Here is a 72,089-nt window from a genome sequence, read left to right on the forward strand (position 1 = left end):
GAAAAGAAACAAAGCATTTGTTTTCTAAAGAAAGAAAAGAAACTACCAATACATGTGGCTAACTTGTACAACTTATTTCTACAACGCTGGCCATGCAGTCCCTGGTCCCGATGAGACATTGTTATTCCTGGTTCTCGTAGTCCCCGATTTTCATGGCATTCTTGTTGCTGTATATGATACTATTTCCCCCAGTATTCGAATGCGAAGTATGCGAATATGAATATTGGAAGTTTTGCTATATCGGTGGAAACAACTCGTGAACGATTAAATAGTCTTTTGATCGATGGTAAGTTTTTGTTTCCCATTAGGAGCTTGCCATCAAGCCAAAGATTATTTAACTATCCCATATTGGTTTTTTATTTCAATGCCATGACATTTAAAGGTCTTAACCTTCCCGATGGCGCTCCTCTCGTAGTATGCTTTCTGTTACTGTCTTGTTAAAAACCTTACCAGAAAATCCGCTTGCGATAAACTAGTCTAAGAGAAAAAAAGGACAGCACATACTTTCAGTATAGATAGTATCCATCAGCAGTAATACCTTTAGAGGTGAGTCACGTCCTAGTTGCTGGGAAATTTGACTCCATCTTGATTTTCCAACTCGTACGGTCCTTTACCGGTAAAAGCTGAAACCCGATAGGGACCTTCCCATATTGTACCCAGTTTCCCAGCATTGATTTCCCGAGTGTTCTGAGTCACCTTTCTCAAAATCAAGTCTCCTACTTTGATATAGCAGAGATTGGCCCTCCGATTATAATACTTTTTCATCTTTTGCTTTTGGGCCACCATCCTCACGTATGCCAAGTCCCTGCATTCATCCAACAAATCCAGTTTCACAAGCAATGCCACATTGTTTGTTTCTTCGTTTGCTCGGGAAAATTGTAAAGTTGGCTCCCCTACTTCTACTAGTATTAGAGCTTTCACGCCATATATTAGAGAAAAATGTGCTTCTTCCATGCTCGACTTTGTCATTGTTTAGTACACCCATTGCACACCCGATAACTCTTCGGGCCATTTGCCTTTAGCAGCTTCTAACCTCTTTTTGAGGTTTTGGATAATCGTCTTATTGGTTTACTATGCCTATCCATTAGCGCTCAGATGATACGACAAGGATGAAATTCTTTTGATTTTCAGATCTTCCAGAAACTTTGTGTCTTTTAAGCCTATGAATTGTGGTCCATTATTACAGCAATCTCCTTCGGTATCCTGAATCGACAGATCATGTGGTCCCATAGAAAGTCGACCACCTCGCGTTCACCGATCTTTTGGTAAGGAATTGCTTCAACCTATTTAGTGAAGTAATAAGTTAAAATTAAAATAAATCTTACCTTTTTCGGATTTGGTGGTAATGGACCAACTATATCCATCCCTAATTTCATGAATGGCCACGAGGACAGTACCGAATGCAAGAGTTCCGCTGGTTGGTGCACCAACTATGAGCTGACATTGTCGCACCTCGTTTTCTCGCGAAAGCGGGCTTTGACGTATGACAACTCTTTTAAATGGGTATTAAAAGAGAAGAGTCGCCACCTAACGATTTTTACGGTGCCTTAGGGCACCTATTTGAAAATAACTCTATTTGACTAGTCAACGCCACCAAAGATTGGGTAAGGGCTCAAATTACCTCAAAGAGAAGGTTTTAGGCACTCTTCGAGGTCCACAACTGTGGTTCCTGGCTAAATTTTACACTATGTGGATTAAATGATTAAACTACGCGAGCATATAAGTAAAGAAAGATATAGAAGTTGAAGGCTCTATTATAACATAACCCATAAGAATTATGCTATATAATGATCGGTACAAATTTTAAAGATTACAAGGGTACAACTACGTTGGTCTATATTAAATGACTAAGTGTGAAAAACTATTGTATAAAAACGAAGGGGGGGGGTGGGGGGGTCCTAAGTTTTTTAGCCTAAAGGATCACCACGTGCAACATAAATAATACTTCGCAACTCCCTTAAGGTAGGGGTTGCTCATATTATTCAGCAGGCACAGTCTATTATCTCCTGCTACCCAATTACAATGTTGAATTTGTTTACTTAAAGGCGCTCTAATTCAATTCTAAGTCGTGTCCTATGCATGCATTACCCATCCATGCTTATGATCTAGGAGTCTTTGGACCTACCATTTGGGTGGTTCTAGAATTTACATAGGGTGCTCAAAATGATAAAACTAGGCGACATTCAAAATAAGTAGGACTGCACGTAATAACAATGAAAGGCTCAAGTTAGCCTCCACACATAAGCACAAAAGCACGCGATCAGTTATTGATTTTCAGATTATGCAGTAAGGGGTCGTAAGGAGTTTTAGAATTGAGATGCATTAAAGTCATACAAAACCTATAGGCATAGCTTCTACATGACTGCTTGGTTTAATAAAATCTTGTGGGCAATACTGCTATTCAAATTATTAAAGCCGCAGATCATAATTGTTATTAAAAGTTTATAGACATGATCTCTAGGTGATTTGCGCTTGGGCAGTAAAACCATTGAAAAATCAGAATTATGCATCTTTGGTCCTATAGGCATGCTTTCTAAGGGAGTAGTGATATCCTATAGACATGTCCTCTAATTTTTTTCTTACCCCTATAGGCATGTTTTCTAGGCGGGTTGTGTGATAAGAAAAACAACAACTGCGATTTATTTAGTCAATTAAATCCCTATAGACATGGTATCTAGATGAGTATTGATGGAAGAAAATCTTAATTACTTAACGTGATCCTATAGGTATGTTACCTAACAATCACACAACAATAGCACAAGTTGAGAAAATAATCAATGATGTTTGAATCTCACAGACATGCTATCTAATATCGTGTAGAAGTGAAGCATGTAAACGAGTGAAACACTTAAATTGTTATAGGCATGCTTTCTATCATTGTACAAGAATAGGACATGTAAAGAAAGTGAAGTGCCTAGGTTCCTATAGACATGCTTTTTATCAATGTATAGAAATAGAGCATTGTCAATTAAAGTAGCAAACAAAACATGTAGACACTTGTGACAACCCGACCAGTCGCCTTATGAGTTACCGCTCCGTTTTTCCCACTTCTACTTCTTTATGCTTTGTTTATCCGTGTTATATAGTATCGGGTTGGTCGGATCGAATCCGGAATGATTTTGGTAAGGTTTGAGACACTTAGTCTCTTTTAAGAAAGTTTAAGTTGGAAAAGTCAACCGAATGTTGACTTATATATTAGAGGGCTCGGATGTGAGTTCCGATGGTTCGGTTAGCTTTGGGAGGTGATTTATGACTTAGGAGGGTGAGTGGAATGAGTTTTGGAGGTTCGGAGTAAATTTAGGCTTGAATTGGCGAAGTTGATATTTTGGCGATTTCCGGTTGGTAGGCGAGATTTTGATATAGGGGTCGAGATGGAATTCTGAGAGTTTCAGTAGTTCCATTGTGTCATTTGGGATGTGTGTGCAAAATTTCAGGTCATTCGGACGTGGTTTGCTTGGGTTTTTGATCAAAAGCGAAATTTAGAAGATTTTAGAAAAATTGGCTTGAATCCGATGTGTGTAGGTTGATTCGATGTTGTTAGAGATGTTTTGAAGATTGGTACAAGTTTGAATAAGGCATTAGGATATGTTAGTACTTTTGGTTGAGGTCCCAAGGGCCTCGAGGTAATTTCAGATGGTTAATGGAGAAGTTTGGAATTTGTTGCAGCTGCTGAAATTGCTCCTTCTGGTATTTTCGCACCTGCGGATTGGAGACCGCAGGTGCGGCGCCACATGAGCGGAAGGTTGGCCGCAAAAGCAGAATTTGGAGAAGTTGTCAAGGACAGTAGAAGCGGTTGGAATACCACATCTGCAATGGCGCAGATGCGAAAAGTTGACCGCAGATGCGGAAATGGGAGCTTAAGTGATTTCCGCAGAAGAGGAGGAAGAACTGCATATGCGGTACCGTAGAAGCAGTTGGAATACCGCATCTGCAATGGAGTAGATGCGGAAAGTTGACCGCAGATGCGAAAAGGGGAGCTTAAGTGATTTCCGTAAAAGTGGAGGAAGAACCACATATGCGGTACCGCAGAAGCGGCTATGGGATCGCAGATGCGGGAATCCCTGGCTAGAAGTTATATATTGCTTTCTTCACGAATTTTTGCAAAATACTCCATTTTTGAAGACGGGAAAAAGGCTAAGGCATAGGATTTCGACAGGAATCAAAGGATATCAGTTGGGTAAGTTCCCTAAGCTTAATTACATGGGCTTAAGATCACTTTTCTATTATTTAATCATGGTTTTAGTGGAGATTAAGGAAGAAAATTGGGGATTAGGCCTTGAGATTAAGGGACCTTTAAATGGGGATTTGAGGGGTCATTTGGACTCCGATTTCAGTGTTCTTGATATATATAGACTCGTGGAAGGATAAGGATTCAGTTGATGTGATTTTTATTGAGTTCTGAGACGTGGGCCCGAGGGTCGGGTTTTGGTAATTTCGGGATTTGTGTCGTATTTGGATTGTTTTTGCTTGGGCTTCATTCCCTTAGCATATTTTGACGTCCTCATTCTGATTTTGGATAGATTCGACACGAGTGGAGGCCTATTCGAGGGGCAAAGGCGTCGCGAGCTAGAGTTTTGACCGGTTCGAGGTGAGTAATGATTGTAAATGATGTTCTGAGGGTTTGAAACCCCGGATTGCACACCGTACTGCTATATTGAGGTGAGGCACACGTTTGATGACGAGCGTGGGGTCGTGCACTTTTGGGGATTGTGACTTGGTCCGTCCCGACTGATGATTTTATCGTGTATTTGACTGAAATCTATTTATTATCATCATTATTTGGGCTGAATGCTATATTTGGGCCTTGTGCTAGCTATTTGAACCCTTTGGGGAATTTTACTGGTATTTCCTCACTGTTTTGACTTTATACTTGAACTCAGTCATGTTATATTTCACTTTTTTTGTGCTCGCCATGTTTACTATGTTTTAACATTTAAATGATCTTTTAAATGATATTTTGGGCTGAGAAACATGTTTTACTATTGCCCGAGTGGCTTGTGAGGATTTTTGACTGAGTAAGGCCGAGGGCCTATGTTGTGAGGAATCATTTGATACTGATTATGAGGCCGAGGGCCTGAGATATGTACGCCACGAGGTGGCTTGATTGATATGAGGCCAAGGGCCTAGTGATGATGCCACGAGGTGGCTTGATATTGTGCTTGGACGTAAGGGGCCCCTCCAGGAGTCTGTACACCCCTAGTGAGCGCGGGTACCCTTTGTGATGTGAGATTGAGCCCGAGGGGCTGGTGTTGTTCTATGTGTTTGCCGATGGGCTGGTACTGTTCTAAGATGTTGCCTAAGGGGAGGATTTGTTGATATTGTGTCTGAGGGGCGAGCCTTTATGTGTTTACTTTTCATAATTGACTGTCACTTACCTGCTTAAGTATTGAAAAATGCTTTTCATGAAAACACATTTGAGTTAAAGGATTTTTACCTATCTTTCATTGATTCTCTGATTTTAAATGGTTTTACTGCTTCATTATAGAATGCTTTGTGCCTTACGTGATTTATTGCTTTCTGTCTTTTTTTTACCTTTGTTAATCACTGAGTTGGAGTACTCACTTTACTCCCTGCACCCCTGTGTGCAGATTCAGGCGTTGCTGATCCTGCCAATGCGAGTTGAGAGCTCCCGGCGGACATTCGGAGTTCATGAGGTAGCTGCTTGACGTCCACAGACCCGTGTTTCTCCCTCTTTGTCATTTCTATCTCTATATCAAACAGTTTTTATAGACTTCTCAGACTTGTATTAAAACTTGTAGATGCTCATGACTAGTGACACCCCGGTATCGGGCTGTGTTAGGTTATTCTTCCGCGTATTTATGATATTATCTGCTACTTTGGTTATTTTATCATGTTTTGACTGTTTCTAAATTCTTAATTGTTAATAATTTGGAAAATGGGAAGTGTTGGATGACCTTGTCTTCACGAGAGGCGCCATCACGACCGGGTCCGGGTTTAGGGTCGTGACAAGTTGGTATTAGAGCCTAGGTTACATAGGTCTCACGAGTTATGATCAGGTTTAGTAGAGTCTCGTGGATCGGTATGGAGATGTCTGTATTTATCCTCGAGAGGCTACAAAACCTTTAGGAAAAACTTCACATTCTTGAAATTCTTGCAGTGCGAATTTGTTGATCCGAGTACTAAACTTCTTTTGTTCTATTCTCTCACAGATGGTGAGGACACGCGCTACTGGTCAGGGTGGACGACCCCCAGTACCACCAGTTGTGACCACCAGAGGCAGAGGACGCGACCGTGGTAGGGCAGAGCAGCTAGGGAAGCACTTGCGGATCCACCAGCTGCCCCAGTTTAAGATCAGGTCCCAGTTATGGACGCTCCAGCAGCACCAGCTCAGGCACCAGCTGTGCTCATTGTGATTCCTGGTCTTCAGGAGGCCTTGGCTCAGATCTTATCAGTTTGCACTGGCCTAACTCAGGCGGTTTCAGCCACTACAACCGTAGCTACTTCTCAGGCCGGGGGAGGCAATCAGACTCTCGCCGCTCGCACACCTAAGCAGGTCTTGCAGGGACTTCAGACGCTGGGGGCACATCCAGCCCAGCCGGTTGCAGCTGCTCAAGACTATGTAGTTCCTACTATGCCGGAGGATGAGCATCATAGGTTGGAGAGGTTTGGCAGACTGCAGTCTCCGACCTTCAGTGGTGTAGAAGGCGAGGATGCCCAGGGTTTCTTAGATAAGTGTCAGAGGATGCTTCGTACAACGGGTATTCTGGAGACCAACGAGGTTGCTTTCACTACTTATCAGTTTTCGGGAGCTGCCTTTACTTGGTGGGAGGCTTTTGATAGGCGTAGTCCTGTTAGTGCAGCATCCCTTACCTGGCAGCAGTTCTCCGTTCTCTTTCTGGATAAGTATGTGCCGTAGTCTCGCAGAGAAGAGCTACGTAGGGAGTTTGAGTGGTTGCATTAGGGAAAGATGACAGTGACACAGTACGAGATGAGGTTCTCTGAGTTAGCTCGTCATGCTATTTGGATGGTTTCGACAAATAGAGAGAGGATCAAGAGGTTTGTTAATGGCCTCACTTATTAGCTTCGTATTCTCATGACTAGGGAGATAGTGATTGGTGCTACTTTCGAGGAGGTTGTGGATATTGCCCGTGAGATTGAGTCTGTTCGTCGCCAGGAGCAAGAAGAGAGGGAGGCCAAGAGGCCTCGAGGATCTGGTAGTTGCAGCGGTACTCCTTCGAGAGGTCAGTTTCAGCACGATAGAGGCCGTCCATTCAGGCATGCTCAGCCAACTCGCCCAGGTTATTATGGGGTGTTATCAGGTCATGGTTCTCATAGTTCTCATCAGGGCCAGTCATCACTTAGTTCCTTTCCAGCTCAGAGTTCGTCCCGTGCTCCATCAGCTCAGGGCTCTTCTATGCCAGGTGCATCTGCTAGTCACTCCGGTGCGAGGGGTTCCCTTCAGTCCCTTTCTCCAGCACCTGGTAGTTGTTATTAGTATGGTGAGATGGGTCATATGTAGAGGTAGTGCCCTAATCGTCTTACGAGTTCATCTCAGTAGAGGGGTCAGTCATCGACTTTAGCACTAGTTACTTCATCACCACCCGCCCAGCCAGCTAGGGGTGGCGGTCAGTCAGCTAAGGGCCACCCTAGAGGGGGAGGTCGATTAGGTGGCGGTCAAGCATGTTTCTATGCACTTCCAAAAAGACCCGATGCTATTGCTTCAAATGTTGTTATTATAGGTATTGTTTCAGTTTGCCACAGAGATGCCTCTATATTATTTGATCTTGGTTCCATCTTTTCTTATGTGTCATAGCTGATTCTGAAGGATCAAATAGGTCATGGCTTGGAGGTTCATACTTTGCTCGTTATTTGGGTATGCCCCATGAGTTTCTTGCTTCACGTGTTCATATATCTACCCAGTGGGTGATACTATTGTTGTAGACCGTGTGTGCCGGTCGTGTGTAGTGACTATTAGGGGTCTAGAGACCCGTATGGATCTTTTATTATTGTGTATGGTGGATTTCGATATCATTTTAGGCATGGATTGGCTATCTCCGTGTTGTGCTATTCTGGGCTGTCATGCTAAGACAGTCACATTGGCTATACCGGGTGTGCCACGGATTGAGTGGCGAGGTGTGACTGATTATGTTTCCAGTAGAGTGATCTCATTCTTGAAAGCCAAGGCATATGGTTGGGAAGGGTTGTCTTTCGTATCTAGCTTTTGTGAGGGATGTCGAAGCTGAGACTCCCAGTATTGAATCTGTCCCAATTGTGAGGGATTTTCCCGATGTGTTTCCTGCAGACCTGCCAGGTATGCCACCGGACAGGGATATTGATTTCGGTATTGATCTAGTGCTGGGCACTCAGCCCATTTATATTCTGCCGTATCGTATGGCACCAGCGAAGTTGAAGGAATTAAAGGAGCAGCTTCAAGAACTCCTTGACAAAAGGTTCATTCAGCCTAGTGTGTCACCTTGGGGTGAGCCGGTTCTATTTGTGAAGAAGAAGGATGACACTATGAGAATGTGCATTGATTATAGGCAATTGAATAAAGTAACAATTAAGAACAAATATCATTTGCCTTGCATTGATGATTTATTCGACCAGCTTCAAGGAGCGAGAGTGTTCTCCAAGATTGATCTCCGTTCAGGTTATCACCAGTTGAAGATCAGGGACTCATATATTCTTAAGACAACTTTCAAGACCCGATATGGTCATTATGAGTTTTTGGTGACATCTTTTGGGCTAACCAATGCCCCAACAACATTCATGTATTTGATGAACAGTGTGTTCTGGCCTTATCTTGACTCATTTGTCATAGTCCTCATTGATGATATTCTGGTATATTCGCGTAGTCAAGAGGAGCACACAGAGCATTTGAGAGTTGTGTTACAGAGATTGAGGGAGGAGAAGCTTTATGCAAAATTCTCCAAGTGTGAGTTTTGGCTCAGTTCAGTGGCTTTCTTGGGGCACGTGGTGTCCAATGAGGGAATTTAGGTTGATCCGAAGAAGATATAGGCAGTTCAGAGTTGGCCCAGACCGTCCTCAGCCACCGAGATTCGCAGTTTTCTTGGTTTGGTAGTCTATTATCGCCGGTTTGTTCAGGGATTCTTATTTATCGCATCGCCCTTGACCAAGTTGACTCAGAAGGGTGTTTCATTTGTATGGTCGGACGAGTGTGAGGAGAGCTTTCAGAAGCTCAAGACAACTTTGACCACAGCTCTAGTGTTAGTTTTGCCATCAGCTTCAGGTTTATAAACCGTGTATTGTGATGCTTCGAGAGTTGGCATTGGTTGTGTTTTGATGCAGGAGAGTAGAGTTATCGCTTATGCTTCTCGTCAGTTGAATCCCCATGACAAAAACTACCTCGTTCATGATTTGGAGTTGGCTGCCATAGTTCACGCGTTGAAAATCTGGAGGCATTACTTGTATGGTTTGTCTTGTGAGGTGTTTACCGATCATCGTAGCCTCTAACACTTGTTCAAATAGAAGGATCTCAATTTGAGACAGCGAAGATGGTTGGAGTTGCTTAAGGATTATGATATCACTATATTGTACCTTCCGAGAAAGGCCAATGTGGTGGCCGATGCCTTGAGCCGAAAGGCGGTGAGTATGGGGAGTTTGGCATATATTCCAGTTGGGGAGAGACCTCTTGCAGTTGATGTTCAGGCTTTGGCCAATCGGTTCGTGAGATTGGATGTTTCGGAGCCTAGTCGGGTATTGGCTTGTGTGGTTTCTCGGTCTTCCTTATATGATCGCATCAGGGAGTGCCGGTATGATGATCCGTATTTTCTTGTCCTTAAGGACAGAGTTCATAATCTTTCACCCGATGCCCAGGATCAATATCTTGTTCTATTTGATTCTATATGCAATCAAGAATTTTCTTTTTCAAGTTTAACTCAAGATTCATAAATAGTATTTCACTGTTAGCCACGCAGTAAAATAATTGACAGCAGAATCAAATAAAAAACCCATAACAATAAATTCAAGATCATCAATTTAAGCTTCAAACAACATAATCATCTAACACCCATGACCCCAGAATATTTGGGTTTTTAGCCACTAATATTCATACAAACATCAACAATATAACTCTTAAACATCAAATAAATAGATACTAGAAGAAAGTTTAGAAAAACACTTTTAATCCTTGCTCCAACATGTTGTTCCTCTTGATTTTTGATACTTCAAGATGAATCTCCTCTTCTTTTTCTCTCTAAAATCAGGTCTGGTCTGTCAATAATGGCTTCTTTACCCTTTTTAATCATGTAAGAATGGGTTTTGACAATTATGGCCATTTAAGACCAAAATAGAATAGTTCTGAGATTTTTACATGCCGTACAACGTCCCGTGCGATGCGTACATGGATTGGTCAGAGGCAGAATACAATTTAATGAAGCAGAACAAATTTTCACTGGAAATGCACTGCCGCGGCGCGGCAGTGTAATTTTCTGCGCTGCTTTGTTTTTTCTTTTGTTTTTCTATCCGGGCTTGCTATGCGACCCACGAACACGATCCCGACTTGATTTATTTAGCTTTTACAAAGACTTCAAAGCCCCAAATTAATCAAATTCATCCCAAATTTAATTCTTAAGTTAGAATCTCTTCCTGCAAGGCATAAAACATGAATTTAGTACAATTCATTATTATTTAAGCTCAAACCTTTGTAAAATGCAATAATTAAAGTGTTTTTACAACGACTAAAACATGAGTTTTTAGCCTATGATCAATCACGTAAGGCACAAAACATTCTATAATGAAGCAGTAAAACCATTTAAAATCAGAGAATCAGTGAAAGATAGGTAAAAAATCATTTAACTCAAATGTGTTTTCATGAAAAGCCTTTTTCAATACTTAAGCAGGTAATTGACAGTCAATTATGAAAAGTAAACACATAAAGGCTCGCCCCTCAGGTACAGTATCAACAAATCCGCCCCTTGGGCAACATCTTAGAATAGTACCAGCCTCTCGGGAAAACACATAGAACAATACCAGCCCCTCGGGCTCAATCTCACATCACAATGGGTACCCGCACTCACTGGTGGTGCACAGATTCCTGGAGGGGCCCCTTACAGCCCAAAACGCAATATCAAGCCACCTCGTGGCATAATCACTAGGCCCTTGGCCTCATATCAATCAAGTCACCTTGTGGCGTACATATCTCAGGCCCTCGGCCTCATAATCACTATCAAATGTTTCCTCACAACATAGGCCCTCGGCCTTACTCAGTCAAAAATCATCACAAGCCACTCAGGCAGTAGTAAAACATGTTTCTCAGCCCAAAATATCATTTAAAAGATCATTTAAGTGTTAAAATAGAGTAAACATGGATGAGTGCGAAAACAATGAAATATAACATGATTGAGTTCAAGTATAAAGTCAAAATAGTGAGGAAATACCAGTAAAAATCCCTGAAGGGTTTAAATAGCTGGCATAAGGCCCAAATATGGCATTCAGCCCAAATAATGATGATAACAAATAGATTTTAGTCAAATACACGGTAAAATCATTAGTCGGGACGGACCAAGTCACAATCCCCAAAAGTACATGACCCCACACTCATCATCAAGCGTGTGCCTCACCTCAATATAGCACTACAATGTGCAATCCGGGGTTTCAAACCCTCAGAACATCATTTACAATCATTACTCACCTCGAACCGGTCAAATCTCTAGATCGCGGCGCCTTTTCCCCTTGAATCGGCCTCCACTCGCATCGAATCTATCCAAAATCAGAACGAGGACGTCAAAATATGCTAAGGGAACGAAGCCCAAGCGAAAATAATCAAAATACGACACAAATTCTGAAATTACCAAAACCCGACCCTCGGGACCACACCTTGAAACTTGATAAAAATCACATCAATAGAATCCTTATCCTTCCACGAGTCTATACATATCAAGAACACTGAAATCGGAGTCCAAATGACCCCTCAAATCCCCATTTAAAGGTCCCTTAATCTCAAGGCCTAATCCCCAATTTTTCTTCCTTAATCTCCACTAAAACCATGATTAAACAATGAAAAAGTGATCTTAAACCCAAGTAATTAAGATTAGGGAACTTACCCAACTGATATCCTTTGATTCCTCTCGAAATCCTATGCCTTAGCCTTTTTCCCATCTTAAAAAATGGAGTATTTTGCAAAAATTCGCTAAGAAAGCAATATATACTTTTCTGGCCAGGGATTCCCGCATCTGCGATCCCATAGCCGCTTCTGCGGTACCGCATATGCGGTTCTTTATCCGCTTCTGCAGAAATCACTTAAGCTCCCCTTTCCGCATCTGCGGTCAACTTTTCGCATCTGCGCCATCGCAGATGCGGTATTCCAACCGCTTCTGTGGTCCCTGACAACTTCTCCAAATTCCGCTTCTGTGGCCAACCTTCCGCTTATGCGGCACCGCACCTGCGGTCCATATTGGGCACACAAATTCGGCCCTGCATCCTCAACACCCCATCATCACCAATGGTCACATCTATGGCATCATCATGATAGAAATATACTTAATTGCCTTGTTTGGTTGAAAAATAGGAATTGTAAATGCATTTGAGTTAATATTAATGCCATAAAAATATAAGAATTAATTTAACCTAAATGCGTAGCATGATCTCTAGCAAGCCCATGACCCTGGAATATCTCTTTTATTAATTGTTAAAAGAAAATTGCATAAGTGGCGTAGTAACTTTGCGTTGTATTATTGTTTGATTACTAGTTAAATTGTAAATTGGTTATTTATGCATTTTGTGATGAATTAGCTTGAATTGATAATTGTTTGAGTTTGCATCAGTCGATAAGTTGATCATAATTCCTCGTGGGAACGATACTTTACTTATTATTATATTACTTGAAGATCGTGTACACTTGCGTGAGTGTTTTGGCCGCAACAAGTTTTTGGCGCCGCTGCCGGTGACTTAGAAATTAACTACTTGACTGAGTTAAGCTTTTATTAGCTATTGGTTTAAGCATTAATTTTCAGTTCACTTTGTTTGTGTCACGCAGGCTCTTCTCTTGAATGCGGAGGAGTAGAAGCACAAGCAATCTCTTCCCTCTTGATCCTGAAATTGAAAGAACACTTCATAGAGCGAGGAAGGAGTTGGAAGTTAGATACAAAACAGAAAGAGAGTTGGACATTTTAGTTCAACCACAGCCAACAGTGATGGCAGGTAATGGAGGGCGTCTGGTGATAGAAGCTGTAAGGCCAAATCTTGCTAATATTACTCAGGCTATTATGAAGCATGATATCACTGGTCACTTTGAGCTTAAATAGTACATGGTACAGCTGATTCAGTCCACTGGGCAATATGTAGGTCTATCTCATGAAGACCCGCAAAGGCATATTCAGAATTTTTTGGAAATCACGGATACTTACAACTATCCAAATATTTCCAAGGACTCTGTCAGGATGACCTTATTTCCTTTTTCATTGTTGGGGGAAGCTAAAGAATGGTTGCAGAAGGAGCCTGTTATTTCAATCCATATTTGGGATGATTTAGCTAATAAATTCTTAATAAAGTTTTTCCCCACTAAAAAGACAAAGTCTATGCGGAGCCAGATTCTTGGGTTTCAACAACCGGATGGTGAGACTCTTAGCCAAGGTTGGGAAAGATATAAGAAACTACTCCGAGACTGTCCACATCATTGTCAGACTGATAAGGTATTGGGCCATACTTTTGTTGATGGATTAGATGAGACTTCAAAGATGAATCTTGATTCAGCTTGTTGAGGTAGTTGCATGGCGAGACCATATAGTGAAATACAACTTATGTTAAACAACTTTACTCCTAATGATCATAATTGGCAATGTGAGGGAGAACCAAGGAGAGAAAAGAAACAGAAAGCAGCAGGGGTACTTGAACTTGATGACTTTTCCGCCATGAGAGAAGATATAGCAAAATTGGGAAATCAAATGAATAGAATGACAATGAACCAGACACAACAAATGCAACATGTTCAACAAATGTTGATTTGTTGTGAAATGTGTGGTGACAATCACATGAGTGACATGTGCCCCACGAATCTTGAATCTATTTATTATGTGGGGCAACAAAGCAGAGGACCGATGAACCAATAGGCACAATATGGGAACACTTACAATCCAAATTGGAGGAATCATCCTAATTTCTCCTGGGGTGGAAGTCAATCAAATCAGAATAAATATAGACCCCAAAGAAATTTTAATCAACCTCAAAGGCCACCCCAACAGGTAGAAGAAAGTACAAATGATTTGCTGAAGAAATTGTTGCATGACAATCAACAACTCAAAACTGACTTCAGAAATCTTGAAAGGCAAATGGGACAGCTAGCTGCAAATCAAAACACAAGGCCTGCAGGTGCTCTTCCAAGTGATACAGAGAAAAAAAATCCGCAAGTTAGTGCAATTACACTTAGAACTGGAAGGGAATTAGAAGAAGTTCCAAAGAAGAGAAAAGACAAGCCTATACTTGAGGGTGAATTGATTCCCAAAGCAACACAGGAAGCAAAGAAGGATGATACAATTTCAGCGCCCGTGAATGTTCCAAGGCCACCACCACCTTTTCCACAAAGATTGCAGAAAAAAATGATGATCGCATGTTCAACAAATTTCTCTCTATGTTGAGTCAGATTCAATTGAATATTTCGTTGGTAGATGCAATTCGTGAAATTCCAAAGTTTGCCAAGTACATAAAAGATATTGTGTCTAACAAGAGGAGATTGACTGAATTTGAAACAGTTGCACTTACTTAGGAGTGCATTTCAAGGGTCCAAAATAAGCTTCCTCAATTGCTTAAAGATCCTGGCAGCTTTACTATCCCTGTGAGAATAGGTAATGTTGATGTAGGCCATGCACTTTGTGATTTGGGAGCGAGCATAAATTTGATGCCATTGTCTTTGTACAAACAATTGGGTTTGGGAGCTCCAAAACCCACCACGGTGATGTTGCAACTAGCAGACATGTCCATAGCTTACCCGGAAGCGGTGATTAAAGATGTGCTACTAAAAATTGGGAAATTTATTTTCCCGACTGATTTCATTATCTTGGATTTTGAAGCCGATGAAAAAGTTCCTATTATATTGGGAAGACTTCTCTTGGCTACAGGTGATGCTATAATTAAAGTAAGAGAAGGAAAAATGATCATGAGAGTTGACAATGAGGAAGCTGTTTTTAATGTATACAGAGCAATTCAACTTCCTCGCCATTATGAAGAGTTGTCTATGATATCTATCATGGAGATGTATGAGCAACTTATTGCCCCAAGCGTATATTTGAAGGATTCTTTAGAGAAAGCAATCGTATTGTTTGAGAGTTTGGAGATTAATGATGAGGTTGAAGAGATGAAGCATATTTTGAATGCATCATGTGAATATATGAAAGGTTTAAATCCCTTTGAACCTTTGAACAGGCCAAATGGTCCTCCTCCAAAGCCATCAATTGAAGAAGCTCCAAAATTAGAACTAAAGCCTTTACCTTCTCACCTTCATTATGCTTATTTGGGTAGTTTTGATACGTTACCTGTTATCATTTCTTCTGACTTGCTAAATTGTAGGAGGAAAAATTGCTGAGAGTACTACGTGAGCATAAAAGAGCAATTGGGTGGACAATGTATGACATAAGAGGCATTAGTCCAGCTTTTTGCATGCATAAAATTCTCATGGAGGAAGGACACAAGCCGAGCATAGAACAACAATGCCACCTAAATCCCAACATGAAAGAGGTGGTAAGAAAAGAAGTGATTAAATGACTTGATGCAGGTATTGTATTTCCAATCTTTGATAGCAAAAATAATGATCTGATTCCCATTCGAACTGTTACTGGGTGGAGGATTTGCATAAATTATAGAAAATTGAATAATGCCACCCAAAAAGACCATTTTCCTCTCCCCTTTATTGACTAAGTGCTTGATAGATTAGTTGGACATGAATACTACTATTTTTTGGATGGCTACTCGGGATATAATCAGATTGTTATAGCCCCAGAGGACCAAGATAAGACCACATTTACATGTCCATATGGGACATATGCATTTAAAAGAATGCCATTTGGTCTCTGTAATGCACCTGCGACTTTTCAAAGGTGTATGATGTCTATTTTTACTGATATGGTTGAAAGCTTTGTGGAAGTATTTATGGATAACTTTTCTATATTTGGATGATCTTTTGATGAATATTTAATGAATCTTGATAAAGTACTTGCTAGGTGTGAAGAAACAAATTTGGTACTGAATTGGGAAAAATGCCATTTTATGGTAAGAGAAGGTATCATCCTAGGGCACAAAGTGTCCAAGAATGGATTGCAGGTAGATAAAGCAAAGGTGGAAGCAATTGAAAAATTACCTCCATCGACATCAGTTAGAGGCATTCGCAGTTTCTTGGGCCATGCAGGTTTTAATCGTCGTTTCATTAAAGATTTTTCAAAAATTTCATCTCCTTTGTGCAGGCTTCTTGAGAAAGATACATCCTTCAAGTTTGTTGATGCTTGTCTGAAAGCATTTGATGAGCTGAAAAGAAGATTAGTTACTGCACCAATTATCATTGCTCCAGATTGGAAACTTCCATTTGAGTTGATGTGTGACGCAAGTGACATAGCCATTGGAGCTGTTTTGGGGCAGTGGAAGGAAAAAATCTTTTACTCTATTCATTATGCGAGCAAAACTCTTAATCCAGCACAAATGAATTACATTATTACTAAAAAAGAGTTGTTTGTAGTAGTATGGGCATTTTATAAGTTCAGGTCCTATCTAGTGGGAACCAAAGTCATAGTTTACACAGATCACTCAGCTCTCAGGTATTTATTTTCACAGAAATATACCAAGCCAAGGTTAATCCGATGGGTTCTTCTTTTGCAAAAATTTGATTTAGAGATTCGAGATAAAAAAGGGACAGAGAATCAGGTTGCAGATCACTTGTCCAGGTTGGAAAATCGAGGCGATGTCACTGAAGGAGAATCAATAAAAAAAAAAATTTCCTGATGAATAGTTGCTAGCCATCACTTCGGATGAAACCCCATGGTATGCTGATTATGTGAATTTCATTGCAAATGGGGTGACTCCACCAGAATTCACAACTGATCATAGAAGAAGATTTTTACATGACGTGAGATTTTATATGTGGGATGAGCCTTTTCTATACAAGCAATGCGCAGATCAATTGGTAAGAAGGTGTGTCCCTAAGGAAGAGATGAATGCAATATTGCATGACTGTCATGCTTCTCTTTATGGAGGTCACCATGGTGGAGACAGAACTGCACAAAAGGTTTTGCAATCATGTGTTTACTGGCCAAAATTGTTTAAAGATGCACATGCTTTTGTTAAAAATTGTGACATGTGTCAAAGAACAGGTACAATCACGAAGAGAAACGAGATGCCTTTGCAAAATATTTTGGCAGTAGAACTCTTTGATGTCTGGGGAATTGATTTCATGGGACCATTTCCATACTCTAATGGGCACAGATACATTTTGGTTGCAGTCAATTATGTATCTAAGTGGGTTGAGGCCATTGCTCTTCCTAATAATGATGCAAAAGTAGTGGTAAGTTTCGTATAGAAGCACATTTTCACACGCTTTGGAACTCCAAGGGTGTTGATAAGTGATGGAGGAACACACTTTTATAACAAATTGTTGAAAAATGTTCTAACAAAATATGGGGTAAGACACAAGGTTGCTACTGCGTATCACCCTTAAACGAGTGGTCAAGTTGAAGTGTCAAACAGAGAGGTAAAACAGATTTTGGAGAAAACAGTGAGTGCAACTAGGAAAGATTGGTCCGGTAAGTTAGAAGATGCATTATAAGCTTACCGAACTGCATACAAGACTCCAATAGGTATTTCTCCGTACAGGTTGGTTTATGGGAAGGCATATCATTTGCCCGTTGAGCTAGAACACAAAGCTTATTGGGCAATCAAAAAGCTAAATATGGATATGGACTTAGCTGGTGAAAAAAGACTACTACAACTCAATGAACTTGATGAGTTTCGGTTGCATGCTTATGAAAATGCCAAGTTATATAAAGAAAAGACCAAGAGGTGGCATAACAAGCACATCCAACATCATGAGTTTGAGCGGGGCCAAGAAGTTCTCTTGTTTAATTCAAGGCTAAAGCTTTTTCCTGGAAAGCTTAAGTCCTGTTGGGCAGACCCTTTCGTTGTGGTAAGTATGACTCCTCATGGAACAGTTGAATTGCGGGACATAAATTCAAGCGGTACACTTTTGGTGAATGGGCAACGAGTAAAACACTATTGGGGTGGTGATATTAAACGTCATAAGACCTCGGTAGATTTGGTTGATGTGTGATGAAGTATTGAGTCGTGCCGCGACGTTAAATTATGCGCTTGTTGGGAGGAAACCCAATGACTAACATCAATAAATTTTAATTGTAGTTTAGAAATATTAGATTTTAGATGTTATAATGTTTTTAATCAAGTGCAAGCATGAATTTGGCATAAAATAAGTGTACAAAGATGCAGGGGTGTAAATTGTGAGCTAAAAATCGAAAAATAGGCTAACTATGTGAAAAATTGGCCTACCGCGTAGCGTGGGGTGTCGTTCCACACACCGCACCAGGCAAAATTGCACAGGCTAGGCAAAATACAAAATTTTCGGATCAGCTAGATTTTTTGCACTACCGCGCCGTTGGGGGCGACGCGACAGTGCATTTTAATTAAATTCTTTTTAAAAAAAAAATCCCCTTAATACCCAAACCCCCCTTCCCCTTATTTCATTATTTCCTCTCCCAAACTCTATGGCTCTCCCAGTCTCAACCCAAAAAGCCCCAAACAATTTCACTCAACAAATCCATCCCCAAATCCTTCTTCTTCTTGCAAGGTAAGTATTTTCTTTTCTCTTTTCCTTCAATCTAGTAGTATTTTATGTTGTATGTTTTTTCTTATTTTCAATTATAATTGTATAAACCCTAGCAACAATTATGTTTTTAATTTTCTTTTAGTTTCTTTTGTTAATATTGTTGAAAATAGTATTAGAAACTTAGAATGTATATTATCTTTGTGATTATGGAGGATTTTAGGGTGTGTTGAGGTGATATGGGTTGAGTTCTTATTGAAGATTGTTGAGGGGTACACTATTTCAAAAATACATGTAAGAAAGTGAAAATTTGTGCAAAGCGAAATAGTAGCATTATTTAGTTTAGGAGATGATATAAGTATTTCTTTGTTGAACCAGTTTTATAATTATTCCCACCTAGTTGTATATATCTTAGTCAAACCTTTTGATTTGTTAATCCTATTTTTCTGGCATCCACATTATAAACCTTACCAATTTAGGTAAATATATTCAGTTGTTTGAACCTCTATCTCTCATGAGCACTTAGTGTTGTCTTAATGTTGTTAAAGTTGAGAAGAGATTGGTTGGTTTGTTTAGAAAAAATAAGAAAATACATACATATATATATATATATAGGGGATGAATTTTCATAAGTAACATTCCCTAACTTATGGTGCTTAAAGAGAATTGGATTTGTTGTTAGTATGTAAAACCTTAAAAAGATTGGAGATGGTTTATCAATAAGAGTGATGCTGAAATTGTGAAATGAAATGGTGTATGTATGGAAGTGCTCAAAGAGGTGTAGTTACTACATTCTATATTTATCACACCCTTCCTCAGCCTGCATTACAATCAATTAAAGTCCTATTTGATCCTTGATTAAATAAGCTCAATTAGTAGAGTATTACACTAGGGGCAAGCATATGGTATGTCATCTGTTGCACATGAATTTCAATTCTGAGAGTGAGCTAATTTTTCCTATTTTGAGTTCCTAAATATTCTTGAATATTATATTGAGAGGAACTAGCCTATATTAGTTGTGGGAGGGAACATGATTTGTAAAAGCAAGAAAACGTTTTGACCTTTGTGTTAGAGTAGGTAAGCAAGTTATGAAAATGCATGACACTTGTGAGTTATGTCTTGAGGTTGAAATTTTATGAATTGGTACTTAAGTGTCGACATGTGTTATTAGAGAAATTGTTTGATAAAAAGGTCATCCTTATGTGAAGTGTATGTTAATTGCTTGAGGACGAGCAATGGTTTAAGTGTGGGGTGTTGATCATAGGCTAAAAACTCGTGTTTTAGTCGTTGTAACAATACTTTAATTATTGCATTTTACAAAGGTTTGAGCTTAAATAATAATGAATTGTACTAAATTCATGCTTTATGCCTTGCAGGAAGAGATTCCAACTTAAGAATTAAATTTGGGATGAATTTGATTAATTTGGGGCTTTGAAGTCTTTGTAAAAGCTAAATAAATCAAGTCGGGATCGTGTTCGTGGGTCACATAGCAAGCCCGGATAGAAAAACAAAAGAAAAAACAAAGCAGCGCAGAAAATTACACTGCCGCGCCGCGGCAGTGCATTTCCAGTGAAAATTTGTTCTGCTTCATTAAATTGTATTCTGCCTCTGACCAATCCATGTACGCATCGCACGGGGCGTTGTACGGCATGTAAAAATCTCAGAACTATTCTATTTTGGTCTTAAAAAGGCATAATTGTCAAAACCCATTCTTACACAATTAAAAAGGGTAAAGCAGCTATTATTGACGGACTAGACCTGATTTTAGAGAGAAAAAGAAGAGGAGATTTATCTTGAAGTATCAAAAATCAAGAGGAACAACACTTTGGAGCAAGGATTAAAAGAGTTTTTCTAAATTTCATCTAGTCTCTATTTATTTGATGTTTAAGAGTTATATTATTGATGTTTGTATGAATATAGGTGGATGAAAACCCAAATATTCTGGGGTCATGGGTGTTAGATGATTATGTTGTTTGAAGCTTAAATTGATGATCTTGAATTTATTGTTATGGGTTATTTATTTGATTCTGCTGTTAATTATTTTACTGCGTAGATAACAATGAAATATTATTTATGAATCTTGAGTTAAACTTGAAAAAGGAAATTCTTGATTGCATATAGAATCAAATAGAACAAGATCTTGATCCTGGGCATCAGGTGAAAGATTAGCGATTAAGATAAAAATATACTTAATTGCCTTGTTTGGTTGAAAAATAGGAATTGTAAATGCATTTGAGTTAATATTACTGCCATAGAAATATAAGTATTAATTTAACCTGAATAGGCGCATAAGAATTCAACAGATTCATATGGGTATTATTAACCCTATAATCAATAACCCAGATAATTCAATAAATCATTCTTGTCACGACCCAAAATCCCAACCCGGTCGTGATGGCGCCTCTCGTGAGGACAAGGCCAGCCAATCAACAAAACAGTACATCTCTTTATAATTACTTAGCAGGAATAAGTCTAAATCATGGGCAATATAATCTTAAATGCGAAATAAACATGATAGAACAAGGAAAACCCTCCCAACTCAGCCCGAAATCGGGGTGTCACAAGTCATGAGCTACTACAAAGTTTACTAATATTTTACAAAGTCTGGAATTATCATAAATAACAAAGATAAGAGAGAAAACGGGGCTGCGGACGTCAACAGCTACCTCGTTACTCCTAGTCACCGCCTGGTCCGGAAAGAATCAACGCTCAGGAGCAAACTCAGCTCTACCTGTATCTGCACACATGGTGCATGGAGTAATGTGAGTACTCCGACCCAGTGAGTAATAAAAATAAATAACGACTGAAAACATGAAATCTCATAACGGCACAATATAGCGCTATCCCAAGCAGTAAAATCAGTTATACAGTAAAATAGTGAGTATCAGATAATTCTTCTTTTAAAACAGTAAAGACAAATAATTTCCACAGAAAGGATAAATCAAAAGCTTGCCCCTCGGGCTCAATATGTAAATCTCAGTATAGTATCAGCCCCTCGGGCTCACTCCCAACTCACCAGCACACAACATCAGCCCCTCGGGCTCACTCCCAACTCACCACACACAAGCAACGGCCTCTCGGGCCCACTCCCAACTCACCTGGGTACCCTGCGCTCACTGGGGGTGTGTACAGACTCCGGAGGGGCTCCTACAGCCCAAGCGCAATATCAATAGGCCTGAAAGCCTTCACACATCACACACGAGGCCTGAAAGCCTCCTCATATAACACTCGAGGCCTGAAAGCCTCCTCACATCACTCAACATATCCTCACGTATGGCCCTCGGCCTCAATCAGTCCAGAAAATAATCATAAGCCTCTTGGGCATCAGTAAAACAATAGTGCTCAGCTCAACAACATTATAAATATCATTAAATCTCGAGTTGAGTATAAATGTAGCTGAGTTCACAAAATAATATAATTCAATTGGACTGAGTTCAAATAATATTTCAATTCGTGAGGAAAATAGTGATGTAAATTCACAAAAGATTTCAGATAATTGGCACGAAGCCCAAATATGGCAATAAGCCCAATCATAGTGAAAAAACAATAAATCTTTATCAATTACGCGGTAAAAATATCAACTGGGATGGACCAAGTCACAATCCCCAATAGTAAATAACCCCGCGCTTGTCATACAACGCGTGTCTCATCTCAACATAGCAGTATGTTGTGCAATCCGGGGTTTCAAACCCTCACTGCATCATTTAAAATCATTACTCGCCTCAAGACGGTCCAATGTCTACTCCGCTATGCCCTTGCCTCTCGAATTTACCTCTTCGCGCGTCGAATCTGGTCAAAACCACAACGAATACATTACAATAGGCTAAGGGAATATAACCCAATCGAAAAGACTCGAAAAATATCGAAATTCACGAAATTCGCAAAACCCGAGCCCGGGCCCACTTCTCAAAAAATTACGAAAGTCAGATTCCTCGTCTCGCCACGAGTCCGTACATATAAAATTTACCAAAATCGGAGTTCAAATGACCCCTCAAATCTTCAAATCTTATTTTCAAATCCCTAGGCCTAAATCTTCAATTTACTCCTCAAAAATATGTAATCTAGTCGGATTATTCGATGATAATTCAATATTATGGAGTAGAAATAATCACAAGTGACTTACCTCAAGATTTCCCAAGATTTCTTGCTAAAAATCACCCAAAATCCGAGCTATGAATTCAAAAAAAATGACCAAACTCGGACTGTTGAACATTAAATCTGTCCAGAAATTTTCGGTACTGTTCACGCGGGGGCACTGTTCATGCGCGTGAGGTCACTGTTCGTTGTTCACCCATGCGATTACTGTTCACGCGCGGGTACTGTTCACTGCTGCATAAAATACAGCAGCTTTTAAGAAATTTGCAGCACAACCATTTTTCACTAAAATGGCTCTAACTCTATCATACGAACTCAGAATTAGACAATTCTTATTCCTACGAGTCACAAATAATAATACGAACACAACCCTTCAATCGAAACTCAATTCGGAGCTCGTTGTCCCAGTTCAATACCCATTTCGCTCGTTAAACAATTAACTCACATTTCACGTCAAAAACCCAATCGCGACTTGATGAAATTAAACCAAAATTTCCAGATCAGTCCTATAATTCATGATTTAAATTCTGGAAGTCTCGAAATCAAATTTGGATCTCTAGAACTAAAAATGAACCTTTAGATCATTACATTTATGCTCAAAACGGCAAAAATCTTCCAAAAATGACCCGTTGGGCATCCGAAACACACCCGAGGCCCCCGGGACCCCGACCAATAATACCAACCAGTCCCAAAATACATTACGGACTTGCTCGAGGCCTCAAATCACATCAAACAATGCTAAAATCATAAATCAACCTCCAATCCAAGTTTTATGAACTTTAGAATTTCCAACTTCTATTTCCGATGCCGAACCTATCAAATCACGTCCGATTGACTTCAAATTTTGCACACAAGTCTAAAATGACATAACGAAGCTACAGAAATTCTCAGAATTCCATTCCGACCGTCGGATCAAAATTTCACCTATCAACCGGAAATCGCCAAAATACTAACTTCGCCAAAATGAGCTAATTTCTTCACCGGACCTCCAAAATTAATTCCGATTGCACTCCTAGGCCTTAAATTATCCCCCGAAACTAACCAAATCATCGATATTCAATTCCGAGCCCTCTAACTCACAAGTCAACGTCCGGTTAACTTTTCCAAACTAATTCTTCCTTAAAGAGACTAATTGTCCCATTTCATACCAAACTCGATCCGAATTGTCTCAAATTCACCAAGTACACATATTGAAACATGAATAAGCATTTAACGAGGAATACGAGACGAAAATACAGGAAACAACGGTTCGGGTCGTTACATTCTCCCCAACTAAAACAAACGTTCGTCCTCGAACGTGCCCAGATTTGTCCCAATAGCCAAACAATCGCTTAGTAACCTCGCCACGCATATACCCGGGGGTGATCCCATGTCACCCTATCTCATATAGGTCCGACAATACATTGTAACTTAAATTTTGCAATCCAATCTAGCCCATAAGCCATAGGACCACGTTTCCACTTTTGAAATCTTTCATATGATCAGAATCCCACATTTATACTGTGAATGAGCCCGAACAAGTTGTAATAATCCACACCTTCAACCTCAGGTGCTATACATGATAGACCACATAACTCAAACGCTTGTAGTGATAACTTCTAATCACAACAGCTGCACACAACACCCGAATGCCGATAGAAAAACTCTTATCAACTAAAATCTCATCTCACACTTTCATATGCTGTCAATGATGACAAAATCACGCGGTAAGCCATAACCATTTCCCATATCAACCAAGCGCAATTTGATGTCTAGTACCACAAGAGAATCATCATGCACATGGAGAAGTACATAATACAATGCCATACCAGTAAACCTCACTATTGCACCATCCGGTTACCCCAAAAAGGGAAAATACCTCAAAGAAGAGAGCCGCTTTGCAAGTTCCACAAGTACCACCCCAACGATATGCTATGAGCTCGTCAATCACAGTGGAACCAAGATACAGGAATAGAATAATAATAACCGGCTCTTCTATAACTCACATTGACATTAACTTCACGAGCAACTTAATTGCCAATAACATAATCCACCTAGCACGGTCACAAACCTCCAATCCAAGCTTATCATATAGAAGTAATCCAGCAAGTACACATGTATATGCTAAGTGAAACAAGATTTTCATGCTCCTGGACTGGCATAAATAACACTCTATATCGTAGTCATGAGCAAATTGCGCTGTCATAGCTCAAATCAGCAAGTTAGCACAGAATTAGTAATTACCAAGTTTGTTCTGGAATTTAGCATCTTGGAAATCTCAAGTATATTCCAGATAGTTCTTAACAGAGTTACGAATACGAGAAACATTATACCTTTAAGCTCAATATCCCACTCTAGGCATATCATAGCCTACGTATCTTCCGAGCACGAATATTGGCTCGGTGCTTGCACACATGTTCAAACCTCACATATATCTGCGCTCACAACGTATAGTTATCACCATCAATTAGCTCGACTAGTGCATCCAATGAGTTAGATAAAATACTCTCCTCAACATGCCACAATCCCAAAATAGTATATTTTTGAGAATTCCCCGTCTCCAAATTCATAGATCACATAGATCACTGTAACTGATCACAACCTCAGCACCCAAATGACTGACACGTCCCTCAAGTATGATCATCCCAAGATAATTATTTTCAAAATTTTTCTAAATACATAACAAGATCGAAATATTGGTAGTCGATCAACCAAGTGAGTGTTGAAACGCCAATAGACATATGTTAATTAGAATGTAATGTGCATCCTTCTCAAGCCTTACCGAGCAGTTATAACATTCAATCTAAATATCTGAAACTGACTATTCTATCCAGAATTCATGTCCTTTTCTTCAAGAATGAACTGCCACCTCGTACATGAAAATATTAAACAGGCATAACATACCACGTCTATTAAGCCATCATTTTGCAAATGCAAGAATATCATTAGAATTTCCGGGCTATAGGAAAATTACATTCTGGCAGTTAGAAATCTTCTATTTCTTCCCATTTAGGAGGGGTTCATAATATACAATATGGTCCGCGCACCGGTAAGATATCCGGCTCGAACCATGGTAAAAACCATCAAGAAAACTTTCAAATCTGTTCGCACATAACCAAGCTATCAATACGAGGCAAAGAGTACTTGTTCTTCACTGTTACTTTATTCAATTGGCTGTAATCAATGCACATTCTCATTGTGCCATCCTCCTTCTTCACAAATAAGACTGGTGCACCCCAAGGTGACACACTAGGCCGAATGAACCCCCCTTTTTTTCTAGGAGTTCCTGAAGCTGCTCTTTCAATTCCTTCAGCTCCGCTGGTGCCATATGGTACAGTGGAATAGAAGTGGGCTAAGTTCCCGGCACCAAGTCGATACCGAAATCAATATCCCTATCCGGTGTCATGCCCGACAGATTTGCAGGAAATACATCAGGAAAGTCCCTCACAACTAGGACAGAGTCAATACTAGGAGTCTCAGCTCCAACATCTCGCACAAAAACTAGATATGACAGACAACCTTTCCCAACCATACGCTGGGCTTTCAAGAAAGAAATTACTCTGCTAGGAACATAATCAGTCATACCACGCCACTCGATCCGCGGTACACCTGGCATAGCCAACGTAACTGTCTTAGCATGACATTCTAGAATAACATGACACAGAGATAACCAATCCATGCCCAATATAACATTAAAATCCACCATGCTCAATAGCAATAGATCAACTCGGGTCTTCAAACCCTCAATAATCACAACACATGACCGGTACACACGGTCCACAACAACAGTATCGCATACTGGGGTAGATACATGAACAGATAAAGAAAGAAACTCCAGGGGCATACCCAATAATGAGAAAAATATGAGGACACATAAGAATAGGTGGAACCGGGATCGAATAATACAAAGGCATCTCTGTGGTAGACTGGAACAATTCCTATAATGATATCATCTGAAGCAATAACATCTGTCCTTCCTGGAATAGCATAAAAATGGGCCCGGCCACCGCCTGATCAACCTTAAATCTCCGTAAGCCATAACTGACTCACCAACACGCCTCAAACTGGAACCAATATAGCACATAACCGTGTAATCGACTTAATTAATAGCAAACTCCCCAACTTGGCTCAAAGCCATAGATCAAAACGCACTCAATAATTCACAACGCATATACTCTATTGCTGCCGTAATACCATAGTGAGATTAAAATCACTCCTTCATAAGCTTGTGGAAACACGAATCATCTAGAATTTTAACTCTTCTACAATTCTTGCATTCACTCACACAACAGTTAAGCCCACTCTTTAGGAGGCCCAATTTAGATTTCAATGCATATTCTTCACTTGTAAATGAGATCTTCTAATAGACAACATAAGGATCGCACCACCTTAGGACACTCCTCAGGAGATAACCCACATGCTTCACCTCCAATTAACATTTTTGTATACCTTCCACGGTCATACACATTACACAATCACTTAATCTTTCTAAGTCTAAACTCATACCGTAACATGAAATTCATTTCACTCCAAATAGGAGACATGAAAAGATTCTCCACGCTCCATAATTCTGGGCTACACATCTAATCACAATGAAAATCAAACACTTAATAGTTCATCTATCATCCTGCAGCCCTTCCTCGTCACTTCCAAGTCATATAGATACATCTCGTAGTACTAACATACTCCTCACGTAGCTATCCAACCATCATTCACACTAATAGGGACAATACCAGACATATAAGTTCAAAACACTTGCTCGCACAATTAGCACCTCGGTGCTCAAGCCATAGGCAAAGATCCGTCCTCAAGTCCTTCAGACTGGCCCAACATCAACTCACAGAGGTCACATCTCTCCCTTCGATCAGGTAATCACAAGCCATCAAGGCACATCTAATACTGAGCGCTCGTTCGCGCATACGAACACGTGGAAGGAATTATAAGAGTCACTTTTTCAAGCTGAATCAAAGACGCACGATAAGAATTCAAGAATATGAAGTCTTTCCTAAAGGTGTTGCAGCCTCTCGAGGATAAATACAGACGTCTCCATACTGATCCACGAGACTCTGCTAAACCTGCTCATGACTCGTGAGACCTATGTAACCTAGGCTCTGATACCAACTTGTCACGACCCAAAATCCCAACCCGGTCGTGATGGCACCTCTCGTGAGGACAAGGCCAGCCAATCAACAAAACAGTACATCTCTTTATAATTACTTAGCAGGAATAAGTCTAAGTCATGGGCAATATAATCTTAAATGCGAAATAAACGTGATAGAACAAGGAAAACCCTCCCAACTCAGCCCGAAATCGGGGTGTCACAAGTCATGAGCTACTACAGAGTTTACTAATATTTTACAAAGTCTGGAATTATCATAAATAACAAAGATAAGGGAGAAAACGGGGCTGCGGACGTCAACAGCTACCTCGTTACTCCTAGTCACCGCCTGGTCTGGAAAGAATCAGCGCTCAGGAGCGAACTCAGCTCTGCCTGTATCTGCACACATGGTGCAGGGAGTAATGTGAGTACTCCGACCCAGTGAGTAATAAAAATAAATAACGACTGAAAACATGAAATCTCATAACGGCACAATATAGCGCTATCCCAAGCAGTAAAATCAGTTATACAGTAAAATAGTGAGTATCAGATAATTCTTCTTTTAAAACAGTAAAGACAAATAATTTCCACAGTAAGGATAAATCAAAAGCTTGCCCCTCGGGCTCAATATGTAAATCTCAGTATAGTATCAGCCCCTCGGGCTCACTCCCAACTCACCAGCACACAACATCAGCCCCTCGGGCTCACTCCCAACTCACCACACACAAGCAACGGCCTCTCGGGCCCACTCCCAACTCACCTGGGTACCCTGCGCTCACTGGGGGTGTGTACAGACTCCGGAGGGGCTCCTACAGCCCAAGCGCAATATCAATAGGCCTGAAAGCCTTCACACATCACACACGAGGCCTGAAAGCCTCCTCATATAACACTCGAGGCCTGAAAGCCTCCTCACATCACTCAACATATCCTCACGTATGGCCCTCGGCCTCAATCAGTCCAGAAAATAATCATAAGCCTCTTGGGCATCAGTAAAACAATAGTGCTCAGCTCAACAACATTATAAATATCATTAAATCTCGAGTTGAGTATAAATGTAGCTGAGTTCACAAAATAATATAATTCAATTGGACTGAGTTCAAATAATATTTCAATTCGTGAGGAAAATAGTGATGTAAATATACAAAAGATTTCAGATAATTGGCACGAAGCCCAAATATGGCAATAAGCCCAATCATAGTGAAAAAACAATAAATCTTTATCAATTACGTGGTAAAAATATCAACTGGGATGGACCAAGTCACAATCCCAATAGTAAATGACCCCGCGCTCGTCATACAACGCGTGTCTCATATCAACATAGCAGTATGTTGTGCAATCCGGGGTTTCAAACCCTCAGTGCATCATTTAAAATCATTACTCACCTCAAGACGGTCCAATGTCTACTCCGCTATGTCCTTGCCTCTCGAATTTACCTCTTCGCACGTCGAATCTGGTCAAAACCACAACGAATACATTACAATAGGCTAAGGGAATATAACTCAATCGAAAAGACTCGAAAAATATCGAAATTCACGAAATTCGCAAAACCCGAGCCCTGCACCCACTTCTCAAAAAATTACGAAAGTCACATCACCGGATTCCTCGTCTTGCCACGAGTCCGTACATATAAAATTTACCAAAATCGGAGTTCAAATGACCCCTCAAATCTTATTTTCAAATCCCTAGGCCTAAATCTTCAATTTACTCCTTAAAAACATGTAATCTAGTCGGATTATTCGATGATAATTCAATATTATGGAGTAGAAATAATCACAAGTGACTAACCTCAAGATTTCCCAAGATTTCTTGCTAAAAATTGCCCAAAATCCGAGCTTGAAAGTAAAAACAAATGACCAAACTCGGACTGTTGGACATTAAACTTGGACTGTTCACTGCTGCAGAAAATACAACAGCTTTTAAGAAATTTGCAGCACAGCCATTTTTCACTAAAATGGCTCTAACTCCATCATACGAACTTAGAATTAGACGATTCTTGTTCCTATGAGTCACAAATAATAATACGAACACAACTCTTCAATCGAAACTCAATTCGGAGCTCGTTTGCCCAGTTCAATACCCATTTTGCTCGTTAAACAATTAACTCACATTTCACGTCAAAAACCCAATCGCGACTTGATGAAATTAAACCAAAATTTTCAGATCAGTCCTATAATTCATGATTTAAATTCTAGAAGTCTCGAAATCAAATTTGTATCTCTAGAACTAAAAATGAACCTTTAGATCATTACATTTATGCTCAAAACGGCAAAAATCTTCCAAAAATGACCCGTTGGGCATCCGAAACACACCCGAGGCCCCCGGGACCCCGACCAATAATACCAACCAGTCCCAAAATACATTACGGACTTTCCCGAGGCCTCAAATCACATCAAACAATGCTAAAATCATGAATCAACCTCCAATCCAAGTTTTATGAACTTTAGAATTTCCAACTTCTATTTCCGATGCCGAAACATACCAAATCACGTCCGATTGACTTCAAATTTTGCACACAAGTCCAAAATAACATAACGAAGCTATAGAAATTCTCGGAATTCCATTCCGACCGTCGGATCAAAATTTCACCTATCAACCATAAATTGCCAAAATACTAACTTCGCCAAAATGAGCTAATTTCTTCACCGGACATCCAAAATTAATTCCGATTGTGCTCCTAGGCCTTAAATTATCCCCCGAAACTAACCGAATCATCGAAATTCAATTCCTAGCCCTCTAACTCACAAGTCAACGTCCGGTTGACTTTTCCAAACTAATTCTTCCTTAAAGAGACTAATTGTCCCATTTCATACCAAACTCGATCCGAATTGTCTCAAATTCACCAAGTACACATATTGAAACATGAATAATCATTTAACGTGGAATACGGGACGAAAATACAGGAAACGACGGTTCAGGTCATTACAATTCTTAAGCTAAAAGCGTAGCATGATCTCTAGCAAACCCATGACCCTGGAATATCTCTTTTATTAATTGTTAAAAGAAAATTGCATAAGTGGCGAAGTAACTTTGCGTTGTATTATTGTTTGATTACTAGTTAAATTGTAAATTAGTTATTTATGCATTTTGTGATGAATTAGCTTGAATTGATAATTGTTTGAGTTTGCATCAGTTGATAAGTTGATCATAATTCCTCGTAGGAACGATACTTTACTTATTACTATATTACTTGAAGATCGCGTACATTTGCGTGAGTGCTTTGGTCGCAACAGAAAAAGAAGAGGCGAGCCTTTATGTGTTTACTTTTCATAATTGACTGTCAATTACCTGCTTAAGTATTGAAAAAGGCTTTTCATGAAAACACATTGAGTGAAAGGATTTTTACCTATCTTTCACTGATTCTCTGATTTTAAATGGTTTTACTGCTTCATTATAGAATGCTTTGTGCCTTACGTGATTTCTTGCTTTCAATTTTTATTTACCTTTGTTACTCACTGAGTTGGAGTACTCACTTTCCTCCCTGCACCCCTGTGTGCAGATTTAGGCATTGCTGATCCTGCCAGTGCGAGTTGAGAGCTCCCGGCAGACATTCGGAGTTCACGAGGTAGCTGCTTGACGTCCGCAGACCCGTGTTTCTCCCTCTTTGTCATTTCTATCTCTATATCAGACAGTTTGTAATAGTTTATAGACTTCTCAGACTTGTATTAGAACTTGTAGATGCTCATGACTAGTGACACCCCGGTATCGGGCTATGTTGGGTTGTTCTTCCGCGTATTTATGATATTATCTGCTACTTTGGTTATTTTATCATGTTTTGACTGTTTCTAAATTCTTAATTGTTAATAATTTGGAAAATGGGAAGTGTCGGCTGGACTTGTCTTCACGAGAGGTGCCATCACAATCGGGTTTGGGTTTAGGGTCGTGATAACACTATATGCATGTTTTCTACTCATTCATGCAAAAATTAAAGTACCCTAGACCCTAATTTCATTAATCTCTTCATTATTTGTTATTACAGATTATTACAGGCCCAAATAGGATAATAAACCAGTTACAGACTTAATAGGGTAGCTATAGGCCCAAATGCAGCAAATACAAGATGCCCCAAGCTGATTCTGGTTCTTCAACTAAGCTGAAAACTTAGGTGATAAACATGCCCATACTCCATGTGGCTATTAATACGATTCAATTTTGAGGACCAAACTGGCCCAACAACTAGGCCCAAAACCTCAAGACAACTTCCTTGCTTACTCATGGAATACTAAATAACCATAACAACACAAGTGACAAGCTTGGTACTAGGCTAGCCAAACGAACTTTAAGGCTTAGGATTTTTATCTCTTAATACTATAGCTAATAGAGAGAGAGAACGGATTTCCAAACAAGGACACACAAATAAGGTTACACAAAGTTCCTTACAGGCACATATTGTATAAAAAAACAAGTTCCCCATGACAGGTTTGCACATCATAAGCTAGCAAACTACGTCAGATAGAGTTTCAAAGTAAAGCATAGTCCAGAATTAGCCTGAAGGACTACTGAAATCACCATGAGAATCTAGCAAAGCCATAGACAGGAACAAGTGAATGGAAGTTTTCACATGAAGGTTTTTTAACGCGAGAGCCTAAGGAGAATATGGTCACAAATATTATAACAACTGATTAGGGGCATAGTTTACAACAGTTGTAAGCATATCACTTTGTTGAACAAAAGGCTTAAAATATTGAGTATCAATGGTACGATAAAGCTTCATGATATGCAAGCACTAGGTCTTAACCACATATTGAATCTCATCTTAGAAGTGTTAGGAAATATTAACGAGCACATACGTGAACAAATCAGGGAGCACACATTAAGTAGGGGAAAACATGTTTAGCTAAAGGGGTTGAGTGCTTTTAAGGGCGGGTGGTAGTTGAAGATGGGGTTAGGGTTTGGGTTATGGGGATATAAAGAGAAGGGAAGGGTTTATTATGGGTCGTTGATCATTTAAGATCAACGACCATGATCGAAGGGGAAACGGGACGGGTTAGGAGAACGGGTCTCGACCGGGTTATATGATTAAAGGGTATTTGGTTTGGGCTGGGGTGTTTATTGGAGATGGCCTAGTTGTTTTGGGCCTTGAATTTGTCCGAAAGATTGGCCTGTTTTGGGCCAGCTCTTGAAACCCTTTTAAAATCAATTAAAAATAAATTATTAAAATGTCTAATAAATAATAAAAATAATAATACTGTAAAAATGTTAGAAAATAATAACTCAATATTATAAAAAAATAAAATGCTACTTTGGCTTAAATAATGCAATAAATGCAATTTTTTGTAGAATAAATGCTATTATTGCAAAGTTATGTAAATAGATTAAAAAAATACAAATATAATTATGTGAAATGCAGTAAAAATATTTTAAAATATGTATGTGGGTGTAAATAATAAATTTGGATGATTAAGTCATCACAAAATAATTTGAAAGGGTAATTGATAAATAATCAAGTAATTTAAATGCAAAGAAATAATTTTAAAGCTCTAAAAATTATGAAATATTATATAAAATACTTGTATGATTAAATGATGCAAAATGACCTTTTAAAAGTATATATACTTGTTTTAAAAATATGAAGGCAAAATTGGGTATCAATAGTTGCCATTCTTTATCCGAGAATGATGAAAGAGTTGGTGGGCAAAGAAAATGATGACCAATTTTTTGTCCGAATTGAGTGAGGATTGATGTGGTTTGAAAAAAATGGGCCGAACCCTGGTTCTTGAGTTGCCTACATATCCCTTGTATTACGAGAATCAGGTCGTGTGTAGTTCTGGATCCAGCAACGAACGAAACCGATGGCGTTGTTATAAGATTAGTTGTATGTTTCAAAGGTTCTTTTTTGGGTAGGGTAGTGTTGCAGGTAACGAATAATTTTAGGTGGAGCTATGAATGCGATTTGGAACATTATGGATATATAAGGCGAGTATTTGAATGGTTATGGGACAAAAAGGCAATCAATTAATAAACGTTAGTTACACTTGAGATAGTCGGGGATTTGAACGTTGTGAACGGAAATCGGAGCAAACATTGCTCCTGTTTGTAGAACAGTTACCTCCTGAGTTACCTGTAAAAACTTAAAACACGTTGCACGCGAATATATATAGGTTATTGCGAAAATTTAAACATGATGCAAATTCCCTTCGGACCATGAAGGTTGTCTTCGGACGATGAGAATAATATCCTTAGACCATGACGTCCTGGGCTATGAAGCGTATGATATTGGATTCGCATGCCATCAGAAGGTGTCTTCAGGCTATGAGGATAGTGCCTTCCTATGACGCCTTCAGACAATGTGGCGATGTTTCCGCCCATGAAATGCAAAGATATGGCGATATCGATTGTTTGATAGAGGAAATATGTGATGCTTAGTCATATGTAAGGACGAGACAAGACAAGGTTTAGCCTTGTATGAGATGAGGGCCATGCTTAGCCCTATGCGAATGAAGGGGACAATGCTTACTCTTATGCAGTGTAGCAGCGACAATGTTTGGTCTTATGATAGGGAAGGCAATGCTTAGCCTCATGCAATAATGGAGGCAGTGCATGGATACAATGCTTAGTCTCATACAAAGAAAGGTAGTGCTTAGTCTTATGCAATAATGGAGGTAGTGCTTAGCCTCATGCAAGGTGAGGGCAATGTTTAACCCTATGAAAGGAGTGGAGACAATGTTTAGTCTCATGCAAAGGAAGGCAATGCTTAGCCTTATGCAATAATGGAGGCAGTTCTTAGCCTCATGTAAGGTGTGGAGACAACACTTAGTCTCATGCAAGGAAAGACATTGCTTAACCTTATGCAATGATGAGGGCAATGCTTAACCCTATGCAAGAAAAGCAATGACTAAATGCGAGAGGATAAAGCATTTCTTAGCTTGATGTGCTTGCGTTTGGCGACTTTTGTCGTTATGAAGATAGTGATCTTGTTGTGTGTATGTATTTGTGGATGTTCCTGTTATGTTTGTGAGCATGTATTTTTGCCTTACTAAAAGATACTCCTACAAAATTAAAGAAATAAATTTTTTCCAAATCGTTTTTCAATTTTATAGGATTTTTGTAGTATTTTATTAATTGTTCGCATTTTTGTGCGCATTTAATTTTGTTAAAATCATGAAAAAATACCCCAAAAATATCAAAAATTTCACGCATTGCATATTAGGTTTTGTGTTCGTATTTTAGGATTAATTAGTTAATTAATTGCGTTATTAAAATAAAAATCATAAAAAATGTTATTCATTTTCTACATTTTTAGTTTTAATCTTGGATTAGTAATTCTCTTTTTTTTTTAATTTAGGATTAATTAATTGGTAAATATTACAAATAGATGATTAGTTTAATTTTATAATTTAAATTAATTTAGGATTAAAATTAAAATTTAATTAATTTAATTAGGATTTTTAAATTAAAGAAAAAGAAAGAAAAGAAAGGCTGGAAATTAATCGGGCCACCCAAAATTGAAATCCAGTGCCCCAAATCCAATTTTACCCCGTTCAAGCCCCAAGCCCAAAGCCAAACCCACCCGGTCCAATCCCCTACTTACCAAAACAACCACGTTTCGCCCCTTCCTAATCCAGTCGTTGATCATAACATATCCAACGGCTGGAAACTAACCACTCCTATCCATATAACTGTCCGAACCCATCCCCCAAACTCTAAAACAACTTTTCACTTCCGTCTCTCAACCTCAATGATACGAAACCCTAACCGCCCTTATATACTTCACCGCCTCTGCCGTAGTCTGCCGATCGAAAATCGCCTCACGGCGGCGGACCACCTCCAAACCCTACAAAATTAACAGCCTATGACCGTCTCCTCTTCCTCTTTCCATATATCACCACGATTTCTTTCAAATAAACCTAAAATTTCTCGTGGTCAGTTTTGAGTCATTTGAACCCAATACTTCCATTACTCGACTGTTCTTATTAAGAACAGTTGATTAATGGTCGTCTAAGTTCATGTTTTCCCCATAAAATTGGCTGGTGTCTTGACTGGTCCATTCCAAAACGAGCTTTAGGTAATCTCTTTTCCTTTTCTATTTATTTTACCTTCCGTTTTCTTTCATGTTTATTCTTATTTAGCCTGCATGGTTTAGGTAAATGTTAGGTCTTTTCTTGTCTGTTTGATTTTTGTCTGTCTGTATCCGTTCGTTTGTGTTAATTGAAGCATGTTGAATGTTATAACTATTTGAATCTTAATTTCGATTGCATAAGATTTAGGTTAATTAGGGTTAATGTTTATATTTTTGATAAATTGCATGACTGTTCTTTTCTTCTCCGTGTTTCTGATTGTTTCTCTCTGATATTTATTTGCTTATGTTCAGTGTTTATTTTAAGTTGATTAGAATGTTTTTACTCAAGTCCCAAAAGTTAATTAACAATCTATTGGACCTGTTTCTGATTAGCTATTGGAAACATTAGTTTAGTTAATTAATTCGTTTGATTTGCAAATTGATTAGTTTAATTTCTAGGTTTTCTTGGCCTCAAAACTCTGTTTTGTTTGATTATTGTTTTAAATAAAGGTTTTAAAATTTAGTATTCTTGTTTAAGTTTAACTTGTTAATTTATTAGTTAGGTTTAAATTGTTTGAATTAAGCCCTAAATACCCTTAAGCCTAAAACTCATTTCAGATTTAAAAGGACAATTGAAACAAGTTTAGGAACCCTAATGTAGGATTACCTAGTTGGTTCTAGAAGGTCCTAAAAGGGTGTTTGAATCAAATTAGGATCAGAACTGGTTAGAATAGAAATATTAGAATATTCTAGTATGGGACAACTGCCCCTTTCTTAGCATGTAAATGCTGGAATTGGGCTGAAAAAGGACAGACAACTGTCCAAATATGCTGTACTATCTGACCCTTAGGGAATTTAGGGTAGAATATACCATTTTGATGCTTTTTTTGGCATTCCCTATAAAAGAAAAGTTACTCCCTCATTCTGGACAAAATTCATTAGCCTATGATCAGCTAAAAGTTTCTAAATGCACAAAAGAGAAAATCCCTGCAACTTTCTTGCTAAAATATCAGTTTCTGGTTAGATTTCTGGACTAGTTTTTCTTTAGTGTTCTGATTTTGGAAAATCTAAGTGTTGGTCCTTTGGTATTTATGGATTCATTTTCTGCTATTGTTCTGGGTTTCTACTGGTTCATAACTTCCATTTAGAGCTTCATTTTGCTCTATTTTGATCATTACTACAGTAGGTATGTAACTCTTGGTCCAAAATTAGCCTTGAATGAGATATGGTTTGGATTCAAATATGTATGCTGTTTCTTCCTGTAGTCCTTATACTTGTCTCAAACTCATTTTGGTTTCTATGCAATAAATGTTGCTTCCCTGAAATTCGAGACTTTCTTTTCTTGTTAAAATGACTTCTTGCCATGCTTATGTATGAATCATGCCTATATAAATTGAGCTGATATGATCATTCGACTGGCACTAGCCATTGCCTGTTATTTTGTTGTTATACAATGTTAAATGATTTTTCCATTGTAATGAAGCTTTTACTTCGATTTTATGGTTGTATGCGAGTGGTAACAAGAGAGAAAAATTTCAGAGTTAGAACAAAAGTTGACTTGTAAAAACAACTTTTGTAGCTGATTTTTGCAAGCTGAAGCTTACCGGAGGGTTTGGCAACAAATGAAAAGCTATAAATCATGTTGAATATTATCTAGACATATAGTTGTATCTAAGATTGTGTTGTAATCTATGGACTGTTCACTAGTAAACTGACTTCTGGAGTATATTGTAATAATTTTAAGTTGATTGTCGTGATTAATAGCTGCATTGTTAGTATCATGTCAATAGCCAGTGTTATAAATACAGTTTGTTGGTCCAGAATTGTTCAAATGAGGATTATACAAAATGGGCCAGACTTGTAAAATTGGCACAATTGGGGAGATGACCTAAAGAAGTCTAGACCCAAGCAGCTTGGGCCTGGGTACTAAGCCCAATAGCTTGACCCCCAGCTATGGGCTTACCTTTTGAACTATGCCATAAACTCATTTCTTTTATGTATTGTAAATCATGTGGTGTAATTAATTCCAAAAATTCGAATTATATTCTGATTTTGCATTGAAATGAACTAGATTCCAACTTTGGATAAATGTGTATTTCAGATGGATTTTATTGGTATTAAGCACAAACTCGTAATAGGTCCAGTCATCTAAGAGTACCGACTAGGCCTGCCTTTGACAAATAGCCCTATTGGGCTGCTTCATTTTATCTTAGGTTTATAACCTTTAAAGCCATGCTTTCATTAAGTAGTTGATACCTTTTATCATTAGACGTTGCTTTAGATTTATATAACAATCAAAATAGATTAGGAAATAATTTGAACATTGTAGTTTACTTTAGGCGCGAAACTAAATAATCGTGACTATGGATACGGTTCTCGTGACATAGTTGTGATACCTAATCCCCAAAATCAGGTGGGCATTTCACGTGACCCGATCGTAATAACTTTGAACAATAATAAAAATAAACATATTGCGAATCGCGGGTGCATTTCATGTAGCGTGGTTTGCGGTGTGTTCCAAAACGGAAATGTGCGACAATCGTAACTTGTTATAATTCCATAAATCCTAAAAAGCGGTTAAAAAATAATAATTAAAAGCGGTTATAAAGTTAAAAATGTACAATAGGTTTAAAACATGTAATTAATCAGATAATTAGTCCAACTAGAACCACGGAACCCGGAATGCCTAACACCTTCTCCCGGGTCAACAGAATTCCTTACTTAGTTTTTCTGGCCTCGCAAACTTTTAAATGAAGTCAAATTTCCTCGATTTGAGATTTTTAAAATAAACCGGTAACTTGGGAAACCATAATAAATATCCCAAGTGGTGACTCTAAAATTAAATAAAATAATCTCATTTCGATTTATGTCACTTTAATTAAAAAAACTCCCTTATATCCCCTACCGGGTAAAAATGAGGTGTGACAGCTCTGACGACTCTGCTGGGGAAAAAGAAACCAAAACTTTTGGTTTAGGGTTAAAGAATTCGAGCTTAGAATAACTGTTATACTTGGCTTTATTTTTATCTGATTTTTACATGTTTGAGTCTAATGTGCTAAATGTCGTTTTTTACCGCTTTGATATTATTTGGACTGTATATAAATTGTTACGAAACCCTTCTTCTCTCTGAGTCTTCTTAATCATCTGGGAAGTGTGCACTTCGTGTGACTCCTTTTCTGTTAGAGTCATATCCCAATTTTAGGACGAGGTTCGGACAAGTTGCAAAGCCGGTGAAGCTTTTGTATTCCCGGTACGCTCTCCCCTCGGCTCAAGCTGTCCGCTCGGGTAAGCTAGGTCTAGAATAAATACACCTAGGTTTTTAAACCTAGAATAACATAGCCTCATGCTGAATCCCTAGTAAGAACGCTTGTTTGCATCAGGTGCATTTGACTTTGGGGACTCAACAGAGGGGTTGGGTAAGTCTAGGATAGGTGCACTCGAAATCAAAAGATCATCTTGATGCATTTTACTTGCTACTTGTACACTTATATGCTTCGGATTGCATGTTGACCGACTTTTAGAATAAGGGAGAAAAGTTGAAAAAATCAAATTGAGGTATGAGAGAGATAATTACCCGGCTTTAAAAAATCTGGTGTCCAAAATATACCGAAGCTCTTCCAATATTTTGAAAAAAAAGAGAGAAAAAGAAAAATAAAAGAAGGGAAAATTGTTTCAAAATGTGGGATACATAGGCAACCCTCATCGGGTCCAACACCATTTTTTTGTAAAAATAATCCAAAAATATGAAATGTTGTCATTTTTGTCATAAAAAAAGTTAGGTGATGCCGTTTTTGTCTAAATAGCTAGAAATGTCCCGACAGGGCGCCGGAAGGCTATTTTTGCAAGAATAGCCACCTATGGTCTTTTTTCAAATTTTTGGCCAATTCGCAAACACAACCCTAAAATCTTCTTTCCTGAAGCGCTGAAGGGCCGTATTTGCAAAGGTGTTTTGTTGTTTGAGTTGCAATTTTACAAAAATAATAATCTTCCTTTTGGGTCAAAATAAATCATGGGTTTTTAACCGATCACTTTAAATAAATGTGCAGGATGAGCACTATTGAAAATGTACCTTTCAAAGTTGTAGAGGAAATCCCGATAGGATTCCATATGTGGTGGAATGAACTAGGGGAGGTCAACAGAGGTGCTGTGATAAAAGCTTTAGGCGGGCTCACCGGTCTCTTGAAGATTAAAGCAAGTGTGGACATAATTGAAGCTTTGATACCGTTTTGTGACTTGACGCACAATGTGTTCCATTTCTCTGATTTTGAGTTAACCCCTACACTTGAGGAGATGGAAGGCTATGCTGCCCTTAATGGGAATCTCAGGAGCCGATACCCAGTGGCACCAGGAGCTGTAACCCTTCACAAGTTTCTGGACCTTCTGAGTATTAGTCGGGAAGTCAAAGATGGAAATTTGGCTGAGGGATTTTACACATTCTACATCCTATACCACCGTTATGGGGATCCCCATGATTTTGAGGCTCCGAATACCAGTTTAAGTCATCAAGGGAATAAAGGCAAATGGGAAGCACGCCGGGGATTGGCCTTCGTAGTGGCATTCCTAGGCACTCTAATCTGCCTAAGGAGTAATGGACATATAGAGTTGGGGCTCGCAGGAGTGGCTGAATTCATGATCAAAAAGGCTAATGGCACTATTATACCAATGATCCTGGCAGAAATTTACCGAGCTTTAACTGTTTGTCGAGCCGGGGGAAAGTTTTTTGAAGGTTGCAACTTGCTTTTACAAATCTGGATGGAAGAACATCTTTGCCATCGTGCGGGGTACATAAACTATGGTTTGACTGGTGTCAACTACATTGAGGAACATGAAAATCGGGTAAATGGTCATGACTCTCCAGAATTCACAGAGGAATGGGTTGCACATTTGGGTTCCTTGACTGCAAGCAAAATTGAGTGAACATTCGGTTGGCTCCCGGTCACTGAAGTCATTTATATGTCGGTCAGAGTGCGTTTTCTTTTATTAATGGGTATTCGGAGTATTCAGCCGTATGCTCCACACAGGGTTCTACGCCAGCTGGGCAGGTACCAAACTGTCCCTCATGATAAAGATTTGAGTCGACAAGTCATTGAACTATGTCCAAAAACTGCATTCCCGTAAGAAAAAGTTCGCCAGATTTGGCATCAATGTAGGTTTCTGGAGCCACAGACTCGAGTACAGGATTTGTCCATGGGTGAGGTAAAGCCAAGCTACACAACCTCGTATGGAAAAAGGGTTCGAGTACATCAAGAACCTGAACAGGCCACCAAAAGGCCCCATGTACAACGGTTCACTGATATGGCACAAGAATAATGGAATTGGTTAGCCAAAGAGAAAAGCTACAGGGTTACGATAAGCAAATTAGAAGGGCAAATCAGAGATCTTAAACTTGATAGTAGTGTGCAGGCCGCTGCTGATGAAGGAGAGAAGAAAAAGTTGGCCCGCAAAAACGAAGCCCTCTGAGCCCAGATTTAAAGGATGAAGATAGCTGCTGAAAACCCGGGAAAGAGCCAAATGGATGAAAAACTTATAAACCGTCTCAGGAGGAAAGTATGTGAGTATGGAACTGATTTGGAAAAGTCAGAAGGTAGATTGGCAAGTGCCCGGGCAAAGGTGGTGAAGAACGCAGAAGGACGGGCAGGGTTTGTTCAGCAATTAAAAGAAAAGTATGATAGAGAGGTTGCAAATCTAAAAAAAAAGCTAACTACCCTCGAGAAAGAAATGGCTCAACAGACAAAGAACTTCAAGGCATAGAGGGAACATTGTTATGCATTGATGTCCCGACTGGAAGATGACATACGACAGTTGCAAGAGCAAAGCCATACGGACACCTAAGTCCTGGAAGGTAGATCTCAACAAATTGGATGCCTACTCCAAGAGAAAGGCATCATTAGAGAAAGGATTAAAGGAATTGCTGACTATATCGTCATGAAATGCCATGAGTGCGAGGATATGACCACATCCACTTTCTTCGCCGTTGTGATGACTTTTTTTCTCCAGATAATGGACGACCTGGATCGCCTCCAAGAGATATTGCACGTAGGCCCGCGTCGATACCGACTGATGTCCCGCAGCCCCTACATTGGTATTGGAGGCACTTATGTACTCCTGATTTTTCTTTTCGAGTGTGTATTGCAGTTTCCTTTTAGAGTCTGTTAGTCTACTTTGAGTTTGTTTTTTTGTTTTTAGTTCTAAAGTCTGTATGATGTATTCTTTGTAATAGAGCAAAATCAGAAGTATTTATTTAATGAAAATTTGAAAACCCAAAAATTATTTCTTTCTTTTATTTCGCATTTATCCCCTAAACTACATAATGATCTGATTCATATGGCGTCGTGATACGTAGGCAATCCCCATCAGATTGGGTTATAGCTATAGATAATTTGAATAAGAGGGAAAATGATAAAAAAAAAGTGGGGCACAAGAAAAAGAGAGAAAACAATTCAAAAGAGAGAGAAGAGGGAAACAAATGAAAAGCGCAAAAGAAAAGAAAAGATTCAAGATCTGGGAGATAACAAAAGCCGAGATGAGATACGCAATCATTGTAAAACATGTAAAAAACGTTTAACCGTCTAGGTGCATTGCATTCCCGAACGTACGATTCCCTATGTGTTAAATGTGTAAAAACTAACCGGTTTGTTGTGTATGCTGTTGATACCAGGTTCTGTTTTTAGGTGATTAGTTTTGTGGTAACCTGGCTTTACACCCTTACTTTACAAGATCTAAAGGGAGTGTTGAGATGACATCGGAGAGTCACCTACAAATCATTAACCCCTCAGAGGATAGCCCAATGTCGGTTATCCCGACGTCAGAGTCAGCAACTGCTGAAGAGAACATGATACTGCGCCTCCGCATGTTGGAAATGTGGGATGGTTGGTCTAACGATATAGAGCTTCCCAGTGCAATACCTGGTTTTCCCGAGCTGATTCCCAGAACAAGTGGAACCTCCAACATCCCTATAAACTACCCGGCCACCCCGTTCGGCTACACCACTATGTCAACCCATTTCACCGGAACGCCTTCTGAGGTTCTCCCCCAGGCATTGTTTTCGGGAGTGTCTTCTAACATATTCACCGCACCACCAGCCTTTACTACGGTACAACCAACGGTGCCCAGGCCAGGTGTCGAGCCTTCAGCCTTTACTTTCCAAATACCATCATTTCAATTGGACACGGCTCATGTCACTCCAAACTCCTACCCTCAACACCCTCGGTATGAATATACCATGGAACAAGGGAGAACTATGAAGAACCCCGAGCAAGAAGAGATCACTCAGAAAATGAAAAACATCGAACAAAGACTCAAGAATATGTAAGTCCTGAGTGGCCAGAAAAGTGTGTCCTACGTTGACTTGTGCATGTTCCCTCATGTTCATCTGCCCATCAATTTCAAGACTCCTAAAGTTTTATAAAATATGATGGACATGGAAACCCCATAGCTCACCTGAAAAGGTATTGCAATCAGTTAAGAGGAGCGAGCGGAAAAGAAAAACTCTTGATGGCTTACTTCGGGGAGAGTTTAGCCGGAATTGCATCCGAATGGTATATGGACCAAGACATCTCCCACTAGCACATATGGGATGACTTGGCCCGAGACTTTGTCAGACAGTTCCAGTACAACGTGGATATAGCTCCAGATAGAAACTCTTTATCCAATTTTAAAAAAGAAGTCTTCAGAGAGCTTCCGAGAGTATGCTATCAAGTGGCGTGAACAAGCTGCCAGGGTGAAAACCCCAATGGGTGAGACCGAGATGGTCAGTGTCTTCTTGCAAGCCTAAGAGGCTGATTACTTCCAGAACATGATGTCTGCTATGGGCAAGCCATTTGTAAAAGCCATAAAGATTGGGGAAAGTGGTTTGAAAACGGGTTGCATCCTGAGCCAGTCGGCTATAAGAGCCATTTCTCAAGCAATCCAGAGCGGGTCGGGGGTGTAGAAAACCAGAAAAAGAAAGAATAAGTGGCAATGATGGCCTCAAGTTTGATAAACCCCCGTCAACTCCAAGGTTAGTTTGGTTTCTCTTCAAGCACCCCGCAACATTACTACCCTCACCAAGATGCGTCATATGCCATGACTCCTCAGCCTTATACAGTATTGAATGCCCAGCCATACGCTCAGCTGCAACAATACTATAACCAGAACCGAGCTCCACCTCCCAGAAATAATCCTCCTCACCAAGCTTCATATAATCCCCATCCACCATAGAATAATTTTCCATATAGCGCTCGTACCCGTGAACCACCCAGAACTTCACACCTATCGGTGAATGATATTCCAGCCTCTTCCCAAACTTGGTCCAAATGGGTTGTTACAACTCGTACCTCCAAACAGGCAAAACCCAGAGTCACCCTCCTACCGACCAGGTCTGATGTGCTTATCATTCAGGGCAGAAGGGCAAGACACTGAAGATTGCTGGACCCTTAAGAGAGTGGTCGAGAACCTGATAGAACAAAAGCGGGTAGTGTTGAGGGATGATGAGATCCCCAATGTAACCAATAACCCATTGCCAGCTCACAATAACGGGCCAGTTATTGGGATGGTTTATGAGGACAGAGAGTTAGACCCAGCTTTGAAAGTTATCATTGCTATTTCCGATGTTGAAAAGAAGCCCAAAGGGGAAGTAAAACAAGCTAAGGATGAGAAGAAGGGAAACTCCACTCCTCAAAGCATAGAAAAGGCTGTGGAAGCCAAGACAGGTGCAGTACCTAATAAAGATGCCATTCTTTATGTGCCCAGGGCCCCCAGAAAGGAACTGTTCATGTTGAGTCCCCCCAAAAGGTTTGAGCAAAACAAGGTTACACTGAAGATACCAAAGATGTACGTACCAAAGGGGACTTATGTGACTCGGGGGTCGATAATTTCACCCAAGCTGACTGAGCCCGTGGTTATCAGCCGCGCACCATAGAATCCCATGAAGGACCCCACTGATGTCCCCTAGAACTATAATAAAGTAGTGGTGACGTACAAGGGAAAGGAAATCATGGGGGAGGTGAATGAAGAGAACCCGTCTAGGAAGTACCTCAACTTGGAATAATTGAACAAGACCAAACAAAAGCGATTTTCACATAAAAAGCCAGTCAGTGCTGAAGAGGCAGAAGAATTCTTCCGAAAGATGAAAACCTCGGACTACGCTGTGATTGATCAACTTAGGAAGTCCCCCTCTCAGGTCTCACTTTTGTCCATGTTGATAAGCTCGAATGAGCATTAGAAAGTGCTGTTAAAGATGCTTAATGAGGCATATGTTCCGGTCGAGACCACGGTTGAACAATTGGAAAGAATGGAGGAATGATTTTTCGAAGTCAACCGAATTTCATTCAGCCGAAATGACTTGCCTCCAAAAGGGGCTGCCCATATCAAAGCTCTTCATCTAACCATCAAAAGTGAAGGATATTACGTGAAAAGAGTTATGTTGGATGACAGATCTGGGTTTGACATCTTCCTTCTCTCGACCTTACAAAGAATAGAAATTGGGACTGAAATGATTAGACCCAACAATATTTGTATACGTGCTTTTGACGTCATCAAGTGGGATACGATAGGAAAAGTTGAATTGATCCTAACCATTGGCCTATGGATTTTGAAGTAACATTTCAGGTTTTGGACATGGACACCTCCTACAATTTTCTCCCAGGAAGACCTTGGATCCATGTTGCAGGAGTCGTACCCTCTACTCTCCACCAAATGGTTAAGTTTGAACATGAAGACCAAGAAATCGTGGTCCACGGAGAAGATGAGCAATCAATCTACAAGGACCCGTCAGTCCCATGTCTGGAGGCTAAGGAAGGTAGCGAGCACACAGTTTTCCAAGTTTTTGAGATTGTGGTCGCGGACCAGTGTGAAGAAGGAACCCCGTGTCCTCAACCCTTCTTGTCAAACATGTCAATCATTGTCGCCAGTGAAATGATCAAACATGGCTACAAGCCCGGGAAAGGGCTCGGGGCATCTTTGCAAGGCATTACAAAGCCCATCACTTTGACTGCCAGTGACAAATTCTTTGGCGTCGGTTTCCAAGCTACAGAATTCGACATAAAATGGGCTAATGAACGTAAGAAAAATGGGTGAGTTCTGCCTCTACCGATCCCGCATCTCGCCAAAATGTTTGTTAAGCCAAGGTACATAGAATAAGAAGAAGAAGCCTCCACGGCTGAAGAAATTGAGGACATATATGGGGTAATGAGGCAAATGTTATATGAGGCTCACATGGTCTAGCTGAGTGAGGGCTCAAGCACTACTGAGGTTCAATATATGGGGCCAAATGCCAAATTTCAAAATTGGAAGGCTACTCCGTTCCCAGGCAGGCAGGAATCCCGGTAGTTCAATCTTGCCATCTTTTATGCATTCCGAGTTATTTCACGGTGTAACTCGAATGTTTTTAGTTTATTGTCTTTTAAATTTTGATGTGAACCCTTCTATCTTCAAATTCAATGAAATGAAATCAATGTTTCATTGTCTATGAATCTCTCTCTTTATTCTTTCTAATTTTTGTTATTTTTTCTTATCTCTCTTTTAAGTTCTAATAATGTGGACTTAAATAACATGACATGCTTGCGGACATCATGCCCAGATCCTAACACGTTGTCTAACTATGAAATAATGAATCAAGAACTAGAAGATGAGGCTTTTAGGAAAATAAACCGAGAACTGGAACAATTTGAGAATAAGCCAAAGCCAAACTTAAATGAAATTGATCCAATTAATTTGGGTAGTTCGGAAGAGGTCCAGGAAACCATGATAAGCATTCACGCTGATGAAAGAATTAGCGATGTATTGATCCAACTTTTGTTCGAATTCAAAGATGTTTTTGCCTGGTCCTATAATGATGTGCCAAGACTGAGTGTTGATTTAGTGGTGCACAAATTGCCAACTTACCCCGGTTACCCCCCTGTCCAACAAAAATAGAGAAAGTTTAAAATAGATATCAGTGATAAGATCAAAGAAGAAGTCACCAAACAGTTGAAAACGGGTGTGATTTGAGTGGTACGATACACCACATGGTTGGCTAATGTGGTCCTAGTGCCAAAGAAAGATGGGAAAACCTGAGTGTGTGTTGATTATTAGGATTTGAACAAAGCAAGGCCCAAGGATAACGTTCCATTACCAAACATCCACATCCTTATTGACAACTGTGCCAACACATGAGATACAGTCTTTTGTGGATTGTTATGCTGGGTATCATCAGGTTCTGATGGATGAAGAAGACGCAGAAAAGATTGCTTTCACCACACCTTGGGGTACTTACGGTTATAGGGTCATGCCGTTTGGTTTAAAGAATGCTGGGGCAACTTACATGAGAGCTATGACTGCCATCTTTCATGACATGATGCACCGGGAAATTGAGGTGTATGTGGATGATGTGATCATTAAATCCCCAATGCAGGATGACGATGTGCGAGATTTGAGAAAGTTCTTTGAGCGCCTGCATAAGTATGACTTGAAGTTGAATCCAGCTAAATGTGCATTTGGAGTACCATCTGGGAAACTTTTGGGGTTTATAGTTAGTTGAAGAGGCATCGAGTTAGATACAACAAAGATAAAGTCTATTCGAGATTTGCCACCTCTGAGAACCAAGAAAGAGGTTATGAGTCTATTGGGAAGGTTGAATTACATTAGCAAATTCATTGCTCAGTTGCCTTCCACGTGTGAGACCATATTTAAGCTATTGAAGAATGATGTGGCGATTAGATGGACAGATGAGTGTCAGGAAGCTTTCGACAAAATCAAAGAATATCCGTCGAATCCGCCAGTGTTGGTCCCACCCGAGCCTGGAAGGCCTTTGTTCTTGTACTTGACAGTGTTGGAGAATTCTTTTGGATGTGTTCTCAGGCAACTTGATGTGACTGGGAAGAAAGAACAAGCCATATACTATTTGAGCAAGAAGTTCACTAGTTATGAAGCCAAGTACACTTTGTTGGAAAGAACTTGTTGCGCCCTAACTTGGGTCGCTCAGAAGCTTAGGCATTACTTATTGTCTTATACCACCTATCTCATAACCAGATTGGATCCTTTGAAGTACATATACCAAAAACCGATGCCCACAGGAAGGTTAGCAAAATGGAAAATCCTGTTTACCGAGTTTGGCATAGTCTATGTCACCCGCACGACAATGAAAGCTCAAGCCTTGGCGGATCACCTCACTGGGAATCCTGTTGATGATGAATATCAACCCTTGAGTACTTAATTTTTGGATATGGAGGTAAATTCAGTTGACGTAATTCGAGAAGACAACAATGCTTGGAAAATGTTCTTCGACGGAGTTGTGAATGCAAAAGGTGTCGAGATTGGGGCAATTTTGATTTAAACCACTGGTCAGCACTATTCGACCATAGGCCGACTTTGATTTTTCTGTATGCACAACACTACCGAGTATGAAGCCTGCATCATGGGCATGAACATGGCAGTCGATCAGGATGTGGAAGAATTGTTAATCAAGGGAGATTCTGACTTGATTATTCGACAACCTCAAGGTGAATGGGAAACTCGGGATATCAAGCTTATTCCATACAGGAAACATGTGGAATATCTTAGAAAACGATTCAAGTCTGTCGAGTTCAGGTATATTCCTCGATTCCACAATGAGTTAGCTAATGCATTGGCTACTTTGGCCTCAATGTTGCCGTATCCGGGCAATGTCCACATTGACCCATTGGAAATCCAAGTTCGAGAGAGGCATGGTTATTGCAATGCAATTGAAATAGAAACGGATATTCAGTCATGGTATCATGATATCAAAAGATTCTTGAAAACAAAGGAATATCCCGAGCAAGCCAGTAGAGACTAAAAGAGAACCATTAGAAGGCTCGCCAGTAGTTTCTTTTTGAGCGGAGAAGTCTTATACAAAAGAACTCCAGATTTGAACCTTTTAAGATGCGTGGATGCCCGAGAAGCTGGAAAAATCATGAGTGAAGTGCATGCAGGAGTATGTGGACCCCATATGAATGGGTACGTCCTTGCAAAGAAAATCTATTGGGCAGGTTATTATTGGATGACCATGGAAAAGGATTGCTTCAGTTTCATCCGAAAGTGTCATTAGTGTTAGGTACACGGTGACCTGATTCATGCACCGCCTTTAGAACTACATCTTATGTCAGCACTGTGGTCGTTTGTTGCTTGGGGTATGGATGTCATTAGGCCAATCGAGCCAAAAGCTTCAAATGGGTACAGATTCATCTTAGTTGCCATTGACTATTTCACAAAGTGGGTTGAAGCAATCACTCTTAAAGCTGTCACCAAGAAGGTGGTGGTGGACTTTGTGAATTCCAACATCATATGTTGTTTTGGTATTCCTAAGACTATCATTATGGACAATGCTGCAAATTTAAACAGTCATTTGATCAGAGAGGTATGCGAACAATTTAAGATCACTCATCAGAATTCTACCCCTTATCGCCCAAAGCTAATGGTTCTATTGAAGCAGCGAACAAAAACATCTAGAAGATCTTCAGGAAAATGATTCAAAGTTCTAGACAATGGCATGGAAAGTTGCCTTTTGCATTGTTAGGATATCACACAACCGTGCGCACATCAGTTGGGGAGACACCCTATCTATTGGTTTATGGCACTGAAGCCGTAATACTCACAGAAATTGAAATTCCATCTCTTCGAATCATCGTTGAAGCTAAGATTGAGGACAATGAATGGGTCAAGACCCGTCTAGAATAGTTAACCATGATTGATGAAAAGTGGATGGCCACAGTTTGCCACAGGCAGTTGTATCAACAAAGAATGGCCCGTGCCTACAACAAAAAGTGCGGCCTAGGAACTTTAAAGTGGGGCAACTCATCTTGAGATGTATTCTCCCGCATTATAAGGAAGCAAAAGGAAAATTTGCTCCAAATTGGAAGAGTCCGTACTTTATAAGAAAATTGTTGCCAAAAAGGGCATTGTATTTGGGAGACATCGAAGGAAATGACCCCGAAATAGCTGTCAATGCAGATGCGGTCAAAAGGTATTACGTTTAACCCTTCTCCGGTAATGATATTCTCTTATTGGGATGATGAAGGCTTTCATTCTCGCTACCCAAACACTATTAACCATTTGCAAACCTTTTGAGCCGGTTATCTTTCTTTGATTACGCTCTTTGGAACCTGAAAATATTTTTTTTAAAAAAAAGAAAATAAAAAACAAAGTTTCCTGAACTACGTTCGAGTTGATTCCAAAAGGATATGTAGGCAGCCTCTCTCTGGGGTTCAGTCACACCAAAACAAAAATCCACATTTTCCCAAAGTTGAAACTGTGGAAGAAGTCATAATGGTTTGCCGATGGTTTGTCTGAAAGGTTCCAAAGTTGTAATTCAATCCAAACTCTTTTTACCCCAAATCCTATTCAAGCACTTCCGATCAATCGGTAAAGATGTTCAAAATTGGACGATGTGTTTACTTGGATCTGATACAATTAAATGAGAGAGTCTTATTAGTGAAAACCCACACGGGTACCATAGGGCGATAGTAAGCAGAGAAATTGAAAATGAGAGTCTTTGATAGTGAAAACTCGCAAAGAGCATTATAAGACGATGGTGATAAGAGAAATGAGAGAGGTCAGTTGGTGAAAACCCGCAAAGGGCGCCATCGATTGAAAAAGGGATCCCTTACAACCATCGGTACTGATAGAGTCTTGGCAAGGTTTCTCGGTTTCTCGATATGGGTTATGATGGGTTTATGAGAGTTGGATGGTTTGCACAGATCGGGTATCCAGTCCAAGAAGCATTTCATGCCTATTGAAGTCTGCGTACGCTCCAGATAAGTCCTTCTCTCCTTTCCCCGAAAGGGACACTTCTCGTTTAAATTCATTATCCTGTCCGTTGTTTACTTTTCTTTGAATCCCTTTCGGTCTAACTCTCCTCCGAAACTAATACAAAGAAAAGATGACAAGATTGGTTTTACAGGGTTTTGTTTGACAAAAAAACTAATATTCAAGAAAGCACCCAATCTCAGCAGGTGCATCAAGCCGACCTCGAATGGCTATGATGGCTGATGCTCCAGAGTCAAAAACTCTTGAAAAGAAAAGAAATTAAAGTCAAGTGCCCATAAAGGAAAAATAAGATAGAAAAAGGCCAAGCCCCACATGGGTTGATCATCATGTTGGAATTGGGGAGAAGTCAAGATCCCCAAGTTTAGAAATGAAACCAATTTCTAGAAAGCCAACGAGCAATGGGGATTTTTATTGACAGAGTTGGGCCAAGATCAAATGATTGAAACCATCAAGACCAGAAAATCAACCACCATTTCAAACTGACAAATTGTTCTTTGTTTAAAAAACAGGAAACAAGTGCAATCCCAAACAACCTTGCAAGAAGCAGGTGCAACCAAAAAGAAACTGTGCAAGGGCTAGAAACAACTTTGCATCAATAATCAATCCAAATGGGAAGTCTCCTCCAGATTCTTTCCTGCATTTTTGCTCATTTTCTTAAATAAAAAAAAAGAAGAAAAATTCAAAATCATGGTAGCATAGGGTCTCCAATCCTAGTTACATCTTTTCCAACATAGGGTCCCACTCCCTAGTTGATTCCGGCATAACCCGATGACTTTTCCGGCATAACCCGATGACTCTTCCGGCATAACCCGATGACTCTTTCGGCATAACCCGATGACTCTTCCGACATAACCCGATGACTCTTCCGACATAACCCAATGATTTTTTCGGCATAGCCTGATGACTTTTCCAACATAGGGTCCCACTCCCTAGCTGATGCCAGTATAACATGGTAATCTTTTCCAACATAGGGTCCCATTCCTTAGTTGATGCCAGTATAACCTGGTAATCTTTCCAACTTAGGGCCTCCAATCCCCAGTTGATTTCATTTAGATATAGGGTCTCCACTCCATAATCTCTTTTTCTCAAGGATACACAATCCTAATTTTTATTTCTTTCAATAAAGAAGTAGTTTAGATTTTTACAATAACTCACGAAATTTTTCTAGTGAAAATTGGGGCAAAAATATTTTGTTCGCTTGTTTGTTTTGGTGCCTGAATAGGTTTTTACCGTAAGGCATGAGGTTTGAGATGACCAAAAGAAGAAGTCTCAATCCGAATAAAAGAAAAGAAGAACAGGAAAAGAAGTGAACTCTAAGTGTAGAAGCGGAGAAAAGATGTGGACTGCTCAAGATATAATTGAAGTCACAAGCGTTGCATGTCCCTCCTTGATCCAAAAAGCTGGAAAAAAATAAACCAGCGTTCGCAGCTAACGAGCATCAAAATTTAGATCAGAGTTTGCAGGAAGAACCAGCCAAGACTCAAGATCAAGCTTCAGAAGGTTTATAGATACGAATCTTGTAACTCGTAGTTGATAGGCTTAGTTAGCTAGTTTTTCATTTTTTATTTTGGTGTAATAAGGAGCTCAACAAGCAGAAACAGCAACAACAATAGTGAAATCACAGCTTTTCGGTAGTCCCAGCTACAAAAATTCCAGAACTACATTGACCTGATTCCTTTATAGCGAAGGATATGTAGGAAACCTCCAAAGCAAGGTTCAGTCAGATTTTTCCCCAAAAATGCTTCCCAGGGAGAATCTAGACAGGCAAAAATCGCTCGTAATTGCTCATTTTATCTTTACTCGAAAACTCTTCTTGTTTCCAAGCAAAGAGGGGCAATTGTGAGCATGTGATTTTTGCCCTACTAAAAGATACACTTACAAAATTAAAGAAATAGATTTTTTCCGAATTATTTTTCAATTTTATAGGATTTTTGTAGTATTTTATTAATTGTTTGCATTTTTGTGCACGTTTAGTTTTGTTAAAATCATAAAAAAATGCCCCAAAAATGTCAAAAATTTCATACATTGCATATTAGGTTTTGTGTTCGTATTTTAGGATTAATTAGTTAATTAACTGCGTTATTAAAATAAAAATTACAAAAAAATGCCATTCATTTTCTAAATTTTTAGTTTTAATCTTGGATTAATAATTTCCTCTTTATTAATTTAGGATTAATTAATTGGTAAATAGTACAAATAGATGATTAGTTTAATTTTATAATTTAGATTAATTTAGGATTAAATTCGAATTTAATTAATTTAGGATTAAATTCGAATTTAATTAATTTAGTTAGGATTTTTAAATTAAAGAAAAAGAAAGAAAAGAAAGAGAACAAAAGAAAGGGCTGGAAATTAATTGGGCCACCCAAAATTGAAATCCAGTGGCCCAAATCCAATTTTTACCCCGTTCAAGCCCCAAGCCCAAAGCCCAACCCACCCGGTCCAATCCCCTACTTACCAAAACGACCTCGTTTCGCCCTTTCTAATCCCAGTCGTTGATCATCACAGATCCAACGGTTGGGAACTAACCACTCCTATCCATATAACTGTCCGAACCCACCCCCAAACCCTAAAACCCCTTCTCACTTCCGTATCTCAACCTTAGAGATACGAAACCCTAGCCGCCCTTATATACTCCACCGCCTTCGTTGTGGTCCGCCGACTGGAAATCGCCTCACGGGGCGGACCACCTCCAAACCCTACCAAATTAACACCCCATAACCTTGTCCTCTTCCTTTTTCCATATATCACTATGGTTTTTATCAAATAAACCTGGAATTTCTGGAATCTTAGATCCAAAATCCCAAAAACCCTAATTTTTTCCTTTCTGATTCTTGGTCAGTTTTGGGTCGTTTGAACCCAAGGCTTCCATTAATCGACTGTTCTTGTTAAGAACAGTATATTAATGGTCGTCTAAGTTCATGTTTTCCCCATAAAATTGGTCGGTGTCTTGACTGGTCCATTCCAAAATGTGCTTTAGGTAATCTCTTTTCCTTTTCTATTTATTTTACCTTCTGTTTTCTTTCATGATTATTTCCTTATTTAGCCTGCATGATCTAGGTAAATGTTGGGTCTTTTCTTGTCTGTTTGATTTTTGTCTATCAGTATCTGTTCATTTGTGTGAATTGAAGCATGCTGAATGTTTTAACTATTTGAAGCTTAATTTCGATTGCATAAGATTTAGGTTAATTAAGGTTAACGTTTAGATTTTTGATAAATTGCATGACTGTTCTTTTCTTCTCCATGTTTCTGGTTGTTTCTCTCTTATGTTTATTTGTTTATGTTCAGTGTTTATTTAAGTTGATTAGAATGGTTTTACTTAAGTCCCAAAAGTTAATTAGCAATCTATTGGACCTGTTTCTTATTAGCTATTGGAAACATTAGTTTAACTGATTAATTCGTTTGATTTGCAAATTGATTAGTTTAATTTCTAGGTTTTCTTGGCCTCACCACTCTGTTTTGTTTGATTACTGTTTTAAATAAAGGTTTTAAAATTCAGTGTTCTTGTTTAAGTTTAACTTGTTAATTTATTAGTTAGGTTTAAATTGTTTGAATTAAGCCCTAAATACCCTTAAGCCTAAAACTCATTTCAGATTTAAAAGGACAATTGAAACAAGTCTAGGAACCCTAATGTAAGATCACCTAGTTGATTTTAGAAAGTCCTAAAAGGGTCTTTGAAATCAAATTAGGATCAGAACTGGTTACTGTTTTAAATAAAGGTTTTAAAATTCAGTGTTCTTGTTTAAGTTTAACTTGTTAATTTATTAGTTAGGTTCAAATTAGTTAGGTTTATTAGTAATCAAATAAAGGTTTTGTTTGATTACTGTTTTAAATAAAGGTTTTAAAATTCAGTGTTCTTGTTTAAGTTTAACTTGTTAATTTATTAGTTAGGTTTAAATTGTTTGAATTAAGCCCTAAATACCCTTAAGCCTAAAACTCATTTCAGATTTAAAAGGACAATTGAAACAAGTCTAGGAACCCTAATGTAAGATCACCTAGTTGATTTTAGAAAGTCCTAAAAGGGTCTTTGAAATCAAATTAGGATCAGAACTGGTTAGAATTAAAATAATCAGTACTTGAAAGGGTAAAATTGGATTTTTACAAAGAGTAAAATATCAGAATGTTCTAGTATGGGACAACTGCCCCATTCTTAGCATGTAAATGCTGGAATAGGGCTGAAAAAGGATAGACAACTGTCCAAATACGATGTACTATCTGACCCTTAGGGAATTTAGGGTAGAATATGTCATTTTGATGCTGTTTTTGGCATACCCTATAAAAGAAAAGTTACTCCCTCATTTTGGACAGAATTCATTAGCCTATGATCACCTAAACGTTTCTGAATACACAAAAGAGAAAATCCTTGCAGTTTTCTTACTAAAAACATCAGTTTTTGGTTAGATTTCTAGGCTGGTTTTTCTTTAGTGTTCTGATTTCGAAAAATCTAAGTTTTGGTATTTCTGGGTTCACTTTCTGCTGTTGTTCTGGGTTTCTGCTGGTTCATAGCTTCCATTTAGAGTTTTATTTTGCTCCGTTTTGATCATTAATACAGTAGGTATGTAACTCTTGGTCCAAAATTAGCCTTGAATGAGATATGATTTGGATTCAAATATGTATGTTGTTTCTGCATGTAGTCCTTATACTTGTCTCAAACTCATTTTGGTTTCTATCCAATAAATGTTGCCAAATAGCCCTATTGGGCTGCTTCATTTTATCTTAGGTTTATAACCTTTAAAGACATGCTTTCATTAAGTAGTTGATACTTTTTATCATTAGACGTTGCTTTAGACTTATATAACAATCAAAATAGCTTAGGAAATAATTTGAACATCGTAATTTGCTTTAGGCATGAAATTAAATCATCGTGACTATAGGTACGGTTCCCATGACATAGTTATGATACTTAATCCCCAAAATCGTGTGTGCATTTCATGTGACCCAATCGTAACAACTTTGAACAATATAAAAATAAACATATCGCGATCGTGGGTACATTTCATGTAGCGTGGTTTGCGGTGTGTTCCAAAACAGCAAGTGTACGACAATTGTAACTTGTTCAATAAATAATTCCATAAATCCTAAAAAGCGGTTAAAAATAATAATTAAAAGCGGTTATAAAGTTAAAATGCACAACAGGCTTAAAATATGTAATTAATTAGATGATTAGGCCTAATTATTGATAGTTAAGCAACCGTGCTAGAACCACAGAACCCGAAAATGCCTAACTCCTTCTCCCGGATTAACAGAATTCCTTACCTTGTTTTTCTGGTTTCGCAGACTTTTAAATGAAGTCAAATTTCCTCGATTTGGGATTTTAAAAATAAATCGGTGATTTGTAACACCATAATAAATATCCCAAGTGGAGACTCCGAAATTAAATAAAATAATCCCATTTCGATTTATGTCAGTTTAATTGAAAAAACTCCCTTATATCCCCTACCGGGTAAAAAGGAGGTGTGACAATATTCATTATGCCTGCATCAAAAGAAAGATCGTGAGTTTTGCAGGGGGAAAGGTTGGTTTGTTCTCTCGATTCCTTGCTTCGGCTTTACTCTTGTCTTGAGACCCTGCTTGAGTCACCCTGGGTAATGTCTGGCTTCCATATAAACAAAATTTTTGAAAAAATTGCATGCATTTGATAAGTTATTTGAACATGTAATTGTTCGAAATATGTGATAATGCACGAGATTAAATAAATTGATGATTGTGACGCATTTTGAGACATTGCAACCTCCTTGATTCGAAATTTTGAGTCTTCTCAAAATTCTGCACCAGTATAAATGCATATTTCTGGAAATACATTCTTTGGCAATTCCGAACATGACAAGATCAGGCAAACATGCGACCTTGCCCCAGTATCTGGTCAGAAGGGAAGCGAAGATTTTATTATAATGTGACTGAACCCACAGGACTGCCTACGTATCCCCTCTTAAATGAGAATCAAGTCAAGCGTAGTTCAATTACATCAAATAGAAAGTGTAAACATAATCTTAAATATAGTATATATTGACTGCATCCGAACTGATAAGTTTTGGCCAAATCACTCCATCCATTTCTGCAAGTATAAATGTTGCTCCCGTTAACACCCGATGAACCATGTAAGGGCCCTGCTAGTTGGGTGAGAATTTTTCCTTTCCTTCATCCTGATGTGGGAAGATTCGCTTTAGTACCAACTACCTCAGTGTGAATTGCCTCAACCTCGCCTTTTTGTTGAAAGCTCTTGCCATCCTATTCTGGTACAATTGACCGTAACATACCACATTCATTATTTTTCCATCAATAAGAGCTAGTTGTTCATATCGTCTTTGTACCCATTACGCATCGCTGAGCTCGACTTCTTGTATGATTCTTAAGGAAGGGATTTCCACTTCAGCGAGAATAACGACTTCGGTACCATAAACTAGTAGATAGGGAGTTGCCCCAGTTGATGTACGAACTGTGGTATGATACCTGAGTAAAGCAAATGGTATCTTCTCGTTCCATTGTTTGCAATTGTCTACCATTTCCTTAATATCTTCTTGATGTTCTTGTTGGCGGCCTCTATGGCTCTGGTCATTTGTGGCATGTATGCTGTAGAGTTCGGATTCTTGATCTTGAATGTTTCACACATGTCTTTCATCAAATTGCTATTGAGATTGGCAGCATTGTTAGTAATTATTGACTCTGGTACTTCAAATCGACAAATGATGCGGTCCCGAACAAAATCTGCTACAACCTTCTTAGTTACAACTTTATAAGATACGGCTTCAACTCATTTTATGAAGTAGTCTATATCCACCAGAATGAACTTATGTCTGTTTGAAGCAGCGGGTTCGATTGGTCTGAACATACTTGATGCAGTCTGTTTCCATAGTCATCCAGAAACCTTGCTCTTAATATTTTCTTGGCCAATACGAAACCATTCATGTGGGGTCTGTAGGTTTCGACATGTATTCCTTTAAGCAATCTGGATGCCTCCTTGTCATCGACATATCATAGTAATCCCAAGTCATGAGTCTTTCTATACAGAATTCCTCCACTTTGAAAGAAGTGATTGGCTAATTTGAGAAGCGTGCGCTTATGAGTATGGATAGCAGTCTCTGGGTATTCTCTCTTTTCCAAGTACTTCCTGATATCGTGGAACCACGGATTTTCGTTAATCTCATCTTCAACATGAGCACAATAAGCTGGCTGCTTACGAATTCCCATTGAAATATGATCAATGAAATGCTTGTTTGGGTGTTGTATCATGGAAGACAAAGTGGCTAATGCATCTACAAACTCATTCTGAATCCTTGGAACATGTTTGAACTTTATCTTTGTGAACCTCTTGGTCAGCTCTTGTACACAGTGCAAATATTGCAATATTTTGGTGTTCTTCGTAGCCCATTCCCCTAGAACCTGGTGCACTAAAAGATCTGAATCTCCGATTACCATCAACTTCTGAATGTTCATGTCAATGGCCAATCTGAGTCCCAGGATGTAGGCCTCATATTCCTCCATATTGTTGGTGCATGTAAACGTGAGTTTTGCGGATACTGGATAGTGTTGACCGGTTTTTGATTTTAAGATAGCTCCAATACCTATTCCTTTGAAGTTTGTTGCTCCGTCGAAGAACATCCTCCAACCATCATATGCCTCGGTAATATCTTCTCGTACAAATGACACCTCCTCGTCGGGAAAATATGTTTTCAATGGTTCGTATTCTCCGTCTATGGGATTTTATGCCAACTGATCCGCCAATGTTTGCCCTTTGAATGCTTTCTGAGTTACATAGACGATGTCTCTTTCACTTAGCAATATTTACCACTTCTCTAACTTACCCATAGACATGGGTTTCTAAAAGATGTATTTTAGCGGATCCATCCTTGATATGAGATATATAGTGTATGCACAAAAATAATGTCTCAACTTCTGAGCTATACATGTTAAAGCACAGCAGGTGCATTCCAACAAAGAGTATCGGGCTTCATAAGGTGTGAACTTTTTGCTCAGATATTATATCTCCTGCTCCTTTCTTCTAGTTTTATCATGTTGTCCCAGAATGCAACCGGAAGCCCCATCTAACATGGACAAATAAAGCAACAGAGGTCATCCTGATTCTGGTGGGACCAACACAGGCGGTATAGATAAATACTCCTTGATTTTGTCGAAAGATGTATGGTATTCTTCAATCCAGCTTGTTGTAGCATCTTTTCACATAATTCTGAAAATTGTCTCACATATCACGGTTGATTGTGATATAAAGCGGCTGATGTAATTGAGGCGCCCTAAAATACTCATCAAATATTTCTTATTCCTTAGAGGGCAAGTCCTGGATAGCTTTTACTTTTTATGGGTCTAAGTCAATCCCTCAGCGACTGACAATGAATCCTAACAATTTTCTAGTAGGGACTTCAAAGGCACATTTTGCATGATTCAACTTCAAATTGTATTTTCGAAGCCGATCAAAGAATTAGTACAGGTCTGTTATGTGATCCGAACTTCTTTTAGATTTGATGATAAAGTCATCCATGTATACCTCTATTTCCATGTGTATCATGCTGTGGAAGATAGTCGTCATGACCCTCATGTATGTGCCCCAACATTCTTCAAACCAAACAACATCATTTTGTAACAGCATATTCCTCATGGTGTGATAAAGGCTGCCTTTTCGGCATCCTCTTCATCCATTCAGATATGATGGTATCATGCGAAGCAATCCACAAAGGATTGGAGCTCATGCTTGGCACAATTGTCAATCAGTATGCATATGTTGGGAAGCGAAAATCATCCTTAGGACTTGCTTTGTTCAGGTCTCAGTAATCGACACATACTCTAACTTTCCCATCTTTTTTCGGAACTTGCACAATGTTGGCCAACCAAGTCAGGGATTCTACCACTCGGAGAACCTTGGCTTTGATTTGCTTGGTGACCTCTTATTTTATCTTCAAACTCATATCCGACTTGAACTTTCGGAGCTTCTGCTTTATTGGTGGACACATAGGATTGGTAGGTAGTTTTGAGCTACTATAGATGTGCTTAAACCTGTCATATAGTCTTCCTCCTCCTCCTCTTCAACAATTACATTGCAGTCCATGTTTTCTTCATCTAGGAATTGCTTCCTCATGCCAACTAAAAATTCATCTTCCACATATCCCCACATCATGTCAGCTTGATGAAATGTCTAATGCTGAGGTGGTGCGGGTTGTTCCAGCAGATAATAAGGAGCACACCATGGTGGTGTCCAATCCTAGTATTCTTGCCATGTGTATTCATATCTGAGTTCAAAAGTCGTGCCATGATACTGTGGTTGTACGGGTTTGGTGATCCTTGGAGCTTTTTGCCAAGACCCTTACCAGGTTCATACCCCATCCACAGCAGTATGCTTTCTATCTTGTTGCTCCACCACCGATCCTTTTCAATTGCATTGACTAGTTCAATGCGATGGTATATTTCTCCATCCAGCCTCTTTTGTTTTCGATGACTGGAATGGTCTTCCATCACCTCTTGATGATTCCACTCAAACTTCACAGCTAGATGTAGGGTTGAAGCCATTTCCTCGACGGCATATATCTAAGGTCGTCCCAATAATAGATTATAAGTAGCAGATATGTCTAGTACTTGGAACTCGCCATCAAACCAAGTCGTGCATGACTTTACCCAGTCTCTTTAGAGTGGTCAATGGACATATGTTGAGACTTGAACCTCCATCTATCAAGACCTTGGCGATGAACTTATCTTCAAATTGCACCGTGTGCAACGCCCTATTGTGACTCAGTCCTTCTAGTGGTAATTCATCTTCGTGAAAAGTGATTTTGTGGCTTTTCAATACCTGTCCAACCATGTTAGCCATCTCTCCACTAGTGATGCCGGTGGGTACATAAGCTTCACTAAACACCTTCATCAAAGCATTCATGTGCGCGTCTGAGTTTTGCAGTAGTAATAAGATAGATATCTGAGCAAAATTTTTGTTCAAGTGGTCAACAACATAATACTCCCTTGCTTGTATCTTCCTCCAAATATCGTCAGTGCCAGTCTCACAACAGGTGACTTAGGTGCAACTTCCTTGCTTGTTCCTCCTAGATTCTTAGATGTATAAACTCTGTCAGTTCTAGTCATACCCTGCATGGCACCTGTTTCCTCTATTTTTTTTCTTTTCCCTTTTTTCTTGCCTCCACAACATAATCCCATGGGATGAGATCAGACTTGTAATATGGTGTGGGAGCTACCATCACAGTGAAGAGTGTAGTTACCTCGACTTCAAATAGTTCCTGGGCTTGTACCATAACTGGTGTGAGGGTGACCAAAGATGTTTTAGGAGTGTCTCCTTATCGAATGAGTCTAATGGACCCCTCTTGATCCCATTCTTCATCAGTTTCTATCTCATTCACTCTCTTACATATCTAATCTGGGAGAGGGTTGTTACAAACATTTGGTGCAGCTTTCTTTGCCTGTATGACCTTAGTGTCGATTAGTGTCTGAATCTTATCGTTCAACGTGCGACACTCCTCAATGGTATGACCCTTCATGCCTGAACAATATGCACATATTTTGTTAGGGTTGATCCATTGGGAGGAATTTTCCATAACAACAGCAGGAATATGATTAACATAGTCAGCGACCTTCAGTCTCTCATATAGTTGGTCTATGAGTTCTACAATTGGGGTATATTGTCTAGGAGGTCTGTAGTCAAAATTTGGACCTGTCTTCGGGTAGTTTTGGCGGACGAGTGGTGGTTAATAGTAATATGCAGGTTGAGTATTATATGTATGTTAGGTGGCAACAAGGGTGTTGGTATCTTGGGGGTGAGGGTTGATATGTGGGTGGAGGTGATTGGTATGTGAAGGGAGACTTAGGGCCCTGGGCTACCATCACGGCGCCAACTTCTTTCTTTTTCGAAATGCCTCCTAATTAAAAAAGCTTTATTTGTGGCCTCCAACTCTTCGAAATTTGTCACCATCCCATTCTTAATTCCTCTTCTTTTCTTTTTCCTAGCTTGATAATGTCGGAGAACTTGTAATTTTCAATGACCATCAACCTTTCGTAATAATGTGGATCTTGAGCTCTAATAAAGAACTTGTTTATTTGTTCTTCTTCAAGTTTTGGCCTTACCTTTGCGGCCTTTGATCTCCAAAGAGTAGCGTACTCGCGGAAGGTTTCTGTCGGCTTCTTCTTGAGGTTTTGAATGTAGAAAACATCTGGTGCCTTTTCTGTATTGAACCTGAATCTATCCATGAAATCTGATGACATACTCGCCTAACTAACGCACTTCTTTGGTTTTGACTAATATACCAAGACATGGCATATCCTGTGAGGCTTCGCATGAACAGTTACATGCAGATTTATTCATTCTTGCCCACTCCTACAAGCTAGTTACAATATATTCTCAGATGCACTTATAGATCACTAGTACCATCAAGCATTTCGAACTTGGGAGGTTTGTAACCCTCCATCAATTCCACATCCGGCTAGATACATAGGTCCTCATAGTTTAGACCTTCAACTCCTTTACAACCTTCAACACTTCGGACTCTACCAGTGAGCTTCTTGAGTTCCTTCGCCACATTCTTAATGAGCAGGTCCTTCTTAGTCAATTCAGGTATGTATAGGGTTTGCTGCGGGGTATGGGGCAAGGTTTCCACATATATTGGATTGCTTTGATATGTTCTTGGAAATTGGGTATATGGGTGGTCGTTGGTCGAGTTTTAGGGATCGAGAGTAAGTTGTGGTACATTTTGGGGAGTGTGATAAGTAGTGGTTTGTGGGTATTGAGTTGGATGATGGTGTTGTTGTTGAGGAATCAACACTAGTGGCAGGTTAAGGTTTTGGGGAGGTGTAGGATAGTGGTGTGGTGTGGGAAGATTTGGTGGTGGTTCTGGTTTTGTGTATTTTAGGATGGTATTTGGTTCTGGGTGGTCGGGTTTTGCTGGTTGAGGTCGTGAACATTGAGAGTAAGGGTGAGATTTGCCAAATTCCAGGCCTACTCAAGCTCTTCCTATAGTTCCAGGATTTTGTACTCCAAACATAAGACCAACTCATTATGTCCCGGAATACTTCGGCCATATGAAGTTTCAACGTTTTTCGCCATAGTAACATTATCTTTCCCGACACCACTTAAGTCTTATATCTTCCTTTTTGATTTGCCTTTTCCTTTGGGGTCGCTCGGTGGAGAAGGAGGTGGAGGACCTGTGGATATGATGTGGTATGCTGATGATACCAGTATGCACGAACCGACCTTTGGGAATGGGAATATCAAAAAGCATAAGGTAATCAAGTTAGTGTGGTGAAATGAAAGAGTATTCACAATATTTAAACATGTTTTACAAAGTTATGCAATGATTCATGTCCTAATTTAGGGACCTCGTTATGCCTGAGATAGGCTTAAGCGACACATAGACTTGGAGAAAATTGATGCCAACATTTGCTTCATTTCATTGATGCGAAAAAATGAGTCAACACAAACTTTTACTAAATCGACAATAATAATGAAGTTACTAATGGCATTTAGCCTTATTACATCGAAATCTACATCTAAGTTAAATAGCAGTAAAGAACATCATACGTTAGTCAACTTGGTCCCTGAAGGACTTCTCCATGCTTGTCTCTTTTGACACCATCAATCAGGTTCCCCAGATCGCGCATATCCAACAGTAAGTAAGCCTTTGCTAGATGTCCTCCTTCACCGTTATCCATGCCTTGGCAATCCAAGTCTCTTTCTCATATTCCCCTCTAGCACTATCAATCCTTGTTCCATGTATTCCAATTTTTCTATTCACTTAATGGCAATATCCTCCCATTCCTTTATTGCTTCCATGTTTGTGCTGTTCCAGATATTTAGCTTCAAACTCAAACACCCTTTTTCTTAGCCTTCTTACTTAACATGTGCCTCAACTACTTCATCTATGATCCTGTCCTTCAGACTGACTCCTGGCTTTACTTCTCCTGCTACGTCATCTTCCAACCATGATAGATAATAGTATATATAACCGATATGATACCTATTTGGCTCAATGGTTTCTCTTTCCACATTGATCTTTTGGTTCCACATATCTTGCGCCTCGAACTTAAATGGAATGCCATCTATTTTGAAATCTACCTTGTACTGGACTATGTTGGAAACCCGAGGTATGACCTGTTTTCTTCCCGCTTGCCACATTAACCTTATGGGAGCATCAGAATAGATGCCTCGCAACCCGATCAGTACCAAATGAATAGTCCCCATTGACCTGATGATGAATTCACTACTAGGAAACCATTCAAACATCCAATGTACCTGCTCGTCTGTTAGATTGCTGAAGAAACACACCCAACTTACAACATTTCTAGGTTTTACAAACTGTTTACTGTGAAAATGGTAATAACAATTAAATTTGTAAAATGGAACTCTAAAAATACGTGATCTATTATTATGCTAATTGTTAAAGTAGTTGATGCTAGGCGTATGAAGATAAGAGATGAAATGCAAGCTAAAATAGAGTTATAATCAAACTGGGGGGCTTGTTATCCGGGCCTCGGGCTGACCAATGAGGGGCCTCGAGGTCGATGCCTGGCTCGAGCTCAAGCTATTGGGGTAACCGGGAAGGGAATAACAGTTAGAATATAATTAAAGGAGGCTCTTTATGGCCAATATCAAGCAATAAATGAGGAACAAGTATGAAATCAATAAATGAAAGAGGTAGTCTCGAGCGTGTAAGTTAGAGAGAAAAGAGAGAGATATTATTGATCTTTCGTAGAATAGTTGGAGCAACTTGCTTACAGAGTGCCAATGATTCCCCTTTTATAAGAGGGGGAATCCAAACTTAGTATAAGGTACGTTAAATGATAAAGGAGGCGGGATGGGACTGCTAACTAGCTTCATGACGTAGATGTAGACCAGCATTAGACTGCCCTGGTAGACTTGACCGGCCCCGGATGCATTCTTCGGAAGCCTCCTACGCTCGTCGGGGTCTCGGCCAACATTATCCCCGGGCCGGGTTTCGACAGATCTTGAGGGAAGTATTCGGCTCGAGGTCTTGAGCCTCCGAGGCAATCTCCTTAAGTACTTTATCAATGAGAAATCGGTCCCCCTAATTTTGCCGTACATAGATAGTCTTCGCGTTTCTTAGAGAGGAGCAACAAGAATCGATTTTGACATCCCACTCTATGGGCTCCCATAATGATGTCATGCTGATGATGCAATCCTTTATGAGTGCCGAAACGTTTCACCTTTTTGCTTTTTCAGGGCTATTTCGATGTGTCGTGATTTCTTATTCTTCGGGGACATAATTTTTCTGTTGATTTGGCTCCCATGAACGCATTGAATGTGCCTGTCGTTACGTTTTTCAAGGGCGATAACGGCGCCGTCAGTTATTTTGCCCTTCTTTGCTATAATGGGGCTCTTTGAGACCAGTTTTTTATCCAAGCATCCTCCGATATCTATCCTTTCCTCCTTTTCTGCTATCTTTATTCTTTTCTATCTCACTGTGTTTGAGGCCCATGGCCTCAAGAGTTTATGGCAACGTCACACATGCTACTACCTGTCTCCCAGATCTTCTCTAGTCGGGCGAAGCCGTGCTACCTTAATGTTATTGTTGTTGTTGTTGTTGTTGTTTTTTGTTGTCTTCGCTAGCTCGGGGCGATGAAACAGAGGACCGATTTCCTCCGACCCGAAGAAGTATTTGGATTATACATCGCTGCTCACCCTCCTTCCTCGGCTTGGCGTATTACACCCCCTTTGGATTCCTTGGGGTATGGTGGCGCTTTCTACTAATTATCGCTTCCCAGGCCGAGGCAACGTCTCAAAAAGTGGCTATATATCATTAATACTGGCGGAGTTCATACTAGCCAGATTTTTCAACTAGCCACTTCTTGTCTCCTTTCGGCTTCTCCTTTGTCACTTTGCTCTTCTCCATCTCTTTCCTCTTCTATGTCTTCCCTTTTGAAGATGACACTCCAATAGAGTTGAGATGAGACTCCCGAGGGGATTGGGGTTGGAAGATATTGTCTTTGAGGTCGCGCGCCCGAGGAGATGATGCCGAAGATGCCGCTATTGAGGATGAACTTTTTGAAATAGGCTAGATTCTTAGGCTTTTGTTGTATGTACACCCTTCTGCTTCTTTATTCCTGTGCAAAGATCCCCTTGAGGGCTTTGTAATCATATGTAAGGACCCTTCAGGGCCGTTGTAAGAAAACATTTATGAATACAAAGATATTTTCTTGACTCCTGCCTTTGATACTTGCCGTATTTCTTTATGTTTGCGGAGACTCCGAATGCATGATCTTGTTTGTTGTTGCTAATACTAAATCCAGATGCGAGTATTCCTTCAGGCCTTTAGTTGATGAAAACGGCTTTGCGCGGGGTCTTTTGCGATTCCTTGGATTGAACCCGGAATAAAGACGATAACCTCGGGCCGCCGAGACCCAAACTTCACGCAAAAATGAGAATAATGTTTTGAGCCTCAAAATCGTGACTTACCAGCTGAGTTCCGTAGTAACCTTTGAGAAGGAATTTGCTCGGGGACCCGTGAAGCGGGGCTACTATTTATCTCTTGAAAGCAATCTCTGAGCGAAGACTTGCTCGCACTCGGACCACCTGGAAGCATATTTTAGTGTGAATAGCCTTATGGTGCTATAGATAGGTTCTGAAGGAGGGCTTGTCTGACCTTGGACGGCACCCGGAGCCAGGTCCGTGCGGGTGACATTCAAAAACGTTTATTTCTGGTTCCCTTTGATAGAGGTCCTCCAAAATCGGATGCCACCCTTGTGTTGGAGAAGACGTCGTCGTCTCCCTAGAGCGCAGCCTTACCTCGACGGAGGTCCTCGAGGTTGGGTACTGCCTCGGGACTAGAGAGAGTGTCATCAGTTAGCGTTCCCGACTGGTTTTGAGGTAGGCGAGTCGTCACCGCCTTTCCTACATATAATATGAGACTGTTTCCGCCTTCTCAGGGGTTAGCCCGTTTTAAGTAGTTACCATTTTCTTTTTGCACCATGTTTTCAGTATTTCCGGCATTAGCACTCTTGTACATCCTTTTGCCTTTTAGTTCTTTAATTTTGCGACCGCTATGCCAGCTATGTCGGGGTTTATCCGACAAGGGGGGAGAGCTCCGCCCCCAATCTTCGGGATCACCAGGGTCTGCTGACTTCATGGTGTCGATTGATTACGCCCTTCATTCCTATGGTTGGGAAACAAAGACCGGGTATGGACAAGTCGCTTCGCCCGGGTGCTGACTGCTAGCATTATACCTTAGAGGGTCGTATTATTTATTGGAGAATGGAGCTATACTCTTAGATGATGTGCCCCGTGCTTTACCAGTTATGCCAATGGCTTGAGGGAATTTAGTGGTTGTGTCTTCCTTCCTTCTTCTGTAATGGTTCTATGGGCGTCGGGCGATGTCCTTGACCTGCCAGGCTCGACCCGAGGATTTGGCGGCCCACTCGTCCTTCGAGAGGCGCGAGTGGAGAGCTTTGTTTCGGGATAGATGGGAAGCAAATTATCATGGTGAGCATTGCGCTCTTCCTTCCTTGCTATCATCTTATACTTCTTACTAAGTTTTCTTCTGTAGGCCTCCGACAAGCTTGAGTCTGGACTGGTTTGTTGTTGAGCTAGGCTTTGGAGGGCTCTGGATGAGGGTATGTCCCTTAGGCTCCTTTGCGAGGAGAAGGAAGTTGAGTTGATGCGCTGGCAAAATGAGGCCTACCGAAGCTTGAATTACGAGAGCTACATGATGGGGCGGGTATGCATTTTGCTTCTTAACCTTTTGGGTTAATTTTTCACCTATCCCATTTGTAGAAAAAGACGGAGGGAATGGAGTACCTTAGAGGTGAAGACGACCGAGTGAGGGATGACCGTGGGGAGACAAGAGCTCAGGCGCAGGCTGAAGCTTCAGAGTAGAAAGGTTCCTTGGCTAAAGTTCCTGCCTTTGAAGCCCAACTCCACTTGGCTCGTGATAATGCTTCAGCTCAAGCGGATATGATCACGAAGCTCGAGTTCGAACTTTCGAAGGTCAGGGCTGAGATCGTTGATGCTCGAGCTGAAGCAACATTGAGCTAGACTAAGGTTGATTAGGAGATGGCGATTCATTTGAAGGACGCCACCGATGCCGAAGCCGAGTTCAAGAGGGCCCTTGATCGCGAAGAGAGGATTGAGGAATATGTTCGTTGCGGGTCCCGAAGAAGGGTACTTGAAGAGATCAGTGCTAGGGTTTTGTTCTTCCGAAAGAGTCGGCTCAAGCAAGGGTGGACGAGCGTGAATCTCGATCACTTCTGCCTAATGTTGAGGAGAGTGAAGACGAGGCTGACAGGTCATAGACCTCGGGGACGGGGCGTAGATTTTGCCACTTCACATGCGATACCTTCTAGTTTGTAGATGGGGAACGTACCTTTTCACAATTTGTAAATAACAAAGAACTCGAGGTTTTGTTTCTTTTGTACCCCTTTCTGCTTTGCTCTTGACCAGGCAGACCGGTTTCAAAGTTGGTGAGAATACTTAGATTTGCAATATGGCCCTGGGGCTCATAAGGCAAGCCCGGAGGCTCTTACACGCTCGGTTGATGCGTTTTTAGCGCAAAATGGAGTTAGAGCTCTTATGCTTTGCTCAACTATTTTGGGTTTAGTCTTCAAGTTAGGTTTTGACTCGAGCCTACTCGACCCTCAAGCTTTTGTGTCTGCATGGGCGGGCGACAATGGCTCTTACGCCTTGCCCTTGGGCATTTGCACTTTAACTATTTTGGGTTCAGTCTTCGAGTCGGGTTGCGACTTGAGCTCAATTTACCCACAAAGTGTTTTTTGTGTTGGCGGTGGCTCTTACACCTTGGGTTGAAGCTACCTTTTGGGAATGTGGCCCTGAGGCTCGTAAAGCTGGCGACGATGGCTCTTACGCTATGCCCTTAGACATGTATAGTTAACTATTTTAGATCCAGTCTCCGAATTGGGTTACGACTCGAGCTCACTTTGCCCCTCAAGTTTTCAAATTCTAAGATGGCGATAATGGCTCTTACGCTTTTGGTCGTTCAACCTTTTAGTGTGTGGCCCTGAGGCTCGTTTGGTTTGCGATAATGGCTCTCACGCTTTCGACCTTAGGCATATGTAGGCTTTGTTTTCCTCTCGTTAAGGACTTTTTGAATTAATTTTGCCTGACCCGTTGTCGGTTCGGGAAGAACCTCGATTTCAAGTCGTTAGCGGCGATGTTCGAGCACCTCGGAAGGTTTAGCTCGTAAGTTGAGTAGCTTGAAACCTTGTGATTTGGATCTGACATGGTCGAAGCTCGTTTGCCTGTCGAGGGTAGCCTGTTTTAACCGGTTCTTTTCAAAGTAGATTTGAAGTAATGTCCTGTGATTTTATAGCGACGGTCGGGCATCCCCGAGTCGTGTTAATTTGGCTGGTGCAGCCGTATTGACCGTAGTCATTTGTGTTTGGCCGGAGCTATTTTTGATCCCGAGTGTGGTAGTTCAGCATCTATATCGAGGGTATGCTCTTTCGGGAGTCTTACAAATGCGATATATAGCCTAAACTTCGGGATCGAGTTTTATGCCTGCAGTAAGGTCTTACGAAATTTTCATGCATGTTGAGGTCTTACAGATTTTTCATGCCTGTTGAGGTCTTAGAGTTTTTTCATGCCTATTGAGGTCTTACAGTTTTTTCATGCCTGTTGAGGTCTTACAGTTTTTATATGCCGTTGAGGTCTTACAATTTTGTCATGCCGTTGAGGTCTTATAGTCTTTTGTTGTTATGTAAAATATATCTCGCTAGACTGAGTTTGCCCACTCGGGGTCTTACGGCCTCGAGTTTTTTAGTGAATGGTAATTGGTGACAGCCTCCGAGTCACGAGATTACTTAGGCTCGAAGGCCATTACTCATGAGTTCAGAGTTGCCTCATTGAGGGCTTATGAACATGGAGTTCCGACCCTTGGGGCTGTGTGTTTTTCATTCGAGCTATTGACGTCGGTCCCCGAGTACTCAAGATGCCTTTGATGTTGGAGATGTTTAGCGATTTCTGCATTGCCTTACCTGAAGGCTTTATGATTTCGGAGTTTTGACCCGGAGGTCGTCTAAGTGTTGAATTGCCGATGCCGGTCCCCGAGTGTTCGGGACATTTCCGGCGGAGGAATTGTTGCCTTATCTTGCGAAGGTGTCTTGACAAAAGAGATTCTTTGATTATTTGGCACAATAGTACACGTATTCGCCGATGGAAGCCCAGGTATATGGACACGGTTCGTTTGACCGTTTGGCCCGGTACATCACTTTTCTATAAGGACCCATTTGGCGTTTCATGAATTTTTCGAGCGGGTAGCTTCCCAGGGGGAATGCCCCCCTCCCCCCCCAGCGCTCAAAGTTGATTGCAAAAGAGGTTTTGAGCATCTATTGAGTTTCCCTTAGGTAGCACACGCAGATGTTGCCTCGTTAAAAATCTTGCTGGTAAAACCCTTCTTTTGTGACAAAAACTCGGTCGAAGGAAAAGAGTGCAACGGGTGCTTTTAGAACCTTAAGGTCTTCTAGCAGGGTTAGCATTCTGACCACTCCGATCGAGTGCATACATAAGGGTTAGTTATATATTCAAAATAAAAAAGGAGATGGTCGTACCTTGAAGTGAGATATGCCGGTGACGCCTCGAGGATTGATACGCTACAATCGCGAGGGCTAATTTATTTCAATTGCTCGAGGTGAGGACGCAATATGGTCCTTTACTTCGTTTCATCAAGTTTGATCAAGGGTGAGGCTCGGTCGTCCTTTGGTTTATTCAAGGATGGAGGTACGAGCATTAGTGCCACGTCATGTATTGCGAACATTTCCCTTGCCGCATGCTGTTCCCCGTAGACGGTTTTAATTCCATCCTTCATTAGGAATGTCATCATCTGATGAAGGGTGGATGGTACCGCTCTCATGCAGTGTATCCACGGCTGTCCGAATAAGGAATTATACCTCATGTCTCCTTCGATGACATGAATTTGGCGTCTTGGGTCGTGCCGGCCATGGTGACCGGAAGGATGATTTCTCCTTTCGTTGTTTCACTTGCCATGTTGAATCCGTTGAGGACTCGAGTGTCGGGCATGATTTGGTTGAGCAACCCGAGCTGCTCTATCACCCTCGATTTGACAATATTGGCCGAGCTACCTGGATCCACGAGTACACGTTTTATTTGAAAAAAAAATTACAAGGAAAGAGATTACTAGTGTGTCATTGTGAGGTTGAGACAAGGTCTCGATGTCTTCTTCGCTGAATGTGAGAGCGTCCTTAGGAATATATCCCCGGGTCCGCTTTTCTCTGGTGATGGATATTTTTGTTCTTCTCATTACGGGTTCTTGTGGGGCATCGGTGCCCCCCATGATCATGTGGATGACATGTTGTGGCTCGTTTGCCTCACTCTTCTTGGTTGCCTCCCTTTCTCAGAACTGATTTTTGGCTCGATCGCTAAGGAATTCCCGGAGATGCACTTTGTTAAGAAGTCGAGCTACCTCTTCTCGTTGCTGATGACAGTCCTCGGTCCTGGGGCCATGCGTGTTGTGAAATTTTCATACTAAGTTGTAATTTCTTTGCAAAGGATTCGACTGTATAGGCTTGGGCCATTTGGTGTCTCTAATTTTACTGATGGCGAACACGATGTCCGACACATCAGCGTTGAAGTTGTATTCTGACAAGTAGGGCGTACCCGTTGGCACTATGTTTAGATCAAACCTGGCTCTATTGATGAGCCCTCGAGGATCCTGTCCTTGATCCACTCTCCGATCATTGTGAGGTAGGGTGCGCCTCGGGGCGCTCCTCCTATCTTCGAGGTACGGCTGATACCTTTATTTTTTTGGTTTTGGTTCCTTTGCCAGGAGCCTACTCGGGTATATTGAGCCCGAAGGGGCTCCTAACTGGTCATCCTCGGCCCTGATCTTCGACTGGTACCGATTGTGGACATCTGACCAGGTTATAATTGTGTACTCGATCAGGTTCTGTTTCAACTGTTTTGAAGCCATCGAGCTTCATTCGTTCAGAACTTGAGTGAAGGCCTGCGCTACCTAGTCATCGGACACCAGTGGTAGCTCTATCCATTCCATCTGAAAGCGAGACACAAATTCCCGCAGCATCTCGTTCTCCCGTTGCTTGTTTTTTAAAACGTCGGACTTCCTCGTCACTACTTTCATGGCACCGTCATGTGCCTTTACGAAGGGTTCTGCTAGCATGGCGAATGAATCTATGGAGTTAGGAGCCAAGTTGTGATACCACATCATGGCCCCCTTCGAGAGTTTTTCCCCGAATTTTTTCAACAATACGGACTCGATCTCGTCATTCTTTATATCGTTGCCTTTTACCGCACAGGTGTAGGCACTAACGTGTTCATTAGGGTCTGTGGTCCCATTGTATTTAGGGAGTTCCGGCATTCTGAACTTCTTTGGAATGGGTTTCGAGGCCGCTTCTTCGGGGAACGACCTTTGTATGAACTTCTTCGAATCCATACCCTTGAGGACTGGGGGTGCACCCGGGATCTGGTTGACCCTAGAGTTGTAGGTCTCGACCTTCTTGTC

At 40.2% G+C, this 72,089-nt stretch overlaps 2 protein-coding genes across 2 annotated transcripts; both read left to right on the plus strand.

The window, feature by feature from the left end:
• Window positions 1-48,286: 48,286 nt before the first annotated feature.
• Window positions 48,287-48,673, plus strand: LOC138879570 (uncharacterized). The gene has a single exon (XM_070159185.1). The coding sequence runs from the start codon at window positions 48,287-48,289 to the stop codon at window positions 48,671-48,673; it is 387 nt and encodes a 128-aa protein (XP_070015286.1).
• A 336-nt stretch (window positions 48,674-49,009) lies between these two features.
• Window positions 49,010-49,554, plus strand: LOC138879571 (uncharacterized). The gene is made up of 2 exons (XM_070159186.1): window positions 49,010-49,234; window positions 49,327-49,554. Exons 1-2 carry the CDS (start codon window positions 49,010-49,012, stop codon window positions 49,552-49,554), a joined length of 453 nt encoding a protein of 150 aa, XP_070015287.1.
• The last annotated feature ends 22,535 nt before the right edge of the window (window positions 49,555-72,089 follow it).

The sequence above is a fragment of the Nicotiana sylvestris genome, chromosome 10, assembly GCF_000393655.2.
Source record: "Nicotiana sylvestris chromosome 10, ASM39365v2, whole genome shotgun sequence".
NCBI lineage: Eukaryota > Viridiplantae > Streptophyta > Magnoliopsida > Solanales > Solanaceae > Nicotiana > Nicotiana sylvestris.

What these genes read in the sequence shown, in the direction of transcription:
- LOC138879570 (XM_070159185.1), top strand. Translation starts at nt 48,287, where the DNA reads ATGGCAGTCGATCAGGATGTGGAAGAATTGTTAATCAAGGGAGATTCT.
- LOC138879571 (XM_070159186.1), top strand. Translation starts at nt 49,010, where the DNA reads ATGGATGTCATTAGGCCAATCGAGCCAAAAGCTTCAAATGGGTACAGA. An exon ending in ACAGTCATTTGATCAGAGAG is followed by an intron (nt 49,235 to 49,326) that starts GTATGCGAACAA and finishes AAAAACATCTAG; the next exon opens with AAGATCTTCAGGAAAATGAT.